Source organism: Numenius arquata, chromosome Z (genome assembly GCF_964106895.1).
Source record: "Numenius arquata chromosome Z, bNumArq3.hap1.1, whole genome shotgun sequence".
Lineage (NCBI taxonomy): Eukaryota > Metazoa > Chordata > Aves > Charadriiformes > Scolopacidae > Numenius > Numenius arquata.
The window spans coordinates 59,915,921-59,988,009 of NC_133616.1; the positions used below are offsets into that span (position 1 = coordinate 59,915,921).

Here is a 72,089-nt window from a genome sequence, read left to right on the forward strand (position 1 = left end):
ATATAAACAGAAATCATCCAAGGCATCTATGGAGGCTTGAGCTGTTGACTGCTTCGCTGTGAAGGATCAGGAGGTGAAATTTATTCCACTGTGAAGTCCCTATACAGCAGCTAAGCCTTTGGTGCTACAGAGCCTTTGGTCACCTTCAGGGAAAATGAGTCACACAGTGGAACTAATCAGGTTTTTTTGTTTTCATTCAGGACCTGGGGTGCCTCAACAGAAAAGCACGAAGTGTCCCAAAGCAATGCAGAGGCAGGAGGTATAAGCGAAAGATAAGAAAGGGTGTCTGAAGCAAGTCCACTGCTACAGCTTTCCAGCAGCGAGAGGGCTAACAATCAAGGCCACGTAACCCAGCAGGAGAAGATCTGGGCATGTCCCGTGTCAGGTCACCCTAGAGTAACCAGTAACTGGTAGTCACAAACCACCTCAAAACAGACAATTTGCAGCACAACAAACCGTACACCAGGGAGCCCCAGAAGTTTTAGGCTCCACATGGACACAGATCCTATACAAGAGCAACAGAATAAAATGACTCTTAGTGTTTGTGAAAACCTGCACAGTCAAAGACTACAACTGCTACTTGCCTCAGAGGATCGTTTTAAACCTACTGTTCAATACATTACACTTCAGCTAAGGATAAAGCTGAGGCACGTGAGACAGGAGATGGGTCCTATGCTTTCGACAGGGTGCCAGTTTGAGGGGAGTTTGCTAAAAGAAGGGTGAGCGTGGATGATAGTAGAGAGCCATGAGACTATGGCTCGTGGTGCCAGACGGCAGTATTGAAAGTGTAAAGCCTGCAGGGGATGAGGCTAAGGACCAGTCTTGAGAAGGTATGGGCAAACTTTGTTGTCTTGGAAGTAGGTGCTACTGTCACATCTTGTGCCCAGCCAAGTCAGAGAAACCTTATCCTGTGTCACCCTGTTGTACCAGATTTAGTGACTCGGTAAAAATTTGGACTCCATCGCTTGTGTACTAAAGTTAACTTGACTTGCAAAGAATTAAGCGTGAAGCCTGCAAAACAGGCTCAGGCCAAATTCTGCTTCATCTGTTGACTTCTAAAAGCAAACTTTCTTATCTGTCTTCCTATTTATGTCTCATTCTTTTCAGCTATTCAACTTACACAAGTAACTTTTTTCTTTTTACTACCATAGGAATTAGAGTGTCTCCGTCTGCTTTGCACTTAGAGAAATAATGATTGGTGTATTAAAATCTTCCTGAAGTGAAAAAAAATCACGTCAGTTAACATTTCACTTTACTTGAATTCCATTTTTGTTGATGGTCTGACACGAGAGAGAAGACGTTCCCAGAAGAAAAGATAAAGCTAAACAGATGCTTCTCTGAGCTTCTGTGACACTAGCACCTATGAATTCTTTACAATAGAAATTCTGTCAATGTATATGAAATATGTTTTAAAAGATTAACAGCAGCAAAACCCTAACAGAAAAAGCAGGAATATGCCCACCTTTCACCAAGGAAATAACTTTTGTCTTAAACTGCAAGTTTACACAGTGTACAAATATCACCCTCTGGCTTATCAACAACAAATTAAACACATTCCAACCTGTGTTGCTGTTTGATTCCTTGTGATGCCTTGGTTTCAGTGGTGATCATGTTAGGACCACATCCTGCACCTTAGTGTATAGCCAAAGTAGACTGTCCTGGGTAGGAAAGTCTGGTGAATACGGAAAGATGCTACTGGGTTTTAGATATAGCAGGATGACTTCCTATTTCCCATCAACTTTTGGCAAAACTGCAAGGCAGTGACGTAGCTACTATTTTGTATAATCACAGACCTCTAGTCATACATGAGAACTTAAGAAGAAAAATGGGTAACAAATGGCACTTTTAGCTAGTATGTTTGTGAGTGTTGTGCTACATATGAAATTGCTCAAGCTAGTTCAAAATTCACTAGATACACCAAATATCATATTTGGAGATAAGGATCTAACATAGAGCTGAAAACGTAACAGGAAAATATCCATACACTGAATCTTCAAGACTTCTCCACAGCCTAGTCTGATGAAGGTTTTCTTCATTTATGTCATCCATTAGCACTAAAACATATCATATGCAGACAGGTTTTGTATCCTAGTATATGTTGTACTGATACTCCATCCTGTCCTACCCTCCTGTTATTTCTTGTTCTCTATTTTGAAAGAAGACAATGAAAGAATTCTTGGTTTCATGGGTAAACAAGAACAATGCCCAGAAAAATCACTGTGAGATAATGCAGCTCTGTGTTATTTCGGTTAATTACACATTGGAACACCAAGCTGATACAAAAGAGGTATATTAGAGAGAGATATCATCCAACACCATTAGAAATTTAAGTTTTAAGAGAACTGTTTGACCTAAAATTCTTTCATTTTCCATTTAATTGGCTAGATCTTTTTTTTCTCTAGACGTGTTCCAGCGTCACTCGAGTTCCTTTAGACTTTGTGTTTTCTTTTCAATCGGGAATAAAAATTTTATAAATATATTCGAATGTATGAAATAATTTCTTTACTCCTGCTGATTTTTCTGAAGAATGAAATTCTATATGTGAAGTCAGTAAAGAGGCTTTGCTTTCAGATGCTTAAAAGTTTAAATAACAAAGAATATGTTCCCTTCAGCAGCAAAGAAACATCATACTAAATCTAAGTCATTTCTTTAAGGAAAGGAAAAAATGTGTAAGAGTAATCTTTGGTACCAAAAATAAGGGCACCTTCTCATATGTCTTCAAATTTGAAGACAACAGAAAAACTTCTCTTTAAAAACGGATCAATATGGCCTCTGAGCGGTTCCATGTCATGGGTACTGACAGCAGTAGCTACAAAAACAATTGGGATGTAAAGGGTTGTGTGACAGCAGGATACAACACAATAACAATAAAATATTTAATGTTTCCCCCCACCCTCCTACCTTTTCAAATTTTTTTCCTAAGACAACTCCATAAGATACATACTTTCAATTACTCATAACATCCTCAAAATCCTTTAAGGGCTCCAATACTTAAAAACAACAAAGCCTAACCAACAGCAATAAGAAAAACAGCAACAAAAGCTGAGGTTATAATACAAGATCAGAAATAGTCCTCTGATTGAAGGCATTTACTGATTTGCTTGATCTTATGGACTTCACTTTCTCTACTCAATTCCATCATGATATTTTCTTCCAAAGCCTAGTTTATTTGCTGAAGAATATATTCCATCCACTGGGGAGTTCTTCCGTGGTCTGTCTTAACCTCAGTGGCAAGTCAGCAGTAAGCAGGCTGTATTTTTCTTCTTTAATTCATGATGAATGTGTCATTGGATCCTGTAAACACTACTGAGTATACATTCAAGCTTTGTTCTTAGTGAAAGTGGCACTTACTTGAACCCTTGCAGTCAAGATAGCTTAGTTATATAGCACTTTACAGGTATAATAGCTGGTTATGTACTTCTGATAAAATTCCTTTTTCCGATGGCTTAGTGGGTATTGAAACATATCCTCACTGGGATCCCATTGCCATTCCACAACATCTTTATGATGAAGTGTGTATTCTGTACTTCTTTTTGTACTTTACATTTGCTTTATTGCTGTACACATTTCCCTGTTGTCAATTTAAGTGCTCCTCTGTTATGTAATACATACAATGTTTTAAACTCTAATGGCATCCTATGAGGACTGGCATTAGAAAAGTACCGATACTTCAGATCATCATAATAATGATACTTGACTGGTTTTCCATGTAAATCCTTTGGGAAGGGCCAAAATCCATACAGGTGAATTTCATCACAAAATCTGGTGGCAAGCGTATACATAAGTAGACCAGTGCTGGGTCGTTTAATGTGCACCTTGTTTGTCAGCCAATAGCTGCAAAGAAAGAAAAAGTACATTAAGAAACTCTCATACAACTTCATGTGAATAAATCCTGTAAACTTATTTTATATATTAAGCATTCATCTTATACTATAAAAAAGCAAAAGTTTCCTTCTCTCTAAATTGAGACCATAAATGGTGACACTGTTTTGGCACACCTTTCTTCTGCCTAGAAGAGAAGTAAGACCTTATTTAACACAGTGCTGCAGAAAAGCTCTTAGTTCAGGCTTTAACCATAACAAGAAGTCACAATGCCTGCAAATCCTAGAAAACTCCAGTTAACCTCCTCCTCAGCCAAATCAGGGAACAGTCTCTTACTATAAACTTTGACCTCCTGCAGTATCCAATTCACCTCACTGAGTCAGCCCTACACGGAGTACTTGATTGGCCCAGTTAACAGATTGCTTGTCTAAATAGAAAGTAAATGGAAATAAGAAATATAACACCTTAAGAATGTAACTTCCAGAAGTAAACAGAAGTGAAGCTCTAATTACTTGCCTTGTGATTAAGTATTTAAAGCTTCCTGTCTGCTAACAGCACTCTCCAGAAAAGCAAAATCTTACACTAATAATTTTAAAAAGGTTTTGTTTTGTACCAAACAGTTGACGGATCTGACTGATGCTATGGGACAGTTTTCCTGAGCCAGTAACAACAGTTCAACTCAACCTTGCATGAAAGAAATTTCAAATAAGGTGAAACTAAATGAAAAACAGAGCGTGAGCAGAATATAACATAAAACATTCCTTCTTTGATCAGGAACAATCACTGATACAACACTTCAATAGTTGTAACCAATTCTTCACCACCGTGCTCCAAAACAGTTACAATGCAGTACCAGTTCCAAATCAGGTGTACTGTACATTGATCTTATGCCTTGTGTCAGCAGTAAATTGATATGATTTGTAATGATCTGGGAAAATGAAATGAACCATGGAGAAAAGGAGTTATGAGTGGAAAAGTTTCTACACCTGAAAAATGTGAGAAAAACAATTAAAGATGTAAACGTCTACCCTGATGAATATGAGATATATCAATTTTTTACATCCATAATCACTGTTAAAAGATTGCCTTGACATTTAAATTTGTCCTAGTGTTTATGGAACCTCAATATTTTGGCCTTAAAAACACTGAACACGTTTCTGCCAGATCAAAATATCACCTATGGCTTACCCTACAGTCAAAACCACCAGATTTCACTTATACCTAGCAAGATACCTTTACATTTACAAAAATAGGATGTACTACTATCAGTATGACTGCAGAAGAAATGTTAATTGAATAGCATGTTGCTACCGTACAATGACTTCTTGCAGCTACTAACAAAAATTAAATTAAACACAGAAAAACATAGACATCTGTTTTAAAAATAGTTAATGTTGAAATGATCTTCTGACAAGACTCTATTACAATCACTAAGATATGCAACAATTGATGCCAATCATCATTACATTAAACGGATACTGGGGAATTTAAATGACAATTGTTTACTCTGCTACTGTGGAACAGATGACTTTTGATTAGACTAAAACATAAGATGTGCTTTCCCACGGCTGCACTCAAAATGATATGTGTCATCTCAGACAAGGAAAACCTGATATGATGGACTACATTCAAATACCAGATCATTTAGCATACTTATTTAACATCTTTATTTGCCGTACCTACAAATTCCATTTTTGTGTGTATTTCCATGGATTTTTAACTCCCTTCTCTGGACAGGACTGAATCTGAGGAAACATCCAAGTTATAACCCTGAAGAGCTCCAAAAGACTACATACCAAGCTCTGTTCATTCAGCAGCAAGCTGATCTCCAAGTAAACCCACTCATACACACTTGGCTGTCACTGAAATTCTGTTCCTTCTGCAGCCATGGAGAGAATATTTTTTTTTAAAAGAGCTTTCAAAGAAATCTGGTATGGTATTTGAAAAGTTAAAATATTAACATTAATAAGAAAGTAGGGAAAAAAGATTGTGAGAAAGAAGACAAAACATTTCAGGGTTACTCAGGAATGTCTATCAGTGGAAGAGGCTTGAAGATCTAATATATTATCTCAATTGCACTCCCCAAACTCACTGTAGAACAGAACAAGACACAGACAAAAGCAACATAGGCAATCAGAAGATTTTCTGTATTTCTGAGTGAGTAAACAGACTAGCTTGAAAAGAAACAACCAAGTGGGGATATGACAGAAAGCTCTAAAACTATGTAGCGTGTAAAGGCAGCAAACAGGGATTTAATTTCTACTTTAACACAAGCACTGTGACATAAAAACTATGGACCTGGTGGAGTTATTCAGTGGTAGGTCTAAATTAAACAGATCAAAGGACTTTTTAATACAATACGCCACTGAACAGTGGAATTCATTGCAACAGGATATTTTGGACAACAACGGCTGACTGAAAAGATACAAATTGCTGAAGTTCGCAAACACAGCAGTGCAGACGAAGCTCCTTCTCACCGGTTTGCTAAACTGCTGGCCATGGGAGCACACATCACAGGGTAAATGCTTGACATTTCCTCTGTTTGTAACTCTTCTTCTAAGCCTCTGTGTTGGCACCTGGCACCAGTCAGACCACTGGCTAGAGAGGGATAAACAATTGCTTTTATGTTCTCTGACCCAGTGTCTGCTTTCTCTAGAAGGTATTAACTAAAATTTGACTTCCTTAAACTGAGTAATAAAGCCTTTGCTTGTGCTTTCATGTCTGCAGTGGGATTAATCACGTCAATGATACAAACAATCCTTCAACTGACCCTCTCAGTTTATGTGTATGTATTAATTACAAATGCATTATTCCTCCTTTTCTTACTGAGATATGCCTTGGGCAGGAGGCTGCACAAGGAATCCAGAGTGTGAAAGAATTAAAGTCTGAACAGTAACACTGAGAATATGACAGCCAGCACGGAAACACTGCTGAGTGTTTGTGTAAGATCTACTTTAGAGTTGTCAATGTACACTACTTGTATATGCTATTTCAAAAACCCACTTCATTAAAAGGAATAATACACTTTATGAAGAGCTGAAACACTCCTAAAACCTGACATTTACTTTCTAGCAAACTTAACTCACTACTTTAATTAAGGGTTATTTTTTGGGGAGGGTTTCTTCCTTTACCCCTTCATCTTACACTACCAAGTACACTCAAATTTTTGCTTATAAAGTGGATTTCCAGGACCGCTCCAGAGACTGGATTCTGCCTAGCAATCCTCCTCAGAAAGAGAAAGAAAAGACCAGTGATACCAATGGTGAATGCAGTCATGTTACATACCTTGCACTGCCACAGCTATATGACAGCATGGACATCAGGCTGCCATTCAGTGCCATCGCAGAGAACTGTAACCACTGTGAGAATAGCCTTTACTGGCTATGACAAAATAATTAAGAATATATTAAAGCTCACTTTTGCCTGTCTTAAAGTGAAATGGTTCACCTTCCCTGGTGTAGGAGACTATTCTGCTTTGTGCCACTGTTCTAGCATGATCTGCTCCCAAAGTTGCCCTAATCAACTTTTGGAAAATCACCTCAACAGGGAAAGAATCTGCTAAGGATAAAGTAATCTCAAAATGTAGTGCAGCATTACCCTTCTGTTGCCAGTGAATAAAGAAACACCTGCTAAACTTAAGACCAGTTAAGCCTATGAAGTTTTTTCTCATACATAAGACGACTAAAATCCTCCGCAGCCATAAGCCACATGCCGTATGTAATACTTGGAAGGATTGGGTAGCAAGGCCAAAACATTAAGGAGAAAGCCTTTAGGACTAATTAACAGGATGTGTTTAAGACTAGGAACATGTCTCAAGTTCTGTCCCACTTCTGCAATATTTCCAAGCTACCAGAATACTTTTATTTGAATCCACACTAGCTCCTTTAGTTTTCATCTAAAAAAAGAAATTATTGACCTAGGTTTACAAGGAAATCACAGGAAGAATAAACCTCCTTAACCATTTGACAAAAGCATTGACCCAAAGGAAAAAAAAAACCACTATGCTTCAAACCTTGATGAACCAATGACAACAATTTTTTGTGTTAAACCATCATTAGTTTCAAAATACAACATGCCTATGCTGCAGAGTTCTTGATTCTTCCTTCATCAACCAGGACTTTGAAAATTGCCCATGTATTTTTTGGTTTTAAAGTAGAAGCATTCCAGCAGGACAGACAGACCACATCCCTTTCCCCAGCAAAGGCCCCAACACATATGACGCAGAGTGTGACTGCAGAAAACATGGGCCTCAATCTGGTCAGATGGGGGAGGAGGGAAGTTTAAGCCTTCGAAGGTGCTCTGTACTATGTGCTACAGTGCAAAAGGAGAATGAGCGCCATCATCTCCCATCTGCTTAAATGATTTCTGCAGTGTAACCATGTGAAAACTAGTAACAGGTACATTGCGTCCTCAGAGCACGCCTACAAGACCAAGCTCTTCTTACAAGGCTGCAAGATGGTCTTGCTGTCCACACCTATGCAAAGGTTAGCAATGAGGTACCTGGCACCCTGCTCACTACTGTCATGACCAAGGCATTCCAGAACATGAACAGAAGTTAAGCTGTATGACCAAAATTCTGAATTTCAGAAAAATCCAAGCTATTTCCCTAAACACTTATGCCTGTACACAAAACTGCTTGTACATAATGTATTTCAACTGACACCACATTATTGTCATCAGTTAGCCATGAAGCTTTGGTAAATGCTCTTTTATCTCCACACTATAAAGTACACTAGATCTGTGAAATTGCTTAATGCCTATGTACCCAGATGGATATAAAGCCATTCAAAACCTACTAGAGTAAGTAGAGAGGTAACTCTTTGTCAAAAAGGAAAAACTGTCTAAAAGATGCTCTAAAATTCCAAAGAAGTGTCATGGATTCTACTAGAAGCACCCTCCTTCTTTAAGGAGTTGAACCTTGCTTGGTTTGTTCCAGCAGCAGGGTTAACCCCTGCAGAAGAGTCTTTAAGCAACACGAGTTGCAAACCTTACAGAACAAAAAAGCAATGAAAATGAACGCACATTTTAGCAACAAAAAATACACATTTATTGCTATTCAAGACAACACGATCAATTAATTCTGCAATTAACCCACAGAAACAGTTGGAATACTTATCTATGCATGTTTTTAAAAGCAATTGAAATTATCTTGAAAAAAGACTACATGTAGGAAAGAAAACAATGATTTAACAGCTAGCTCACTTTAGATTTCACTGATGAGAGCAGTAGCCGTCAGTGTAAACAGTAATAGTGTACCAACTTTTCCAGAAGGTCCATGAAGAACCAGACTGTAAAGTAGTATCTTACATCGAATTTCAATCCTTAGGCTAAGTGAAAGCAAGAGGAGTGCACTGTTGCAATCGCACTTTTTTTTCTAATACAGAAAGTGATGCTCGTTGATTCTCTACAGAGACTACGTATCTGTCAAGAATGGCAATCATTAGAAAAGGTGCCAGCTCTTGCCTGGTAGCATCAGCTGGGTTTAGCACTCATCAGGAAAGAATGCCTGCAAATCTGATGTTAGCACAATTGCTATACCTGACTTGCTGTTGTCATGCTTCGCTTGTCATTATGAAGAAAGCAGTAAGCAAATAACAGAGAAAAAGACAAAAAAGTAGTAAGAGTGTGCATATGTGTGCTTCTATATGAGACACTTAAATAGCAGTTTTGATGCAGCATATCCTCTAAGAAACAGCTACATATTTTTCACGACAATGAAGACCAAAATCAAAGCAATGGACCAAGGACATTTTAAATGTATTGTGGTATAGATTATCTCAACTGGAGAATCAGTTAGAAAATAAAGTTCACTAGAGAAGCTTGCAGAATGAAACTGTTTATAACACAATCCAATTATTATCAGTCTGGGCTTGATCTACTCCAAACTAATTACTGGTGGGAGGATCATCATGTACACATTTCCTCTATTCACTTCACAACAACCATCTTCTCATAGCCTTACTGGGTGGGCTGGAATCATGCACATCCTCTAATGCTGACATATTAAGACCTAATTAACAAGTGCATCTTAGAACCTGTATTACAATTCCTCGGGTCTTAAAATTTGGTCCATTCAACATTCTCTTAATAGCTTCCAGGAGCCAAGGTCGCTTTTGTTATTTATTTCTGGTAGAAGAGATTTTTTTCCTGCTTATTATTGGTCTTCCAGATAATTTATTCACTGTCATCTATGATTAGCCACACAATATTTTTTCAGTGATGAGGGAAGATGCATCTTTTACTTTCATGCTTTTCTCACAATGCAAGTCACATTCAGGACAACTTTTAAAATCAGTTTGCTGAGCAAACCTTTTGCTGACATCTATGGCTCTAGCACAGCACATGTCTCTGCTAAAAAGTGTTGCTCCCTCAATCCATGCAAAAAAACATTTTTAAGAGTGAAACATATCTTCATTTTAAAATAAGTCAGTTATAAGTAATTTATTTAGAGATCAAAAGGTTCCCTACACGTGCACACAGGTACGTAGCAAAGGTGCAGTAAAATAGACCTAGAGTACATTTTACAGACTAAGAAAGTTAATAGATAAACTTCTGGAGAAAAGGTTTTCCTTTCTGGCAAATCAGCTCCTTCCTGAGGTCTGGTGGAGAGAGATACATATCTCTCAGTGAGGTGTTCCATGTCTACCTTATTTCTGTGACATACATAGACAGTAAGATATTCCTGCAATAAAGAAACAGGGGCAAAATGCAGAATTCTATGAATTATAGAATCACAGATTCGTTTTGGTTAGGAGGGACCTTTAAAGATAACCTTGTCCAACTCCCCTTGCCATGGGTAGGGACATCTTTCACTAGATTATGTTGCTCAAAGACCCATCCAACCTGGCCTTGAACACTTTAATGGATGGGGCATCCACAACTTCTCTGGACAACCTGTTCCAGTGCCTCAGCACCCTCGCAGTAAAATATTTCTTCCTTTTGTCTAATCTAAACCTTCCTTCTTTCAGTTCAAACCCATTGCCCCTTACCTTCTCAATGCAGGCCTTGGCAAAAAGTCTCTCTCTATCTTTCTTATAATTACCCGTTAAGTATTGAAAGCCTGCAGTAGCACGTCACAGAATCACAGAATGGTAGGGGCTGGAAGGGACCTTTGGAGACCATCTAGTCCAAACCCCCTGCCAAAGCAGGTTCGCCTAAAGCAGGCTGGACAGGAACGCACCCAGGCAGGTGTTCCAGCTTGTGTCCATTTCCCCTTTTCTGTCACCACTAAGAAGAGCCTGACCTCATCTTTTTGACACCCGCACTTTAGATATTTATAAGCATTGATGAGATCCCTCTCAGTCTTCTCCAGGCCAGACAGACCCAGGTTCTCTCAGCCTTTCCTCACAAGAGAGGTGCTCCATTCACTTGATCATCTTTGTAGCCCTGTCCCTCTTCTCCTTCTCTTTTCCAGGCTGAACAACCCCAACTCTATCAGCCTGTCTTCAAAGCAGAGGTGATCCAGCCCTCTGATCATCTTCGTGGCCCTCCTTTGGACCCACTCCAATTGGTCCGTATCCTTCTTATGTTTGGGACTCCAAAGCTGGACACAGTACTCCAGGTGGGGTCTCACCAGAGCAGAGTAGAGGGGCAGAATCAGCTCCCTCAACCTGCTGGCCACGCTTCTTTTGATGCAGCCCAGGATACGATTGGCTTTCTGGGCCGCAAGCACACATTGCTGGCTCACATGCAGGGATATGTTAATGTTTCCTTCAGGTTAACAAATTCTGACCTGCTTAAAAAAGGTGCAAATCTCAGCTACATGGAAGTTCATAGGTGTATTTTAATTTGTTTCAGTACGGTTTGTTTGGGTTTCATCCACATAATCTAACAGGAATCTTTCCTCATTACACCTTTTCATTTACGCTATACCCTCTGTTACACAAGCATCTCCCTGTTTCCTACAACACAATCGGTAAGAAATACCTAGTTGGAACTTCAGAAACAATTAGTCTGTGTATAATCCAGAAGATAGTTCAGCTCAGTCCTTTCTATGCTCTTCAGGTTTGTGTGAAAGTCCAAGCTTTCACTATCTATCTTTTATGACCAAGGGGGAAGGTGCAAAATACCCAGCAAGTTTTTCCGAGTGAGACAGTTTGTTGACTGGAAGGGTGCTTCTATCATACAGTCTTACAGACCTACACAATAGCTAGTGATAATAGCAATATCCCTCTCTCAGTCATGACTCGAGACAGCGATACATTCAGAGAATCTGAGTTAATGCTAATGCTCATGGACGAGTGAATACGCTAAGCATAATGGGAGAAAGGGACTGTGATGCTTTGCTTACACAGTTGTTCTAATGTGCTTCAACTAGAGCGTGTCTCTGCTATTCTAGACGAACAGACTTCTTCAGAGAAGTGACTTTAAGTAGTGCTGAGCTGTGCAATTTTCTTTTGTGATTAAACATACATTAGGGAATATGTAAACACCTCTAAACTCATTGTAACGGGTTAACCAAATCAGACTTCTACACAGATCTTTAGAGACGAAAGACTGGAACACCACTATGTCTCAATCAACAGTTGAACACAAGCATTATGCTTACAAAAGTTAAGCATACTGACAGTGCAAATTGGCAGGAAAAGTAGTGTTGGATTTCCATTCTGGAAAGCACACTAGGCGCAATCCTAACAAAATAATTATAAAAACAGGCAAAAGAAAGCAATTGCATTTTAAGTAAATGGGACTAGAAATCTAAGTATGCTTTAGAGGGAGTCAATTGCTTTTTTTCCTCATATATATTGTGTTACTTATTTTTTATCTAAAAAAGAGTATTGGCATTAGTTTGAATTAAACAGAAGTGTGAAGCAAAGGGATAAATGAGAGGAAGAGAAAAATCATCATCAGATTAGAGATGGCATAAAATATTTTAGTGGTTTTAGAGAAGGGCCTACATTTAAGGCAGTCATATAAGACAGGCATTTTACTTCACTGAGAGTTTCAAGTTTTTAGGATACTTACAACCTAAATTTATGTTTTGACTCACAATCACGCTTAGTCTGTTTTTGAAGCAGAACTCCCTCCTCCACTGAAGGAAAAGCTCTATCCTGAGAGGTAACCACTGCTGGAAAACCAGCCTTTACTCTCCACTCATCTTCTGGGGCTCCCTTCCCATTCAGAGGTGGCACAAGAGACAGCACCGCTGCTCCCTGCTGCTGGCATGTTTCATGGACCGAGAGGCTGATCCAGTCCAACTGTGATGGTGGGCTAGCTTCCCAGGCAGAAGTTGGTGGCATCAGCACGGTTGATACCAGAGGTCAGCCTCCAGTTGAAGGGTGGAGACACAAGCACACACTGGGACCCCTCCTATTGCTGCAGCTAAAACCAAGAAATCAGAACCCAAGAACGCGTCCAATTTCACCTGTCCCACAGGAGCAACTTTAACAGGCGGAGACTGTGCAGAGTGATAAATCACCAGCCTGCTTTCTACCAGCCATACTCCCTTCCTGAGAGAACCTTTATTTCTGTGTCTCCGAGTAGCTCTTCAAGACTCAGAAATGCTATTAAGGCAGTTCCTTGGTAGGAAACCTTGATAATGGCTTGGGTTAGCACAGATACTGCATCCAAGAAATGAATTTGACCCGTGTAATAAATGCAAAAAGGTAATTTTCCTGTTGCTTGACTATTAAATATCTATTAAATGATGGCAATTACACAGATTATATTTCAACTACAAGAGAAGTTAAGTAATTTTAAATTTTAGGTTCAACTGAAATAATACATACCATGTCATTGAAATAATATAGCATACAACATAATCACATGTTCATGTTAATCCTGAACTTATGTACTTTGTCAAACTGTGCCCTGGGGTCCTGGCTTTTTCTGGGGATTGGGTTAGGGCATGATGAACTGTTCATTAAAAATTACCACATGCAAAGCTATCTTCCATGTCAAACATGGGCAAATGGAGTGGAAAAGGAATTTGGTTTGTAACAATACAAGAGTGGGACTGATTAGACAGGACTCTTCGACCACATCACTCAGTGCTTCTCTGGGAAAGCCATGTCAAATTAAGAACAGGGAAAAATCTTTTGTTTGAACTAAGATAACTATTCAGCTAAAGGCTAGTAAGGGAAAAACAACAATGTAATCTTACTGCAAAGTTGTAATAATAGTAATGTGCAGCAGACTGGTCAACTTTGCTACGTGCTTTGAAACACATACCCTGGTAACTCTGCCTTAAATTTATAAAATACTTATTTCAAAAACCCACAGAATTCTTAATCTTATAAAAGCATTACTAAAACTTACAACTGATTAGCACCTTTCCTATGAAAATTGTACCAGAATGTTACTGGAGTGATGTAATTAAAGTTAATCACTAAAGTTAAGCACTAATTCTATCTTTCACCATTAGATGTAGTCTTCCTGACTGATATGAATATCTGTTCTTATGCTAATGTCCAGTAAACATTTTTCTGTAACAGATATAATCCTAACTAACTAATTTTCTCTTTTTCAAAACAATGCAAATGCTGTCATATTCAGAAAACACAAAAACTAATATATGAGGAATAAGATTAAAATGCAGTGTGTCCACTACGCATATTAAGGAATTAGGAACAGAGTAATGGAAGGATCTACTTGAATTGCTAAATTCTGCCGTTGTCACTTCAGAAGAGCCTGGAATAATTTGTTTGCTCCCCAGAACATCTCTTCCACAGGACTGCATTCTTGAGAAACCATTTTCTAGCAGTTTACATCAACTGCTAAATCTATCCTAAAAAAGACAAAAAGACATAACTATGGGCATTCTGCTCCCTGCTGGGTATTTATTATATTCTGTGTCCCTACAATAGGGGAAAATTTATAAAAATGATCCCAGGATGACAACTATGCCCAGTACCATGTAGCATTTCATTAAATGCACTAAAACTGAGACCGATGTTGAAAAATGTAACCTGTGAACTTGAGAATACGTTCAGGATGCTCTTTGCTCATTGGACTGATAAACCGGTTAAAACTGCTTTCAGCTTGTGCCCAACCCCTCTTGATGGCTGAAGTCAATAATGTCTAACATCAGCTCCAGACAGATACAGGAAAGAACATGTTCAGTGCTATGTTACTTGTTAGACTACTTTCTATTATATAGAAGAGAATCTGATCATTTTGATTTAATCAATATGATCTGAAGTTTCCCTTTTAGAGATTATTATATGAAATACCCATTACAGGCCCTTAAATTTGATCAGTGCAATGAACCAGAGCAGATTAATCAGATATAAAAGCTATTGATTTTACCATAATAAATCCCACAGATGTCATTGAATTAACCAACACGAAGTGCCAAATAGAAGTATAGATAGAAGTAAACTACTTCAGTAGAATAAGGAGGCAGAAGTTACTCCTTAGGATCAAGATTACACAAAACCTTCAAACATTTAAAAAGCATTCACTGAAGCATGTGCAAGAACGTGATTGAACAGAAACAATTTCCTGCATCACAACTTAATGTATAGCTCAAAAGCGAGAGATTGCCTTACAAAGTCTATTAAACATGAAAAACTCACTTAAATAATACATGGGAGTCCACACACTGCCACGCCAAGGGACCAGTGCCTTTGAAGAATGACTGTTGCTCACTTCTCACATCCTATTAAGCTCTAGCTTCACTGCAAACAATGCCAACTGAAATGCCAATTAGCAGCAATGAGTTGTGATTGGAGTTCTGCCAAGCCCGCCAAGTGGTTTCACAAGGACATGCAACAGACCCAAGCAAAACCTGTTTTCAGTCACTGCTAAAATTGGGCAGAAACAAATATATGATACATACATGAAAGTCCCACTACTGATTTCACAAGCAATAACTTCCCAACAGAAATTCCCGTGGTTTTGAAGTAAGCAGATTAATGGCTGGTTTTCCTCCAGAAAGATTTCCTGTCTTCAGCTTGCATTCCTACAAGATTTTGCTGATAAGACAGCCTTTGCATCAATTTCTCTTTCCTACTACATATTTCAGAAAGGAGTATAGAGAAATACGATAATATGACAATCAAGACTTTGTCATGATTGGCTAGTATTTGCCAAAAAATTTAGAGATGTGTCCTCTCCACTGTATAACTTGCTTTATTTTCTATGGGTTTCATGCACTTTAAAATGTATCAATAGAGGCATCCAACAGGTAGGTGTCTACTATTGTTACTGTTGTTATACATCAAATAAAAAAGAAAAGGAATTATGACAATCCCAAAACAAATCAGCTAGCCAGTTCACTAAACTGTAAGTTTAAAATAAAATAAAAAAAAAAGGGGGCCAAAATGAAAAGAAAAAAAGGCTGTGTAAATGCATTCAAAAAATTCTTTTAAAAGGAAAGGAAATACTTGTCACTTTTTTGATTAAAGCTTTTAAGCAAAAACTGAACTGTCTTACTGTTGCTTACTTACTATTATGCTAAAAGTTATGGTATATTGCCAGTGGCTTTACTAAGTTACCATCAGCCATGTAATTAACATTAATTTGAAGTGAGATCTTCAGTTTGAATTCAAGCTACTCAACTTCAAGTCATCAATGTTATAGAAATGAAATGAGTTTACACATTGGCACATTTCCCAGATATTTCGTGCCTGGAACTTGTTTTGCATATTACAAACAAGTTTATAGAAATTGAAAAGAAAAACAGAAAGACACAGATTTCCTCTTCTCTTTCACCTCTGTTTCAGAGGATGATCGTCGTACTGAAATAGCAACAATGGTTTAGCAATCTCATGAGTTAAAACCAGGAGATTCTGGGCAAATTTTGTGCTCTACAACTGCCTTTCTGCATTACCCTTGTTGGTGAGGAGCCTATTGTTCTCTAAATGGATTCAGTAGGAAAAGGACAGATGTTCACTACTAACAACAGCAGAGGGCTGAGACTTCCAAATGCATGAGCCAAATCTTCCTCTACTCGTATCCTCTCAAACCTGTCCTTCTCCCTTCCCAGAATTGATTCAGTTCACCTTCTAACTGACTGCACAGACAGCCAGCGTCAGCTCTATGGATCTGCTCCCACTGTGAAACATCCCTGGGGACTCAGAGAAACCCACAAACTACAATGAATCAATCAATTCCTCTACACAAACCCACGACAAACCCCTTGCAGGCAGCAGCAATCCCAATTGCTATCAGTGGTCTACAGGTCAAGCCCAGCGCTTTGTTTCCATCTCCTTGGCAGTCTCCATGGCATGGCTCACAGCTACGCTTGTGAGGTGTCATGCAGCTTCCCAGCTGGCGCAGGCGCGTGGACCTCACTAAACGAGAGGAGAACACACTGCAGCCTTGACGGAGGGGTTCCCTCCTGGATCCTGTCTTTATCAGCCCTCAGGGTTTTGCTTTAGTGATTTTAAAGTGCCTGCTAGCTCTGCAAAAGAAGATAAGAAGAAGCACCGAGATTATTTTCTGAACGCTTCTTGTCAATCAGAGCTATGTTCTGTAGTCTACCTTCTCTCTGCTGCATCTTCTTCTATACTTGGTCACTTGCAGACTAAAGGTGAGAAAGGCCTCATCTGTAAAGTTCATGCCAAACATGAATCTTTCAAACAGTTTGCAAAGCCCACTGATGGATTTTACATTTTACATTGTAGGAGCAGTCTGGAACAAACAGGAGGATACTGTCCTCTTAGCCCTTCTATATGTTACATTTCATCTGAAGCTAAAGATTTTGATATAAGCATAAGCTGTGCCACCTGTTGGTTTCAGTATGACTCTGTTACACCCACTACTTCCTCTCTGCCAACACTTCTGGTGAGTGTGCCCACATTTATACTGAAATGGAAAAAATAAAACCAAAAACCCCTCATGAGCCACCAAAATGTTCTGAAACCAGCAGTTGCACTTGTTCACAGTTTGGTTTCATCTCAGATCTTTTTACAGGTCTTCTTTGCTTTCAAGTTATAAGAGAAAATTGCTTTCAAGTTATAAGAGAAAATGATTACTCATTCTGGTTGGAAATTCCCTTGTATCCCACTGCTAGCCAATAAAGTACAACTAAATTTAAAATAAAAAGCAAGTTCTAGCAATAACTTTCTCTAACTCTATTTTCTTTGACTACTTCACTAAATATATGTTCAAAAAATGCAAATGATTACTTTTTTTCCCACTACATAGAGAATGGGAAATGTAAATAAACTGTCTCCACAATGCTCATGAGGTATATCAACTATTATTTCAATACAGAAATATTGTTTTTAAAAAAGTTAGAACTAAAAGTAGTGGGTTTTTACATTTTAGAAGTAGCAGTTATTTTCTTAATTTTTCCTGTGGCCCATTAATTCACTTGTTGAAAACTGAAGGACAAATTTCAAAAAAGGACTTCAATTTAGCAACCTTATTGTATTAAATTCATAATGTGAACCCACACACAACATTCATCTCCCACACACGTATAGACATGTCTTCACGTCTACACATGAGCATAAGGACAGCAAGACATCCAAGAACAGGATTCCCAGAAATAACCTCTGCTGAAAGAGATGTGTAAAACAGAATGCACAGAGGGACAGAGACTTTAGTCTAGCCTCGGAAGGAAATGAGGACTGGTGAGAGATTTAAATCTCATTCCATCCAAAACGCAGGCACCTACCATCTAACTCAACTGCAGTGCAGCTTCTAACCCCAAAGAAACAGAATCCAGACCCATCGCTCACGGAATCACTTATTTTCTCTCAAAACATGTGCTGTGCTTAAAACATCACCGGGCATCACAGCGTGACCTAACCACCTGGACTCTTTATCTCCCAAGTGTCTGAAATACAGTACCGCTCACCCTTTTTCTCACTTTCTAACTCAGCCTCGCAATTCTCTTGATGCAAACTGGAACAGGCTAGCAGGCTTCCCTTAGTTTCTGGAAAGCCTACACTTGGTTGACGTAGCAAACCCTCACGCAAATTCCTTCCTTTACATGGTGGGTTGACCCTGGCGAGCAGCCAGGCACCCACGCAGTGCTCTCTTGCTTCCTGCTCCCTCCTCGGCGGGACGGGGGAGAGAACAGGAAGAGCAGAAGCAAGAAAACTCATGGATCACCATAAAGACAGCTTACTAGGTTAATGAAGGAGGGGGGGAAAAGGCAATGGCTCACTACCACTCACAAGCAGACCGAGGCCCACCTCGTCTTTCAGCAGAGGCCACCCTTGCAAGACAAACCCCCCCCTTCTTCTTTCTCTACCGCACTTTTATTGCTTCCTGAACATGATGCTACATGGTATGGCATTTCCCTTTGGTCAAGTGCAGGCCAGCTGTCCTGGCTGTGTCTCTTCCCAGTTTTTTCCCCACTACCATCTGCCATACCATAGAGCATATAAAACTATAGCTTAGTTTGCTTATTTCCCCGTTACCTCAGTAATTAACTAAGTATTTGAAGAAATTTATTACTGGCTGGAAACTCCATACAACTGCTCCTCATCACAAAAGTTCAATATGATCAAGGCCTAATGCACACGTCTTTGAAAACTCTTAGTAGGCATTATAATCAAAACAAAAAATAGCAGAATTGTATTCTAAGTTGTACCTTAGAAATACCACTTTAAAAAAAGAACGCTGAGCTTCCTCATGCACGCATGTATTGTACAGAATCAAAAGACAGCTGTTCTCACGTGTCAAAAAAAAAAAAAAAAAAAAAAAAGAGAGAGAAAGAGAGAAGTTACTCTCCATCCTATTAATATGACCTGCCTAGCATGACTCTCTATGGACTCTAGCCCTGTACTCGAAGACAGACTACCAAAACTGTTTCTGGGTTGCTTCTCAGTTGCACAGCTACAATTTTTGTTACAGGAGGACGATATGGTCAAATGAGAGTTAATTTTGCACATTTTTACAGTTTAAAGAACCACAGAAATTAATGGTTTTTATGCAAGGAAAAAAAAATTAAGACCAAACCGCACCTAAAATTGAAAAATAATAATAATTCAGTAGCAAAGTAATTTTCAAAATACATATAAATCTGCCAATACACTGTATGAGTAAACTATGTATTATTTATTCCATACTTAGCTGCGAACAGTCATTAGCATTAGGTATAGTACTGTTGCTCCTAGAAGATAAACTAAGCAGCAAAACCTGAAATTGGGCAATTTCATGACTATTTTTCCTATGACAGATTCAGCCGCTCTCCTCTGATTGAAACCCGAAATTCAACCTTAGAAGAGTAAGTCTTACAAGTCTTAAGTATATATGCTGCCGATAATCAGGAACAAAGCAGTTGCCACAGCAAAAGGGATGAAAAAGACCAAGAAAACCCAAACTAAAATCTCTAAAACTAAATTTAGTAATTTTATTATCAAAAGGTAAATAAAAATAAGAATAATGGTTCTCCACCTACAATCATGACCAGGCTTTTTCATGGCCTACTTTGTGGAATGGATTAGGCAATAAAATATATAGAACGCAGACAGTTTAGTGCACATACAGACAACAGACAGTTTAGTGCCATACAATAAAATAGGAGATCTTGTGCAAAGGAAATAAAAGCTCATCCTGAGAAACTTCAAACCAGATGAAGAGGCACTCTCATGAGATGCACAGGTCCCACAGCCCTGGTAATTAGCTGCTAGGCTGAAAGATCAACCCCAGAGCGTTTCCACTTCAGAAACAGGAGCATTACCTCCTGCTCTACTGTTATGACAGGATCCCAGGACCCAAAGAATGACTTCACACAATACTGTAATTTTCAAAAACCCAAACTAATGATCATCTGCTTCGTTTGTGCAACTTATCCAACAAGGCCAGCTCTACAGATACATTGCACAAGGGTACTGTAATATCGAACTCCTATTTTAATATCCATGTATTTGAAAAATGGGGTTGTACTCCACTGAAAAGCAGGGAAACATGCATTTTCCTCCTCATATTTTGAATATTTGTATGACATGATGCAAAACATGGCCATTTTATATTTAGTATTGTATTTTTAGTTTAATGGCCATTCTTTCAATATTTTGTTTTCTGCAGTGATTATTTATCCATGTACCCCAAAATGTCTTAAGAAATGTATTTTAAAAAGTGAAATCTGTTAGCAGTAAGAAAAGAAACAGAAGTGTTTACAATGTAGATTGCTCCCAGCAATTGTTTCTTTATTAGCCCAGAGCTGCTGGAGAACTATTTGATTTCTGCATGTTTGAGTTTCTCAAAGAACTTTTTCTGTAATTCCCACAGCAAAGGACTCTGGAGCCGTGGTGAAGTTGTGTAAAAGGTCACTACATTCAAACAACAGCTGTTTGCTTTCACTAATAAAGGAAAGAAGACTCTGCACTGAAAAGTGTCCATAAATAGGCAGAGCATACTCTTTACACAGGCAAAACACAGATTTCAGTGGGAATTCTGCTATGTTTAATGCAGCATCAACTCTAATACCACTCTTTGAAGGCAGTATCAAGAAGGAAATAAACTGAGCAGAGGCAAATCCCACAGGATGTGGGATGCAATTGTTCCATACCCAAAAGACGGGAAGGAATCTTATGTGAAGCAATTTCAGCGATAGTGCTGCTGAGTGACTAATAGTTCATGGGATGGCTCCAGTAGGGAAAAAAGCCAAGAAAACATTCTTACATGTGAAGATGAGTGTGAGAACTTTGTTTTGTGGAGTTGGGAGAGGAAACATGAGAAAAAAACTTCCCAGAGAACTGCTGTATTATAAAAGACTGTATTGCTTAATGGAGTGGGGTAGTAATGTTGTGCCTCTTCAGCAGATGTCTTCAGATATTCACTAGCAGAAACAGAAGAGCAGCTGTGCAAGGCTCTGAGAGTTAACTCTGGCCTCCACCTAACACACCACCAACACACACAGTTTCAGGATCCTTCTCTACTCTCTTCAGGGAACTGAGAGGCAGGATCCATAGCAGAAAGCATCTGTCAATCCTACTTTCAGGTTTGGTTGTCTGCCACCATTAGAAGTAAACAAGATCTGGACTCTAATCCCAGCAGGCTCAGTTCCTGTTTGCCTACCGTTTAATGCATATTCCATCAGAGCTCTGCTGCTGAGACCAGACTCTATATATACACTGTCCACACCTCAAAGACTATCAATCTCCCTTGGAAAATATAATTGAAAATAATCCTAATGAAAGAGCTCAGCATTAAATCTCAGGCCTATTAACAAATCAAAGTTTCTGAAATTTGTTGTTAAATCTGATTTAGGGGAAAAAAAAAGTTTTGTCGTTTACTTATTATAATTACTTTATAATTAACCTTCCTGGCAGTGGCACTAGAGAGCAAATAAATCCTCTTAGTCAGTCAGGCTCTTCATATATAGGTTTTAGCTCCATCTTGAACTCCATTACGTATTGATTACCTCAATTATTTTGCCAATAATATGTGCACAATTACATTAAAAGTTCCATAAAACAGCTTTTTGAAACATTTTTTAAAAAATCATGCAACTCTCCCCAAATCACTTTCAAAATCCAATATCATAACTTGAAATGCAAACTTGTTGATTAAGAAGTACAAAAGCAAAATAGAGAAAATAAACTGCCATATGAAGCCACTTGATCTAAATCTACTGAAGTAGAAAATGTGAGCCCAAAAGCCATTTAAAATACGCTGCTGATTCAAAAAGTATTTGTCATGGTGGACTTAGTATTTACATAATCTGTTTTAAAACTTCAAGTCCCTCTGAGTTTAAAGGAGTGCCCATCCCTCACAGATGTTTAATACGGCATGAAATCTGCAGAAAAGTAATTTCTTTTTCCAACACATTACCTTTTTTCTGACCCAAAAAGTGCACAAATGGACAGGAAAAAATAAAGTTTTTCAAAATTATCTCCAAATGCAGTCATTATTCTACTGTCTGATCAAAAGCAACTCCCAAATACTATGGGGAGCTTAAAAAGTTTATTTCATTAAAAATTAAGAGAGAAGGAAAAATAGGAGACAGAATTTCAGTGTCGTATGTGATTGCAGCAGAACTGCTCTGTTATTATGCAAAACATTACATAGGAATACAGAATGTGGCCTCACTAGATCAGAACAGAAGTCTAAAAAAGTTAGTGCTGTGTGTTTAGAAACTGCCTATGCCTTATGCTTTAAAGACTGATGAAGGAAAAACCTAATTTGGCTGAGCAATTTGGCAGTGTGATACACAGAAAAAGGAATAGAGACAATACTTTCCAAACTTTGTGGCTGTCAGCCTGTACACTTCAGCATTAAATGTCTCTATTAGTACTTAATGTCAGGCTGATGATTAGTTACTATTGGTGATTAGTTTCAAAATTACTTAGCCCACCATACACTACATTTCCATATTTTTAATAAAATTCTAGGTGCATTAAAACAAAGAACTCTTGATATCAATATAAATTTATGCTGGGAATTTGGGCGGTTTTTTCCAATGAAAAAAACCAACTTCATAATTGTAACTTTTTAGGATAGACGACTTCTCTTTTTAGGCAGTTCTCAGGCCTGTAGCAGTGTTTTACATTTTTAGATTATGAATACATGCAGTTGCAATATAATACATTAAGGTTTCAAACAAAAGCCTCATGAATGATATGGATATGGTATAGACCTGTGGTACACCACATCTACAGGTATATTTCTGGTATAGGAAAACCAGCATGGGTGCCTTGTTCTTCCAAAGCAGCTTAATGGAATCTTTTAGCTTATCAAACATAAATTTGCACCTTTTATTTGTCTCCATAAGAATATGCTTTCAAGTTGAAGTCTGTTCTTCAGTAGACCCTCCTGGTATTATGTCTTTGGCACAGCCTAACAGAAATGTCACTGTGTTTAAGCCATTAGGAATTTGGGAGGGTTTCAAGTAATAAAAAGCAACCTAAGACCCACATTGACTTTCTTGGCTGATTCTCTTATCATTAAAGTCTAATTTAAAACAGGTCTAACTACCTTCATATAAATTATTATTTAATGCAAACTATGCATACTCCAATAAAAAGGCAAGTCAGAATGCTTTGGAATTATCAAGGCAAGACACCGGAAACAAAAGAAGTGAATACATACTTGTGTGGAGGTTAAGAGTTTGGGGATGTTAGAAATATTAATACAGGATAGTGACTGTAAATGCTACATTCACACGTGTCCGCTCTAAGCGTTCATAGCCTTTAGTGAAAACCACTGAGCTATTTTAGAGCAGAAATATACCACTACCTGAGAATGCTCACAGTCTACAAAACAAAGGTTGCAGATGCAAGTTTCCTTGTGTAAAGTAAGACAGTCTACAAAAACTGCTTTCTAACAGTTCAGGTTCCTTATCATGCTTTCATTAATAAAACAAACTCCATCTCCCTTTTAGAGTGTAAGAGGCTGAAAGATGTAGCATAAGCCTTGCATTCTCATAGTCTTGCACATATATATGCTTAGGGACCCTATGAAGGAGATTAGATGCTCTGCACAGATCTTACTGTGGGTTTTAACATGCAGGTTTTGTGGGTAGATTTCCTGCCTTTGCTTCTCATTCAACTAACAGCAATCCTCACATTCTGTTTATTTTACGCTTTCCATTTTGCAGCACCACAGGCCTCTGCTAGGTCATCACTGTTAAAATGGTCACAAAGACTTAACCTTGCAAGCAGAAACCTTGCAAAGCACCAAATATACAAGCAAATGTATCAAATATATCAAAACAAATTCACAGAAATAGTTCAGATCATAAAGAGTGTTTTATAGGAGTTCCTTTTAGATAGTCCTTTTAGGCTCATAAATCATCAGTTTACATTGAGTTTGAAATAAACATGAGCACAATAGATAGCATAGAGCATTATGAAATTTTCCTTAAAATAAGTATGTAAGTTGCACACATTGTTTCAAATGGCATCAAACTTAGCTGTCCATTAGTTTCAAACTGTCGTCAGCAGTTGTAACTTGCTTAAACTTCCCCAAATCTTACTGCTCAAAATAGACTGATTTCATAACCAGGTTATGCAGCTTTAAATTTTACTTTATTTTTCAAGTTACTTATTTGTAGAAAATATTCATTTTTAGCTCAGGCGCATTTTAATTTAAAAACAGATTTTGCTTATTAATTTCTCTTACTACCACGCTATTCCATTTGATATTTTAACCTAAAAGATCTGAGAGAGACGCAATTCAACCTGTAAAGAGATGATACTCTTTCCCTAGATTTAACTTTGCTGTAACACAAACCTCATTATTATGGACTGGTGTTGTAAGACTGCCATCTAAGAAATCTAAAGAATATTTGTTCCAAATATATTACTGCTGACAGTAACACTTCGAAACTTGACTCACAAAGACATATTCACCTCATGCACCTCACTTTGTAAAGTCAAGAGTTATACCAAACATCAATTTGCCTTCTTGTTTTGTTCTTACTCAAATTACATAAAAAAACAGTAAAAACTACATGATGATATTCGGTTACTTCCCACAAGAACAAAAAAAGAAGTGAGGCGATTAAACGAAGTTTGAAGTGGACAGCACTAACTAAACAAAGTTTAGCGCAAAGATTCAACAACCTGAACAAATTTATGCAGTCATATCAGATGACACTGCTAGGTAGAATCTGAAGTACAGTATGGTTTAAATTTTCAACACCAGTTCTGATGGCAGCGCCTTTGTTGCCTTTCTTTCAGAGAGACAATGTAGGTGCTAATTCTTTTTTTAAGACAAAGGCCCCTAAAGGACCTTCAAGTTGGCCAACTAAAAGACTGCACATTCTGAATTACCATTCAGTTTTGGTAATTTTGCCCAGATTTAGCAGATGGGAATTAGAACAGCTGTTTGTAAACTGGAAGTAATATTTATTCAGATTTATACACACACACAAAACACTACAAAACCCACTACCCCTATCCATGTGTCTGTAATACATTTTAAATACTTGAAAATTCCACACAATCAAGGCCTATAAATAGTGAGTGTAACTGTGTAACGGAACAACTATCCAAACAATTATGGAAACTGAGCAACTCAGTAAAAAACTAAAGGATTTCCAAATTCCAAAGGGAACAAATTATTTCTTTTCCAGCACCAGAAATTTACCACATGAAGAATACAGCAGTTAAGCTATTTGCGAAATGGCAGAAGGAGAAAAGCATATTCAAAAGTCCTAATATCCTGAAGAACAACCTATTTTTAAGCTTTATTCTCATACTGTCATACTAGATTGGGGTAACAGTTCAAACATCCCCTCTGATCTTATCTCTGCTGCTGTAACAGTGACAATTTTTTAGGCAGATACATAATCAGTAACTAGTGTACAAGCCAGTACCAATACTTTAAGACATCTCCCAAACCCCACAAACTGACAGCAGACAGTTCAAGGAACTCAAGCTGAATAATACCATACTCTTATAATTCGCTGCACAAACAGATATTGCACTACCATCATCTTCTGAATGTTCTTCATGCATAGCCCTATATACTCTTAACTTGCAGTGACAAAGACACTGGAGCCTTCATCTGGCAGTCTTGTTTAATTATGGGGTTAAAAAAAAAAGTCTCTGCACAAAGCATGGATGCCTTTTTTTTAACTGTTTATATTAATGTTTTCAGTGATTCTGATCAATGTTTCTGAATTGCCCAAGCATCAAGCATTGTATTTTTTATCTCTTTTTTAGTCTTACCCAAAAGAATACATGTAGCACTTTCATGTCCCCTGATTTGATGACTCACAGATATCCTTTGAATTCAGACTATTTTTTCATTAATTTATCGCTATAATGACCATTAAAAAATTTTGTACATAAAAGCGAAAGTGAAAAGTTATTGTGCTAATGCATTTCAGTGGTTTGCATTAAAGCAGGCTAAATGAGTGGATGACATTTTTACCGAACAAGCTTATTTTATCATAACTGCAATCCGTTACAACAATAATGGAAATACCATACTCCTTTTAACGTTTTACTTGAGCTTTTTTCTGCCAGCTAAGAATTCTAGTTATGAGCTTCATTGTGCCAAGGACAGACCAGTCTTTTCCAGACACTTACCCTCTGACAGCATGAATAAGTCTCAGTGATGGATAGGCGGTTCGCACTTTCAATTTATTCTTAAGGATTAAAGCATTAACCCACTCCACATGCTTCTCTCCGCCTTTGACCATGAAAGCAGGGATCCAAAGGACACTGTCATTCAGCATGGATAGTCTACGGACAAATTTTTCTCTGTCACTCTCATTCCGAAAGCCTCCAAATGCTCTTTGTACAACTGATGGGTTCATGGTAATAAAATCAGATTTAGTTCCCACATCGGCAGCAAACTCCACCACAGGAGCTAGATTGCACCTGAAGAGGAAGAAATTAATGGAAAAATGAAAATAAATATGAAACATTAACTCAGAAAAATGTGTGCATGAAGGGAAAGCTGAAAATGAACATGCAAGCCCATTTCAATTTAACGTGAGAAAAAAAATACCAGTGATAATAGGTGTGACAATATTTAGCATTTTACCCATATTGGACACTCATTAGACAATTTTTTTAAAAACATTAAATGTACATAACGCTGTGAGGAAAAAAGAAAAGTTCTTTGTACATTTGAAAACCATATCATCATGCTTTAAAATGCATCAACAGCTACAGTAGCACTCACGAATAAGTGTATGCTTTCTAACACCTATTACCTTTCATTAGTGTTCCTTTGTCATCATGTTACCAACAGCTTACACTCTTAAAAGAAGCCATACCAGCCAATTAAAGTATAATTTATACAGGTTAGTAATTGCTTTTTTTTTTTTTTTTTTTTTTACAATACAGTATTTAAATATGATTTACAAATGAACTTTACCCCATGTTAAATGAGTTTTTGGTATTATCACTGCAGCTGATTGGATATTTTGAAATTTAGTATTTTAATTTCATTTAGAAAGTAATTTTATGGAAAAAAATCTTATTTTTCCTTCATGTATCATTTTCAAACCGTATTTAATTTTGAAGTAGCTTTGTGGTTTTTTCTAGGCTTCAGAAAAAGACCTCATCATGCCTTTTTTCACTAGTTTTTTACCTCAGTTATATAAATACGTATGTGTGTAATCAAACAAAGGCAGCATTCTCCATGGGCAGCATTGGATGCAAGTGACAAAATGTGACCTCTACAACATCCTCAGTAAATTAGCCTATAGCCGGTATGCCCCAAGTAAGTATCCTGACACAATATTTTCACAAAATTCAAATTTCAATATTAACAAACTGCTCTGCTGAGGCGAAGGATGCTAAGAAGCAATGTCAGAACTAGGTCCTTCAAAACATTTGCATGAGATTATACTCCTCATACAAATAGTATTCTATCAGTTCTGCAATTCTTTTCTGTTACAGTGAACTTTTTACTTAAGCTTAACGCCTGGCATCTTCTAATGGCCAGATCTCCAACGTTATACATAACCGAAGTCAGCAGGCCAATACTGATTAACACCAACTGACGATGTAGTCCTTACGGATAATACTAATTCCTCAGAACATCATTTTTGCTCTGTAATTATCAACTAAAGAAGTGGTCCTATCTTCTTCAGAAAGAAATGTTCTGAGGATCGTAAAGACGATATATTCTTAGGAGATAAAGCTGTCCAAGTTTCTGATGCCATGTGGGCAGATATAAGTTTTCTTAGGAAACGGATTTATATTCTTCAGTATTTTATACATCTATTCCACAGACCATCTGCACGTATTACAGGCTGCTAAGAGTAATATCTTTTAGAAAATGGTAGTTAGGGCACAGGAAAAACTCCCACTGATTTCAATACTGGCTTTCAAAATTGTTTCTAAAAACCTTAATGCATGAACCTCTAACCTGGAATTGTCAAAATCTGAAAATTAAAAAAAAAAAAAAAAAAAATCAAACCAAGGACTTAAAAATCAACCAATCAAATTCACTGAATTACTGCTGCTCTTGAAAATGCTTCTTTTAAAGGCAGACTGCACAACATAACGCAGGATTCTTGCACAGCAGGGTTTTCTTCAGTAGTCACACATATATCCACATGATGACGTCTATTACTTACAAACATAAGACAGAGCTTGACACTGAAAACCCTGCTCTCTGTGTCCAATTTTGAGAAGCACCTACGCACCAATGCAACCTTGTTTAAAAAGCTGTACACCATATGCAAAGTGTGTACATAAAACATAGGCCTTATGCTTCTAATATGATTCCTTGTCTTTTGACAGCTCCTTTCTGATCTGCCAACTGCATCAGTGCCTGACTCTTAAAAGTGTATGTAGTCTGAAAACAGCATATAAATGTAATTTTACCTAAATCCTGAAAAAAAAAAAATCATAGGCATACAAAATACTAGGTCCACCTACCTTGTATGGCATTACTGCTTCATCTGTAGTATACATAATATCAAATACTGTATTCTAGGAAGGCATACAGCATAAGCAGTATAAATTCTTAACATATTGCAGAATATTCAGATTTTTTAAGTATAAGTTCAGAAAGTAATGAGCAATCCAAAGGCACTCAATAACAATAGGGTCGTCTATGAACAGTTATTTAAAATACTAGTCATAATTTTCATGCTTTAGTGTTTCAAATTAGGTATCTGATCTTAACCTTTGATCTTGTAAAAATTCAGTTATATAAATATAGATTAGTAGCAGTGCTGAAGTTTGAAATAATGTGGTAAGTACATCTGCTCTTTGAAAGGCTCTGTTTTCAAAGAAGTAACTAGATGCTCTTAGCAGTACACTGCTAAGATTGTTATTTTAGTAGAACACAAATGTAAGACAAGCTCTACACAGATTTCTAGCTCTGTTAAGGAAATAAACATTACTAAATTACCTGTAGTTGACCAAGTTATAAAAATATTACCCTTATTAAGCCACTTCTCATTTTCTTAGAGGTTATTTCCTTCAAAGAATGATTCTAGTGCTCATTAAATTGGAAGTGTCAATATTGAATATTTACTTTACACCTATGCACAAAGCTAGAAAATATAAAACACCTGCTAAAACACGTAAATTAAAATCAGCACATTCTTCAGTAGGGAGTAAACGGAACAGACATGTCAGAAGTGTTTCCATACAAGTTCAAAAGTTTATGTGCTAGTGATGAACTGTAACACTTACCCAAAACTGCTAGTACCAGATAATTTCTATTTCCAGATACCCTTCTGTAAGATTTTCTTGAAGTTATCATAGAACCATAGAATAGTTTGGATTGGAATGACATTTGAAAGTCATCTAGTCCAACCCTCCCTGCAATGAGCAGGGACATCTTCAGCTAGATCAGGTTGCCCCATCCAGGCTGACCTTGAATGTTTCCAGGGATGGGGCATCTACCACCTCTCCAGGCAACACGTGCCAGTGTTTCACCACCCTCATTGTAAAAAATTTCTTCCTTATATGTAGTCTAAATCTTCCCTCTTTTAGGTTGAAACGTTACCCCTTGTCCTGTTGCAACAGGCCCTACTAAAAAGTTGGTCCCCATCTTTCTTGTATGTTTCAGGACTAATAAAACTAGCTATTGTGTATCTGCATATAGACCTGAGAGTATGTAAATAGCTTTTGTTACCTGATTCAGAGCTTTTATCTTAACCTCTTTATGCTTTTTATCTTAACCATCTTTATGCTACATCAGAGTTTCATACAGTTGATGGAATTTTTAAGTTTATTTTGTTAGCAAACATAAACAATCTCCTGTCAATTCTCAGGACTCTTTCAAGAAAACTTCGTATTCAGAGACACACCTAAACATATACATATTTTAAGTCAAATTAAGAAGCCTATTATCTGAACAACTTCGAAATAGGCAATGCAATATCCTACTCTTGCTATATTTTTAATTATAGTTTATTTGTTGTAAGGCACAGAATGCTGAATATATCCAAAAAAAATGATGAGGACGTAAGGGGGACTCTGCACCAAGAGCTTTATCATTACATGCCTAGGAATCTGTACACAACAAATGAAGCCTTACTTTTTTCTTTTCTTTTTTTTTTTTTTTTTTTTTTAAAGTTGTGATTGCTATATCAAATCCACCAGGAAGAATAGGTAGAAGACTATAATTTACTGAGTTTTCTCTTCGTCACATGCTCTATTATTGATACCTTGCACCTACACAATTGCTTAAAATTTGACTCCAAAGCACAATTTCACAGTTTTCTGCAACATACCATCATTCATTCATTCTACAAAAACTTCAGTATACCCTTCCTGTTAGTCAACCTGCAAATAAGTGGGCTGCAGGTCAAAGCTGAGCAGGACAAACTTTCTATGAGGTTACTAACACTGAGAATATGAGAACAGGTTGTAATTAACAGTCATACATAGCACTGAAGATTGATTTCAGCATTAAGCAAACAGCTGTAAATATGAGGACTGAGAATATATATCACATTATATAAAAGTTTGTAAACCTCATTCTCCTGACTCCAAGCTATTGACTCTTTCCAGAGAAAATGGTAAAATGCAGCTTGCCCTAGCAAAAATAATTGTGCAAAATAATGGCTTTCATAAGTTCCTTCGGTTTCTTTTTTTTTTTCCATTAAAAAAATATCACTGTAAGTGTATTCTTTAAAACTAACAAGCTTATTTTTTTCTATATAGTATTGTTTAATCAGAAGCTCCAGCTCCTTGTTTTTCCCCTTGCACTTAACTACCAAATAGAGCCATTATTTGCTCCCTTACTTCTTCTAAAAACTATCTACAGTAGAAAATGGTCTGAAGAGACAAAGACTGGTATATCTGGGAGAAAAAACCTAAGTGGGAAATGTTCATAATCTTGATGATTAGTAGTATCATAGGCAATAATACGCACAATATCTCCAATGCTGCAGTCCCTGTTCTTCCCATGGCATCAGCCCAGACCATATCCAAAACGTCAGTGCAGCAATTTAAACAGGGTAGTTAGTAGTCTAAACTTACTATCGGGCATCAATTACATGATTTAGGTAAGAAATAAGTTTACAGGGCCACGTAATTTACATGGTTCTGATGTATAATCATGACACTGAAAAGCAAATATATATATATAAAATATTCATAGTAAAAATGCAGAGATTCCTTCCTACAAATGAGCTTTCAGTCTGACAGCAAAAGATTTTCAACAGGAACATGCACTGCAATGCTATCACTAAAGAGAGATCTGGGGTAAAAGAGGAAAATAAGTTCCTGAGATATCACATGGTATTTGAGTATCTGTAGAATAACTGACATGCTAAAATACACAGACCAAAAAGTCTCAGTGATTGAAAACCTGCTTCTTCCACAAATGTTTGTTGCATATATTAGTTAGAGTTGGTTATATTAAGAAAAAGCGTGGGGAAAAAAGAACCAAACTGCCAATGGCTGGAGTTGCATGCCATGAGAAAAGACTGAAGAATGGGGTAAGTGCTGCAATACCACACTTACATCAAAGTCAACCCTGGGTATGCCGTGACACCTTTATGGCCCAAATACAGCCACAACATACTGAGTCTCCTAGAGAGCAGAGCTTAAAGAAAATAATGAAGTCATATTCACAAAAAATGCACTAAATGAGAAGTTTCAGTTTTTCCACAGAGATTCAGTTGAACTTGCTTGGTCACTAATAAACATACAGCTCATGTATATGCATGCAAATGTCCAGTACATAATACTCATAGGCCATATATTGGTATTTTCAAGTTGATTTTTGCTTGAGTAGAAGTGATTACTATTTCCACTTCACATTGAGAACTAAAAGAATATTCTTCATATAGTAATAATGCAAGAACTGGCCATGAATCTGTACATTTGTTAATCCTTTAACCATCTGTGCATTTTTTTTTTAAAAGTTTACAAGTTGAAATAAATATTTAAAAACCACTCTAAAACCAAAGCTGCAGAAAAGTACAGTAAAAACTTGCTTTATTTCATTAATATCTTCTCCTTGTAGAGCAAAGCCAAAAATATCCATCACACAATATTAACCACATACACTCTGAGAAGCCAAAGAACGAAAATTAGATTAAACCTCTCTGAAACATAAGGCATTACTTAAGCTAGTATCAATAATGTACACTCTTTCCTGAATAGCCCACGAACTTTTAGATTCAGGTTCATATCCAGATTCCTGTAAGAACCAATATTGTAATCTTGAATTCAAAGATTCCTGTCATTTTAAGAAACACCTGGATTTGAGAGTAACATTCAAGGCTCAAGCACACAGAAGTTAAAATAAAATAAAAAAAAAAGTTAAGTTCAAGGCAGCACACAATCTGACAGTTGGACTACTCTACTGCAAGTCTACGTGCAGGAAGCTCATCACGCTAATACCTGTGTATATGTAGCACATCATTCACATGGTTCTTCAAATAAAGGTGTACAGCAGCACTGCGATAATTTTCACATACACTCCAAAAAAGGGAGATTTAATCTAATGATTACTAAAATGTATGGATTCTCACATGTCCCGTATACTTGTTTGCTTCCTGATAAAAGTAGAATTGCTTCAGATTAACTATAGGGATCTGTATTAGCAGGGAATCCCCTGACATATCCCACTTCATCCCAGTCCTTATCTTCCACATAACACAAGAGAAGGTCTCACGAGAGCTGCAAGCTGTGTAGAGGCTCAGGCATAGCATTAATTATGGATCCTGTTCACACACAGGAATTACAGCTGCCTTTTAAGATGTGCTAATACCATTGCTTTGACACTAAAATAAAAAAAGGAATTTCTATCACTGAAAGTTTGTTGCATATGGGAAAAAAAAAAAAAAAAACAAAGAAGTGAAATATTGGGAATGATATTTTAATGTAAAAAAACCCTGAGAAATAGAACTTAGATTCCTGAATACCTGTATCTTTCCTTTTTATTTGAAAATACCCCTACACATTACTGTCTATAAAGGGCATATTGTACAGGGGAATTATCAAAATACCACAGAAGTGTTACTGTTCTGGTTACCAAAAACTTTAGAACAGTTCTGCAACACTGTGAGGACAGAAAGCATTAAAAAAAATTTCATTATCCTTTGAATAAATTCAGGCAAAATGATTGTTTTCATTGTTTCAGAGAAGTACTTTGGGGCTGTGAGTTTGGAAAGCAGAAAAAAAAGCAGTAGATTGAACACTCAAAAATGGGGAACAACAGAAAAGGCAATGTTTAGATTAAGACTATTCTGAACATTGCCAGACCTCAATTGAAACACTCTGTCAATGAACAAATGGATTAGTGAAGCTTTCCTATATTTGAAACTGTTCAGAAAGCTACTAAATTAAAAGCTCTGTATTATCAACCACAGGAGTAAACAACTTTTTCTATAATTGTCCTGAGTTAGAAGGATAAAATTATTTAAAGTCAGGATAATCCTATGTGCTCTACATTTGGATGCTCATAGGACACCTATTTATTTAAGAAACCACTTTGGAATCTTCAGTCATTTGTATATGGGTTTACAGAAGTCACTTCTTACTGATGGTTCCTTAGCTTTCTAAACTTATGTCCTTAAATCTCCTCCCGTATCACCTACTTAAGAATTAACTTCCTTTTTTTTAAAAAAAAAAAAGTTGCATCAAAGTTGGAATTATAAATGCTTATGGAGGGTACCCATTACTGTGGCCCACCAGTGTAGACAGCACCATGTGCTATGTATTGACTGAGCAAGACATTCAGCTCCATAAGAAGACACCTCTGTATCAGCTCTTGCCCCATAATGGGCTGCTTGGAGTAGCAGTCATACAAGGACCCTTCCAGCAGCTGAAGAAGTCGTGAGGTGAAGTCAAAAAGGGAAAAGGTGGATAGAAGAAGTCAGGCCTCCTCCAAGGTTCTGACGTGGACTAACTCGACTGGAAACACCAAACAGCTACACTGTCGCACCCCCTTTCTCAGGCGGCCAAATCATGGAGCAAGAACATCTGAAGATGATGGCTTTCTGGCTTTCTTCTGCTTTCATTTAATGTTTCAGTGTAGTGTAACAATTTGCAGGAAGAGACAGAGGACAAAACCAGAGCTGCCACGTTTCAGAGCTGAAAAAGGTCTGATGAGGGAGTCATGATGTATTCAAAAGTAGTTTTTAAGAGAAGAATCACATTTTAAAATCAGTCTGTTAAATTGGCAATTTAACTTTCAAGACATCTGCTGGCTCAGGGCATCCAACTCTACTGGCACAACGGTTATGCCCCAAGCAAGGTGTATTAAATAAATATTTGAACACAAAAGATGATCAAAGTTACAAAAACCAAAAAAGTTCCAGAGTGTAAGTACATTACTATCCCAAATCTTTTTATTCCAACAAGTTTATGACTTTTTTTTTCCTATCAGCTGAAGAACAACACAGGAGAAAGAAACTGCTACCACTCCCTGCCTACGTATTAGTATAAGCAGAGAAACGCAAGTTGTTTTCCTGAAATAAGCAACCATATCTCCATGGAATGGTTAGGAGGTCTGTCCTTTTCTTCTCCCTGAACAGATACACGGTCTTCTGCTCATATCACAACTTCTTGCCCACAAAACCAAGATGTCGGGGAGGAAGTCAAACACATTATCCTCCTCTTTGTAGAGGATAAACCAACAAATTTATTAAAGGACTACAAGTTTGTTCTGTGTCAAATTCAATAACCACAAGAATTGACAAGTTAAAAAATTAAAGTCAAAAGATGCTGGAAAAATAGGAACTACATTTGCCCAGCAAAATTTTATCACCAAAGATGGCAAGAATATTCAGCTCGAGTCCTAGATGTTGACACAATTAGCAAGAAAACACTCCAGTGGGAGAAAGAAGAGTTGTAACATATAACCTAGGCACTTCAATCCGAAGAAAGAAGTAATTAATATCCTCTCATGGCTGTTCCTTGTCAGAGCAGCCCTAAGCTAGTCAAACAGCTTCACTCAACGGGCCTGTTCTCCACATAGGCCAACAGAAGTAGTGTCACCACAAGAAAAAACACAAGATTATTTACGAGGTTTGGGGGATTTTTTTTTTGGTTGGTTGGCTGGTTTTTAACCAAATAACTCCAAAACTGTACTTGCCTCTGCTTTTGAATACTTCTCAGCATGAACACTGAATTCCATTAATTAAAAAAAAAAAAAAAAAAAGATTTCTTCTAGTCTTTGGCGTTGTTCAAATTCTGAACCCAAAACTGGATTGAATACATTTTGACATTTTCTGGCTGCCAGAAGTAATTCCAGGAATCTGAAATTTATTACTTGGCAATGTTTAGTATCGTTATTTTACATTTACCCAAAGTACATAGAACTTCCTGAAAAATGCAACTGTATTTCAAATGTACCACTGCATTTCAAAATGTACCTCTTACTATAATGAGTTCACCTGTTCTGTAAGACATAAAAGCTAACACAGCCCTGGCGCAAGAATTTCAGCATGAGAGCATAGACAGGGGAAGAATAAGATGTATTGCATTTAAATCTCACATGAAGCGAGCACCATATATCTGACTCAACAGCTAAAGAAGCAGCTAAAAACAGCACAATGCAAAAATCAGCTCCTGCAACAGCACTGTGCCATTTATACATTTTAAATGTAATCTGGTTAATTATCTCGTATTTTCATTCTGATTTATTTTATGGAATCGGAGATTCTGGAATGCTTCGGACCCTTTCCGGGTATAGTATCAAAATGCAGCATGCTTTAGCTGACCACTACAAAAGTAGCAGAGGTGAAAGGTTGAACAGCGTGTAAAAACATAAAAGGTAAAAAGGAAAGGAATAAAGGAAACAGGAAAGAGTTTATAGCCAGTACAGGTTTTTTAATAGCCAAGAGTCTCCTTGCTTCCCATTTTAACTAGATGGGTCACACTTTCTACTGTCAAAATAGGCATGACTTCACTAAACTTGTGGAACTAATCCATTTTATGCTAGCAGAAGATATGTCCCTAGACTCTTGATTTCTGATGCCATGTGAACAAAGTAAGGCCTTCTGTAATCAAGTAATTAAAACCAAGCCACTTTTAAAACGTTCTGTAAATACAGTAAATCTGCTTACGCTGACAAGATATTACCTTGCTTGCAGAAATGACCATTATTTATGCACTTTCAGAGATGTCTAAAGAAGAAGAATAGCATTGTTTTATTTATAAAATTTGCTGACAGAATTATATGCTGGCTTGCAGGCATACTTATTATTTGACTCTAGTTTAGGTGGCTATTTTTAAACATTTCTTGTAACCAGATATCAGACATCAGATAATCTTCTGTTATCAGGTTTGATCATCTGGTGTCTCTGTCGGATCAATGTTCTTTGAGAGGCATTGTTATATAGAAGGCACTGAATATGCTGAAATGTCTCAAAGGAAGATGGACAGTTATTAGTAACTTTGGATGACTTTCAAAGACATTGACAGATAACTATCAAAACTTAAATTACTTAAAGTGCTAGGTACTGTCATTCTTCTTTACCCTTAATAAAGTGTATATTCTGTGCCTTAATCAGTTATTACTAATGTCTTCATACCACCTTTATAGGACCATTAAAATTCAGGTTATTGAGTTTATTGTACTGTAATGCAAAAACTGCTGGATGTCTGTGGTGTCCACTTTCACAGATCTTCACTATCAGTTTTATCATTAAATTAAAGTATCATAGAATGATTTGGGTTGGAAGGGACCTTAAAGATCATCTAGATCCAACCCCCCTGCCATGGGCAGGGACACCTCCCACTAGACCAGGTTGCTCAAACCCCATCCAGCCTGGCCTTAAAATTAATGATACTGTTCGTGTTAGATCTAACACTAGAATTCCTGCTGTAAGAAATAACTGTCAAAACCACACACTTTTGTTTCAGATCTCAAAAAGAACATATGGTACTATCAAAATCAACTGGATAATATATTTAACCAAAGCACATAGACATAATGCACTCAGCCTCATGAAATTCCACAAAAATGTTGTTCATCAGCCTATACACCTAGCTGCATACAGTACATAAAGGAACTGCTTTTCAGAACACCATCAGGTGGTGAGTAGAAAGAGTGCATTTTACTTCTAGAGGAATCATCTGAAAGCAAAGAGAGTAACAGCGCGTCATGGTACCTTTTAATACTAATAGCAGTAAGTGAGTTGTTACCACGTATGCCAGTACTGTTAGATAATGGATTTACGTATCACGTTGTGTACATTTTTTTTAAATGGAAGAGGAGAAAACTGGAACTCTGAAGAATCCTTTGCCTTTTTCTTTAACTCAAAATACAATCATTGCTATTTACTTTAAATGGATATTGTGTACCTATGCATCCATCCAGACGTACATAAATAAATATTATTTCATAGGTTAAACTAAATTATCTGTGAACTTCTAAAATGTTTTAACTTTGATTTGTAAATCCAAAAATTTAACTGTATCAAAACTCTCTGTAGGCTGCAGGGTTAAGTATTCTAACCCCAGAACCTTATAAAGATTATTATCCACTGTATCATCAGACTAACTAGTTGTTATACTAATCACTTTACTAGTCATGCACCACATGAGACATGTTTCTCCAGTCTAAATAACTGATTAGCAACATTAACTTCCTGATGTTCCTATTAAGTTTCACCATTCTTCTATTATTCATACACAAATCTTTACGAATATTATCTTTACTCCACATGGCTTGAATTAGTTAAAATCTCCTATCAGATATCATCACCTAATTTTATGACTAGTTAAAATATAGAGATGCTCCCTCTAAAACATCTCTATGCTCTCTTAAACAAGAACATAGAGATGACTTAAAAGAAATTTGACATGATTTAAGTATGTACCTTGCCTTCTGAAAGAAAATTTTAATCTAGCAAATCTAGTATCTAAATTTTTCTGCAGTCCTTTTAAATTAATCACATTTAATCTGTGAAAGAGCACAAAAGCCATAGGCTAACTGTTGGTTAAAAATGCAGTATTTATTTTTGGAATCCTTCTGCAATAAGGATGCTAATTTGAAAGACTAGTGGTACAAGAAAAACAAATAAGGAAAATGAAAGAGCAGTGTGTTACTGTTTCAGTTGCCACTTGCTAGTACACCTGTCAAATAAAACACAACTTTCCTGCATAAAACCTGTTTTACGTATTGAAAAACTATAATTTTTCTTTTGCATACCCTTGTGATTTTTTTTTTTGCCACTATCTTTCTTCAGGGTGAGAAAAGAGAAAGCAAGTAACACACAATGACAACTATTTCTATATTTTCTTGCACTGCCCTTCTATTTTCTGCCCTTCCACCCTCCTCAAACCAAATCAATTGAAGCTTCTGCTTCAAAAGCAAAAGGATCTATCTCTTGCCCAACCCTCTCTATATCCATATAATGTCAGGGTGTCAAATGAGCCCAGATATTCCTCTTTATTTCCTGTCGATATGTGAAGTTCAAAGTTATTCTATTGTGAGTGTCTGAAGAATGAATAAAGTGAAGCCTATCAACATTTTTGCTCAAATTGCAGGGATACATTTTTAGAGCAATGTGAAGGGATTTAGATGTGTGACTTCCAATTACCTTAATGGCAGCTATCTGATTCAGCATCAACATATCACCCTGAAATTTTACCCCATGCTGCACATAAGTAATGTAGTAATTTACCATAGGCTATCTTTATTGGCCAAGAGCTAAGAAAGAGTATTTTTGAAAGAGAAAACACTTTGCATTTATTCTACTAAGGCCTCCAGTAGAATATTTATTTTGTCCGGAATAAAAACAACAAACAGCAAAAATCAGTAGCACAAACCTCTCTCCTCTGGCCCTTGTTTTATTTTCACTGTAAAAATAATCTTCTTGTCAACAACATGGGCATGTGTTTAAACTTGGGGAGTCACACAGTGAAGAATACTTTTTCGGAGTAATTTCATGTAATTCTTGAAATCTGTATCTCAGATTAAAACATTTCTCCCAGCTTTTCTCCAAGAAACACAGCAGGCTGTATCTTCAACAGCAGATGAAAACTCACCTTATTACAAAGTCATGGCTATCAATCTCTTTTCCACATCCACTATCCAGGAGGATGCCAGAATTCCCAACAACTGCACAGGTTTTAAATCGGCGATTCTTCATTGGGGAAACTTCAGGGAGAAGGCTGTGCAAATCCTGAGAAATGTTTAGAGTGCGGCGCCTGTCCAGTACGTAATGGATTACATCTCCTGGCTTGAAGCTGCTTTTGACCACTGAGACATCTCTTTCAGCATCCAAGAATCGAAGAATGTTCTTTCTGGGTTGACAGAAAAATGCACAGATAAAACCCAACACTCATTGCTTGCATGGAGCTTATCTAGTAGTAATACAGACTTCACAGAGCATACAACATAAAGCAGAGCTTAGATAGTGTCAGACAGACTAAGGTCATTTCCCATGCTCTAGGATGACGTTAGAGTAAAGCTGTTAGGACAGAGTTCAAATCTTGGCTACAATATGACACGCAAACGCTACAGTGACAGAGCTTAATGACTTCCTACAGATGAAGGCACTGATAGACCAAGGGAAGATGACTTTGGAAATTAGAAGTCATACTGGTTTTGAGTATTTTACAAAACTTTGGAATAAACACATATTTAAAAAAGGACCAGGGCAGTTTGTTTTCATAGAAACATGGTTAAATATATGAGGTATTTATGATTTAGGAAATAAATGCTTCACTAGAGTCTCATCTCCCACAAATCAGCTTGGTTCAGGAATGGCCATGCTTTCTTACAGATTCTTATTTCAGCATAAGAATAATATACTCAGTTTAACATAAACTTGCTCTTAATTAAGTGAAGTTCAGCCAAAGTTACCCTAATTAACTTGAAATAAGAACACCCACAGCCTTTTGTACCAATTGAAACAAAATCAGCTTCAAAACATACGGCAAATTAAACTACTGCAGCTCAGAGTCTAGTCAAGCTGTTAGCTGAACTCGTAGAAACACTTATGAACTCTATCATTGCTTTAAATCACGTTAGTTCAATCCCTTATCTTGCTTCTCTGCAATTAATTGCTTAAACTATTAGCCTGGTTCAGACACACATGACCAAGATATGAAGGTTTAACAAGCTACCACGGGTCAAGTGAACTATTGTAATTGAACAGTTGTATTCTCCCAGTCTACATCAGTAACAGGTGAAGAATGTTTGCTTAAAAGTCAGCTGAAACAGTTAAGTCATGGTAATTGTACCTGCTTATGGGGGTGGGGACAGGGGTCTAAAAACTGACACACTTTCAACACAGAAGTTCAAAAAAAGACTTTTTTAATGACTGCAGCTATCTAACGACCAATGCCTGCACTGGCACTGCCGAGCAGTTTTATCCTTGGTATAAAAAGCTGGAAAGGACTCCAAGCCAGAGCTACAGGAGCCACTGGTAGCTCAGGATTGCCAATAAGCAAAGCCTTACAAGCTTGTGTCCATCCCTGCTCTGCAAAGCATGTACATTTGTGAAGAGGCGTAAAGATCACATCTGAACTTAAGCGCATACTTAAGTACAATACAATTATGGAACTGACAGGGAGTGCTGAGCTGGCGTGGGGTGTTCACTACACGTTAATTTGAATAAAAACTTTTGCAACTCTAACAAGACAAGAAGAAAAAAAAACTTTTTATTTTCCACTGCTGTCGGCGGGGAAGGTGGAATTTAAAACAGAATAGACATTTTGTTGAGTAAGAGAATGCTATTTTTACGTAATAATTTTTTAGAGCTGAACTTCCTTAGAGCTTATCAAAACAGGAAAAGATAACTAGAAATGCAACTCTACCAGCTGCAACACCCACCGAGAGACATAAAGGGGAAATAGTCCCCCACAAGTGAAACTGGATGAACTACAGGAACACCATACTCAACAGCTAGCTCTTTTGTCACTGTCTCAAGAGAGAAGAATGTGTCTGAACTTTGCAAGCAGTGACACAAAAAACTCACCATGGAACTGACCTTAAAAGCCATAGGGGAAGTGAAACATGATGAAAATATTTTTTCAAGTGTTTCCTCTCATTTCTTAAACCAGAAACAAGAAGAAGAAAAAAGGAAAGAATGTCTTGGGCTGTTTGTTGCAGCTGTCATATATAAATGAAGCAGCACCAGAGCACAGACAGCTTGTGCTGAGGCATATGAGGAACTCAGAATAACAGAGTAGGATAGAAAATGATAAATCCTGAGTGGCTAAAGCTTTTGGTAAGGCCAGGCAAGTTATTTCTGTAAAAGGAAGATGAAGACTTCACTTCAGCCTGTAAACTGAAACGATTTAAAATCTCTGTGAGTGTGATAAGCTTAATTTTGTGGGTACTCTGCAACACATATAAACTGCTACAAAATGAAAAAGAGCAAGAAAGATGGAATTGTCTAATCTAGCAGCATTAAAAATGACTAAAATTCTTCACTACCTAAGAAAAGAGCTACCAGAGCTGTGGCTGTAAAAGACAAGATTAACGTATCAAAAGTTAGCAATAGAATCAGTCAAGCTACCCAGAGACTCACTTCACACACACTATGACGTGAGAAGGGGTGACCACAAAGTCTCAAAAAGCAAGAGAAATTATGTGAAATGTTCAGAAACCTAGGGCTCCAACTAAAAAAAGTCACATGTGATCACTAGAAGATTCACTTTAGTAATTTAAAGCACCCATCCCTGATACCTAGAATGAATGAGTCCAATACTGTTTCTGTTAGCAAACAAGTAGCAACATTTGTGCATAAGTAGTGTTATCTTGTGTATTATATTAAAACATAAGAGGAAGCCAGTGAAGTTAGGCAAAGAGTGCAAAAAAAATAAAAATAAAAGCACTTTGGCTTCCATTATTAATTTGGTTACTTACAGTCAAAGCTTATTTACCTATCTATATGCTTACATATGCTCATAGAGGTCCTCCAAAGGGCTTCAAATGGACCCGAATTAGACAATTTCAGATAACCAACCACTTATTTAAGTGAGCTGGAATTTCCAAAATGTCTAAGGAATTTGTTTCTCAATAAAACTTTGAGATGGGCAAAAGTCACTAAATCTTATTATCCTCCCACATATTTCAAACTGTTTTCTTATCTGAAGTTGCCAGTAGCATATTCAATTAAACGTATGCACAGGTATTACAGTACATATAAGAATCCTTCTATAAGAGATGTGTAATAATGCTAACATCAAAATATTTTAATTGATTAATCTGACTGTATCCAGATATCTTTTAATAATGAAATATAATTAAGAATGCATAGTTCATGCCACTGTTTTAAGTTCCTCTGTGCTAATGATTCATCTGTACCATGAGAACAGCAGTACTTCCCATTTTAATGTTAAGTGCTAAGAGAAAAAAAATTTACTGAGGAATATGACAAAAATGGAAAGTACATGCATGAGTGTCTCAGTCAGTCCTGATGCTGGTTATAGTAAGAACTTGTTTAAACCTCTGTTCTGTCCCACAAAGAGCACTGAAAATAGCACCAGGTTATTCTGATTAAACAGACATGACAAAGTAATTTAAAATAAGTGCTAATCCACATCCAGCTACATATAAATTCCAAAATTAAGATCAATTAGAGGAAAGAAAAAAAAAAACAGCATGATTTTTAGTAAACCTTGAAGCAAAGGTGTTCTGCAACCCTAAGTTAAAATGGATACAGAAACTGTTTTTATTTGAGGTGGTCTTCAAATTTTGTTTTGATGAATAAAACTGTATCTGGGGTGTGGCCTGAGCCCTTTGTGGGCAGGTGAGGCAGATGTGGCTTGCTCTTATCTGAAGCCAAGCAGCTGTTTGCAACATGTTTACGTGACTCACAGAAACATGGTGTCACAGTCTGTGGTTGACCTAGGGTTTTTGAGAACCAGAAACAGATGTTCATAATATTTAACTATCAGTTAGAACTCCCAGTTAATCTGATAAAGTACATGTAACAGACAGCATTGCCTCTGAAGAGCCTTCCAAAGATATAAATATGTATTGCTCTGGGGCAACATGGCGACATTTTTCTATTCATGTGCATTTTTCTGGCTTTATTTTGTACTGTAGTCTTTGTACTACGATGGCAAACGCTCCCTCACCTACCTCAGAATTGTGCGGATTAAGGAAAGAAAATAAATCACCTAAGCATTTGACTTCTAAGACTACAAATAAATTTATATTTTCAGACATTATCAAGAACACTGAAATATGACATCCAGCACTTTTCCTGGCAAAATCATTCCTTTCAAGCAAGGAGTGCCAGGAATCCTCGCTGCTAGGGCATCTGGACTTGTCTGGACCACAACCGTGAGGGGAAGCCCCTGAAGTGCATCCTCAGTACCCAGGAAGATGGGTTGACTCACCAGCAACCACACTATGGAAACTGAGACAGACAGTAAGATTACTTCGTCAACGCTCTGCCCCCACTAAAGATGTGCCTTCATCTACATCATCCCCAGCCCACGTTTATCTAATACATTCCTGATAACCTCCATGGTGGGGACTCAGCAAAGTCCCCATGCAGACTATGTTAATGTTTCCCTAGCCTAACCAGCAGCACAATATTCCTCATGCTAGCTCCCGTCTTTCCCACAACTGAAGCCTGTTCTTATTGCTTATAGCTTGCCTGTGGAGGACAGACTACTCCTTACTCTTGGCAATAGCCTTGATTTACCTAGGGCTAAGAAGCCATCCAACTCTTTTTTTAAACTTTTATTTTTTAACTGGACAGGTCATGTGTTGTAGATCTCTGACCACTCTTGTTGCTCTCCTGCAAACTTTCACTGAGTGATACACACAGGTCTGTAAACAGCCTGATTTTCTAACCCTAGCAAGTCCTGATGCTGCTTTGCACTCCCTAGTTGGAAGGAAGGCAGCAGCTGTTAGCCTTTAAAATCACCAAGAACTATGTACGACCTAGGCAAAGTATACTTTTTACCAGCTAAATTAGTTTAATGAAAAAAAGAAAAACCAAAGCAAAACAAGAACAAACTGTGGTAACACAAGGTCACAGTCTGCCCTTGTAGATGGCTACAGCTACAGCTCCTGTTGACCTCCTGAGGAGCCACTGGGGACTCTGCTCCTGTCTTGGGTTTGGTTTTAGTCTGACTGAAAGGGAGTTTTAAGAAAACGTATTCAAGGAAAGCAGCATTTACAACTATAGAATACTTTGGGTTGGAAGGGGACTTCAAAGGTCATCTGGTCCAACCCCTGATTCAGATTTGTTAAAAACATGCCTAACTGCAACTAACTGTGTAAAGGTTCCTGGCATTCCCCAGCCCCTGGAGGACTGCACAAACAGAAATGCCGTATTACAGGAAGTTGCTGTCTGGCTCTGTCCCCATTCTAGCCCTCTTCATGCCCTTCAGGGCACCCCACTCTCCCTTGACCATAAAGGTCACTTCAGCAGCTGAAGCATGTGCTAATCAGGTACAAATCTTCAGTGGGCACGCAAAAGGAAAAGAGGGCTTTTAAACAGAGAGTGACTCAACTGCTGCTTACCATAGAAGGCCAGCCACACATCAGCTTTTCATGAAGTTAAACAAGTTAGAGTCAAAAGAAAGAAGTCAAAGGAATTAATCATTCCAACTGACAGAGAACACCAAGTTTTCAGTTGAGGCAAGGGGTCTAAGGAGGCAAAAAACCCTTAAGGTTTATTATGACTAAATCAGACTAGAGAGACCCAGTTTGCATGTCTTTGAGACACAGAAGATCTGAAGGAAACAGTGCAACTGGCCCCAAAATGTTGCTCCAAAAGGTTCACAGCAATTGTACTGCTCAATTGCGAGTTCAGTATTTACTGCTTGCACTTCAGGGACTTATCATAGCAGTTTCATACTAACTGAAAGATAAACAATGATAATAATCTGAACCTTTCTAAGGAGGAAGTTGCACTTTTTTTTTTTTTTTAATGATGGCTGTTAACATCTTACAAGTTCTCACACCATTCTGACAGGAAATTTCCACTCATGAAGTTCTGTTACCTTGCAAAGAGATAAATATATCCTGAACACGCTTTTTTTTTTTTTCCATTTTGCCTTCCTGCAATTCAAAACCTCCATCTGCTTTTTCCAACATAAAAGACGACACTTAATCAAAAATAAGTGGAGAAGAAAGTCACACACTGAGATGTCAGACTGTAGGTCACTTCACACAGGTCACAGATGTACTGCCATGAGTCCTGGTTGGAAGGCTTCCCCAGACAGGTTTGTACCAGCTCTCCCACATCTTTCTGAAAGCATGGCCTTCAATACAACTTGAATTTCCTGATTTCCATAACTGGAAAATCTTCACATTGCTACAGAGAGCAGAAAAGGACTTAGGACACAAAACCCTGCAGAGAGTGGGTTCTCTCTCTTCTCCATGACTGAAATCATTCAGAAGGGGAGCCAAGCAAGCAGTCCTCTTCCCTTAGGCACAAAGAAGTTGTCAGCAATCAGAAGGTAACACCAGTTGGAAAAATCACTCTTCTACTAGACCAGTCATGCTTGGCAAGGCAGTAAATTTGGCAAAGTCTCAAGTAATTAATAATATCCATCATTTCCACCTCAGTCACAGAAAGTCTAGCTCTTTCTTCTAATACCTGGTTAACATCTCCAAAGGGCTGCCATGTTCCCAAAAGAGCTGCTACACTCCCTAGACTGCCTCTTCTGCTTGTAAAGTCCCAGAGAGCATCTTGTAACACCAGAAACCCAATGGAAGCTTTTCATCCTCCCACAGGGTCCTGATAAAGGAGCTTTTTCACTCATTGACTCCTATCAGGGGCTGGCCTTACCAAGAATTCATAGGACCTTTGAGGCTGATAGTCTAACTGATCTAATGTTCACTAACCTGACAAAAATAAGATGGCCAGAGATGATGTCCACGGTCAACAAAGCAAATAGTAAACCATAATATTCCAGCTGCCAGCCAACTCAGTTCAGACATACCATTGATCAACAGTCCCTGCACAAAGCAAAACTATCAAATATTTTCTACATTTTAAAATTGCTAATGCAGGTGTAAAGGTGACATAAATAACAAAAGTAGCTATCATTTATGGGTGATTATAAGCTTTATGAAATGTCTTTATGCTGTACGCTAATGGTTTCACAAATTATTTTTCCACTGCTAAGAACTCATAACTTTTTATACATTATTCAACAGGCTCTAGTTTCTTTATTTTTTTGTTGTTTCTTTCTTACTGTTATTTGCTATGGTCAACCTCACACCACAAGACCACAGCTGCTCACATTAGCATCTGCAACAATAGAGTATGAATCATCTTCATGGTCTACACAGTGCATGTAATGTACTTCAGAGGGGCTGAACAGTTAGTTTAACCATGAGAACACTCTAGGATATTGCTAGACATATTTGAAGTTAGTCCTGGTAGGTCTGTAAAGTGTAAAAATATTTACGGCTAAGATGCTTCTTACTGCTGTGACAGGGAAGAAAGGTGTATAGCAAACCGCCTGTAAAAGTGAAAGAAGAATGCACATTGTTTAGTCAGCATCAGAGTGGAACACATATCACAAGGGGCTGCATGCAGCTTCCTCAGGGAAAAGCATGCCAAACCTCCCTCCCTCACCACTGGGTACCATAACTGAATATGCTATGCACGTTAGCAAACAGGATTTTTGGAAAGAATGTGACTGGCTGGTAGCACTAATTCCTTTCATATAGTTTATGTCAAATTTTGGCCCTAAGTCACATCAATCTAATATCTTTTGCTGGTTCAGTGAAAACAGCTGCTCTCTGCCCCAGTGTTCATGATGGTAGCTATTTCATCTCAAAACAATACTAGCGTTGTGGACAGCTAAATAAACTCAGCTTTATGCTCTCTACTGTACAGTAAATCTTTACACTGATAAAGTGGAATCTTTACTGCTTAAACCAGTGTACAAGATACATGTCTTTATTCACCGTACTACTGAGACAAAAAAGCATTCTTCACTGTACAATTTAGAAAAAAAAAAAAAAAAAACAACACATAATCACATCATGGTACTTCTTAAAAGCACATCAGTAATTTATACAATAAAAAAACTTCCCCCCACCAGCCAACAGTAAATCAAAACACTGATTTTGAAACTCACGATTTCAGTAGATTGAGATGATACACATGTAGTAACAGGCTTAAAAAATTCTAAAGCATTCTCTGTGGTTTTACCTCTTTGCGTGAACGATGTTATTTGCTTTTGAAACAGATGAAAAAATGAGCATAACCCAAGCTTCATTTTCTTTCTTAATTTTAATCAAAAAGTTCTTGTAATATTTTTACTTATTTGTTGTTTGGCTTGAGCCATTGGTTTTAAATGGTTCTGAAATATGACACTTTTCAAGAAAATTACTGAAAAGAGTTCTCTCTCTCTACTTATCGTCACTCAGTGGCTTCCAAACCAGTCTTCTTCACAAGTAAAACTGTGTGCTATTTTCTCCTAACTGTCAGAATCATAAACTATGACTTGAAATTTCAACAGTATTCTTCTGAAGTTACTCAATATTTCTCCAACCTAAACTGTCAGTTATATGCATATCAATTTTAAATACTGTTGCTGATATAGAAAATCTGCTTATCTTTCCTAGGCTACCTTGGAGCAGAACTTAGCCTTGACCGAACAGCCATACACAGGTCAAACAGGCTGCATCTGAACAGGTGGTCCTGGAAGCAACTCCATTCCTGAGCTGCACTTCAGATGCATTTTAGGACAACCACCAGGTCTTCACCTGGTACCCTGGGGAACAGCCAAGTGCCCGAGGGTCCCTTAGTCTATGCAGTCAAGGAGTGGGAACTCCACAGGGCACTTGCCAGACAGCTGAGCCACAGCTACAGGCTGCAGAGCATTAATTTGCTGCCTACCCAGATCTGGCCGCTCCTTCCATCCTAGATGCTGTTCCTTGGCTGCACCATGTCCATCATAGCACAAGACTTCCAAAACATCAGTCCTTTACTACAGCTTTAGTAATATCTGAGCTAGCTATATCTTCTGCATGTTTTAGAATTAGGGACATAAAATAGCAGTCATTCAAAAAATAAGCCTAAGTTACTCATTCAGAGAAGCCATGCTTTCTTACATGGATATATTGCCTGTCTAAAATTTTTGTGAGCTGCCCTTTAACTAAAAAAAAAAACAAAAAAAAACCAAACAACAAAACAAAAAGTAGAAAGGGAAACGACATAAAAACCACATATTACTTAGATAAAATTCCTACTTAAAATCTTAATCTTCAGAAAATCAAGTCTTCTCTGCTACATGATTGCTGCTAGAAATAGTTATTTTCTACCATTTTTCATAGAATGTGACACTCCTAGCCCTCCACAGTGCCAGCCCATGCTCCATACACTCCCCTCACTGGCCACCTTCCTGATTAAGATGGGGACACACCACACTTACAGGCTTCTGCTTTCTCTTCTCTCAAGCCCAAAAGTGAGTAGACTCACTATAACCACTAAGACACATGAGAACTGTCACTCACTCTATACTCTGCTACTGTGTTTCCCCTGTCAGAATGAGCGTAAGGCTCTATTTTGCAGCTCTGACTTCAGGAGAGAAAACTGAGAAAGAGATGGGGGTGTTGTCAACATCTGACCTTCTGACTTGGCCCGGCCACAGTCAGGGCTGGATTCACAGCGCCTGACATCCTAGCTCTCGACTCCTACACCCAAGCTGTCAGCCTAAGCTCCCTTTGTACTTAAGAGAGAAAAATAGGTATGTTCAGGGTACTCCCATCTCTTCTATTTCAGACCTTTAGGATGAGAGGAAAGCATGTCCTTAAAGTGTCAGTTTCTCACCACTGACTGCAAGAAAGTTCTAGACAACCAAATGTGGATGTGCATAATGTAGATACCGACTGCATGGGTCTGACTGACACAGCCAGATGAAAACAATTTATTTATTCTTGTGAAGGATGACTTGACTTTGGAGTCTAATGTAATTTAGTTACATTTATTTTGAACCCTAAATATGTACAGTTACAAAACATCCACCTGCAACCATAAATCAAGAGACTTTTCCGAACAAAAATAATCATAGGCAATATGAAATTAAAAGAATTATAGGTAATATGAAATGAACTGCTTTTTATTTAAAACACTCACCTTATTTCCAGTACCAAAGAAGAATTGATTTTCCAACCTTCTACAGCATGCTGGAAGATTGAGGAGCCACCTTTTCGAATTATCTTATCAGAGCTATTGATCATTGATCTACTTAAACTCAGTTCACCATCTCTGCAATGCAATATAGAAAAGACACAATTACATCAAGGCTAACTAGAGTTGTAAACAATTTAAGTCACAAGCACCAGTGATACTTCATTTAAAAAAAAAAAAAAAAAAAAAAAAGAGATAATTATCACTTTGCTCGCCAAAGCAAATAAACTGTACCTGTAAGAAATGTATGGGACACCTATATTAAATACTTAAATATGCAATTTAAGAGCTTAAACTTGTTTGAAACAGACATAACAAAAGTTACAATAAACTCCAAATTGTGAACCTGGACCAAACTTCGGTATGTTTATGAGGCAAATTCTACACTTCCATGTTCCAAATTCCAGTACTAAACCTAGAATTAAATCATAACTTTCAAGCCTTCACCCTGCAATTGCTCATGTTCTACAACAATGGCTAAATAGACTCTCTTTGCATCCTACTGATACTGAAAGACTTTCATGCATGTATTCTGGAGTTTAACATCACACAAAACACAAAATTTCCTCCAGAATTCCTAAAACTTTAGTACACAGACATCCAAACAACCACAGTTGCCTTATCCTCTTCATCAATGTTACCGTATTCACGAATTTTGGTAAAGTGACCTTAAAAAATAAAAAAATATAGTAAGCTGTGGGTGATGATCACTTAACAACTGATGAGGTATCATAATCTTACCAGCTGCAATGATATTAGCCAATAGGGTCACACAAATGGGACAGAGAAGCTAGAACAGTTCAAGCACAACTTAAGGTTTTAGGTCTAAAATCTGTTTTAATATCCATATTTCCATTATCTTCCATACTGTTTCCATTTAGGTGCCAGAGCAATGTTCAGCTGCGTTCAAACGTAGCTGTTAATGATGAATATATCAAAGCTGTTGGATAGAACATTCTACCACGTAGAATGTCTTGTACCTCAGGAGCATATGAAACAGTAATATACAGAAATCTCTTTATCTGTTAAATAAGCATGTTCTGAAATAGTGCAAATAACAATAACTTCACTTAGCTTGCAAACAGAACTTTTTGACCACCAGCCATTCAACCAACAAAATGGAAAAGATGTGAGACTGTAAACTCCTTAAGGAATCGCTGACTCTTGCTCTCCCGTGGCTGTAAGTTCTTAAAACAATTGGATCCTGGCCCTTAGTAAGAGCCACAGCAACATTACTGTTGTGTGTGTATATATATATATAAAAAAAGTATTAGTATTTAGTAAACTATATAGCAGACTAAACTCAAACAAACCTGCAATGGGACATTAATTAAGCTAAATTAACAAAACCGGTAACATACTCATTCGCAAGAAGTGCTATGATTGCAAAAGCCCCTGTAACTAATAAACCAGTATTATACACTTCATCAAAACCAACCCATCATTACTAGAAACGCTCTCCCAACATGCTGCAGCACTGACACTGCACTGATTCATAGGTAAGACTGCCACCTACCGAAAAACGTACGACTTTAAGTGATCGTGTTGGTACAAAATCTGTATGTAAACTATCCAAATCACGCTAACTTGAGGGTATGGAAGGCAGAAGTTCCTAAATTCAATAGTCTGAATGTAATTAATACTTTTTTTCTATTTTAAAATGTTTTCTTCTCTAAAAATTTTCCATAATGGTTGCAAATACACTTATCACACATTTTCCTGCATATATTTTCTAGATCCATAGAGTGTATGCATCTAAAGAAAAACTATCAAAATACATTCAGGTAAGGCACTTAGTCTACAAGTACTTCAGAGATGTCTCCAGTTTATGCTGGATGAAACCTTATCCAGTAGACACTTTAAGTTGACAAAACTTAGCAACACAGTATGTTGCCAACACCTAAAGCACCATAGCATTTGAAATGTGGTTGTCTTCCATATTCACAATTTACATCTGCAGTGAGCTATATAGATTGTACAGTAAAACAATGTTAAATTGTGTTCTCAGGAGCTAAAAGAAGGTCCTAGGCACTTTGTGTTTAAGTTCTACTATGAATACAACGGTCTTAACTTACATGGTCCTCTCCCTTTTACTGGTATTACTTAATTTTCACTTAAAGTAATATTAAATACACCAACACATAAAAAGCTAAATTTACTCCAGAAAATTCTTCATTGTGTAAGCAATCACGAAGTAAATTTGGGCTATTTTGTCTCTTCTAGAATCACTCCAAATCTTCTCTGATGTAAATGAAACAGGTTCTGTGGTGTGACAGCAACTTGGGGCTGACAGTGTCAACCTCCACTCTGAATTACCTTGACTTGGTGACCAATCAGACCAATACGACTACCTGTTCTCCTGAGGACATTTCATTAAGTATAAATAAACCAGTAGAAGACAACTGTTTAAGAAACACTGCATTCCACATATTACGCATGTTTCATCACTTGCTTAACTTTTAAAGGGACATTACTGTCTAGTTAAAGACGGGTATGCTTTTGCAATTATTGTTCTAGCAAACTTTGCTATGAGAACACAGCTGATTTAGGGTTTATTACATACTTTGGAATTGCACACAGTCCTTTTTGGAGTGTCTGGGATTTACCTGCAGTGCCACTAATAACAATAAAATGGGCTACCCCGCAGATTCACAACTCTGCATTACTAGTACTTCTGGAAGTAAAACATCCCATGGAAAACTGACTTCGCTTGCCCATGTCAAAAATAACCAAATGGTATGAGTCCTTCCTTCAGGAGAAAGGCAAGTGTAACATCAACAGTGGCAGCAGATCCTAGTAGTACACTTAGGGTGGGTTTTTTTTTTCCCCTGCACCCACCACACAGTAACAGATAGGACGACTGGTTGGAAAAATAAACTAAACAACCTAGCAGAAGTACATTGCAGCTATACTTTAAAGTGTTGTCAAGGATATACATATTTATGACTAAATACACTTATTTTCTTTCACTCCATTCTAAATAATCAGTTCATTCTAGTACCTTTTAAATTGTGTCAAAAAATGTACCATAATATCATAAGCTGGAGGAGCCTTTTTTTCCAAATAAATGTGGATTCTAGCTTCTGACTAATTTCTGAATCATTTGAGCAGCTACCTCTAGCATGACAAGAAGCAGTACACTCCAAGAAACATGCTTATCTTTAATGCTGACTCTCCCTCATAAATTCATTTTCACCTGTATTTTTGCACACCTACGATCCAAAAATTTTAAACTTCTGTACATCTCTTAAGTATGCAGATACCACGATATCGTGGTAGAAACTGGGCTTGCACCCAGGCTGGACAAGCAGGAAAGTTACCAGCAAGTTGTGAAAATCTGTAGTACCAAGGGAAGCAAACATCGCACCATTAACCACGCACACACACAGCCCCTGCTTCCGGGAGCCGCCGTGGCTACTGCCGCCCAGCTGTGCCCAGCTGTCTGTGCCCCACTCGCCTAGGCAAGGGCCAAGGATGAGGAATCGGGGACCAAGAAGGTCATAAATTGCGCCAGCCAGCCCCCCCCCAGGCCCATACGGGAACTTACAACCTCCTTATGCTGCCTCCTCAAATTAAGGGAAGGGCTTAAAGCAAAGAATGAAAATCTGCTGTGAATGCATCCCCTCCAGTTCGATTTGCACAAGGAAACAGAGAGTGTGAGCCTTTGCTGATTTCACTAAGCCACCCCGGAATTTACACATCCCTCCTGTAAAAAACAAAATATCACATCCCTCCTAGGAGACACAGGCTTGGCTGAAAACCCAACACCTTCACAGGACAGCTGCAGGTAGGGAGAAAAAATGAGGAACACAGGCATGCATGTACATAAAGACAATGTGCGACAAAGAGAAAGCAAGGAGCAAGACAGAAAAACGGCAAGGGACTTTTCGCCTTGATGTTTTCAAGGGAAAACAGGCAGGAGAGGAAAAACATGTAACACAGGGTCTCAGCGAGGGACCAGAGTTTCCAGTGGAGGAGCTTCGGGAGCTAAGGGGGATGTCCCGCGCCGTCTCAGAGCAGGCATCCCCAAGGAGCACCGAAGTTAAGCACGGCTCCCAGGAAAACTTCAAGAAGGGAGGCAGGGGCCAGCTGGAGCTGCCAGCGGCCGCCCACCCCGGCACGCTCGCCTCTGAAGGTCTTCCGAAGCAGAAAACGCGGCACAACGCGCTCCGGCGCCCGCCGCCACCATCTCCGGCCACCCCGGCCCTCGGGGAGCAGCCGAGGCCGGGTGAAGTATGACGGGGGGCTTGGTGGGGAGCAGCACCAGCCACAACCTCGCCACCAGGCCACCTCCCGCCCGAGCCGCTGCGCTCCGCCAGCCCGACCCGCCCGTAACCCGTTCCGCAGCGGTACCCGCGCCCCGCACACGCTCCCCTGCGCCGACCCGCCAGATCGCCAAGAGGTGGTGGTACCGCGGGGGAAGGGGGTCACGGCCCGGGGGATCTGAAGACCCGGGTGGGGCTGCGGAGAGGACCCCAGGCAGCGACATCGCCCCGCCGCCCCTCGGGGAGCCCTCCCGGCGCGGCGCCCCGCAATTACCCGGCGAGAGGTGCCTCCTGGCGCTCCTCGGTCCGCGCGATTTCTTTCGTCTTATAAAAGATGAGGAGGAGACTTATCGTGCACACAGTCCACCTCTTCCTGACTGAACGCATGTCTTCTGCGAAACGCGGCCCCCCTCCCCCTTTTCCTTTGTTTGTCAGGGGTGTGCGGAAAACAACTCCACACGCGGCACAAATTGCCGAAGACACAGTAAATTCTTTTCTCGAAATAATCAAAGAAAAAATAAAAAATAAAAATCGGGCGGGCGCAGACGCCGGGGGTCGTTCGGCGTTTAGTTTGTCTTTCTTTCACCCTGTCCTCCCCTGCCCAGCAGCCCGGCTCGCAGGCGGCGACTAGCTCTTCCTCGGCCGGAGGGGGGGGGGGGGGGAACAAGTCCGTGGCTCCGCCACCGCTCCGCGCCCGCCCAGCCCAGCCCAGCCCCGCCGCGCCGCGCCCCTCCGCGCTCCTCCCGCCGCTACCGCTCCGCTCCGTCTCTCTCTCCACTGCGGCCCCGTCGCGATCGCGGCGGCGGCCCGGGGGCGAGGCTGGCGCCTCCCTCCCCGCGGCGGGGCGGCGGCGGGCGGAGCGCGGCCAATGGGCGCGGCGCGGGGGCGGGCGGCGGGGGGGGCCGTCCCGGTGCGGGGCGGCGGGGGGGGTGGTCGGCGGGGTGGTAGCGCAGGGGCAGCATCCGCTGAGCCTAGGGTGGACCCCCTCCCTCCCCACCATTGCAGCCCCCGCCGCGTTTGGGGAGGGGGTGCCTGTCTCCCCCGAAACACGTTGTACCCCCGGTCGCCTGCTGGGTGTCAGAAAGTTTTGAGTAGAGGACTGCCAGCGCAGTACCGCTTCTTTTTAGAAACGACACGCTTCCTTTTCCGAGAAGGATAAGGGATTTTCTTAATTATTTTCTTCCTCTCTCTCCCCCGATGGAACGGTTGGAGCTTGAAAAGGGCATTGGAGGGTTTTAGGTTTTTCCCAGCCTCGGAGCACCGCCTTGGCACCTCCTCTGGCCCCGACACCAGCAGAAGAAGGGGGGGACGGGGGGGGCAGAGGAAGAGAAACCGCCAGCCCCCTGCACACCCCCGCCGGAGGGGGGAGACCTGGAGCCTGGCCAAATCCACAGCCCAGCCCCGACGTTCTGTTTCATCTACGCGGTCTCAACATGGCCGTTACTTTCCTACTTCTGCTAGGAAATGCATAAAACGAAACCCACACCAAAAAAAAAAAAAAAAAAAAAATCCCAACCCTTTAAAATGCATAATGCAACATGAAAAAAAAAATCAGCTATATTCTCTTTTCTCAGTATTATTTTGATGTCTGGGTTGTCCTGGAGTATCCTTACTTGTGTGACAGGGATCTGCCCACAGCCCTTAAGTTTGCATTTATGGAGCAGGCTTCAACACCAACATCACTCCTCTCCCACGGGGATCAAGGAAGGGTTTGTGACAAATCTAGAGTGACTTCTCTCAACATAGGTTAAGAGCGGGAGCTCATGGCTTGACAGAACCTTCCCTGGGTCTATTTGGTCTGATATGCTGTCTCCAGAACTGTTTGGTAACAGACATTTCACAGCAAGATGCAAGCAAATTTGGAGATAAGCATGGATCTTTCTTTCCCAAGAGACTATTCCCTCACAGGCCTGAAAAGTGAAGAAAGGTTAGAGAAATCCTTGAGACTGTCAGGGCTGCTAATAGTTATTATGTTCTAAAAATCAATTTTGTTTAATAGGAAAGGTTTAATTCAGCCTCAGTGGAATGGAAGGGAGACTTTACAAATTCCTTCCACACAAGCCAGATCAAGTTGTTTTCTGTGCTCTTCTCTGCTGAGGCTCTGATAACCTAGTCTCAGAAAGTGACCTCTAAATAGCATCAGCAGCAAAAGGAGAAAATCCCATTCTATCTGTGAGCATGAACTTCAGATTTCACTCGGTATAGTTCATGTCAGACAGCCTCTTTGAGAAAAAAAGTGGATTCAATGCAAACCTCTCTTTAATAGCATTGTAAAAACTGCATCACTTGTGCAGCTTGAGTTAGGATTCCATCAGTCTTGTCAACCCTGTTGAATATCTGTAATACTCTCTTTTAGACATTATATTATTTTTGTACATTAGATTATCTTTATGGTTAGATGGGCTTATCAACAACTGGTATTGAAACTGGATACAGAGGATCCCAAATTCACCCATATTCATTGGTGGTTCCACCCACAAATACCAACGGCAGCTTACAATATCGGTTAGCAACAGCAGCTCTTGGTTTCATGCCAGGCCTCATGCACATTCAGAAAGTAGTGTGCCTTCATCTTCTTCTGTCTCACCTTCTGCTGCACTTTCTTCCGTCTGAAGCTTAAAACCCAGCTCCCCTGCTGCTTCGTATGGAGTAATCCTCACCCCACACAAGGAATCCCTGCTTGTATCCAAGAGACTTTGAGGATTGATGGAGATGGGTATCGTGAGGTGCCTTGCCCAGCAGTGCACTTCTCTGCTCATTCTGCTCGCCACCAGTCTGCCGGAAACTGACCTCCACCACCCAGAGAGGCCAAAAAAGTTGACTTCAAACTGGCTTTATGTACAGGCAGCCACAGCAGCCTCATGCAGGCAAGTGGAGACTTTCAGATTATTTTTTTTATGTCTGTGAAGTTTTAAATACCATCAGCAGTACCAGCACGTACTCTATGATGCTCCCAGAACTTTTGAGGAACCTATCTAATATTGTAGCTGGAAGCTCTAAACTATCAAGTCTCCAGAACTTTTAATTCGGTTATTCAAATGTAAAACTGCGAGTTTACACTTGGGTAAAATATGGAGAAAAACACTTCTCCAAAAGCACACATTGATAATCTGTGGTCATTTTCCTGAAAATTCAAGCTGTTTCCGTGCCTGTCATTCTGCTACCATGAAAACACACAGCTGCATCAGAAGAGGACTATGGGATCCTGAGAGGTAACCCAGAGCATCGCCTGTCACAAGGCAGGTACCTGACCCATATCATCTAACCTGTTCTTGAAGACTTCTGGTGTTGGCCCCTCTCCCACCTATTGTCTCCATCGACCTGATCGTGCAGTGATTTATCATCTTCAACTTCTGCACATGCTATTCTAAGGTCTGAGGTTATCTATGTAGGAGCATCCCAGAGTCACAGGAGTTGCTTAAAAGTTGATCCAGGGCAAGTTCCCAACTTGTTCAGTGCTCTCCCAAATAACCCTGATCTCTATTTCAGAAATAACCTTACAGCTGTGACTATAGTGAGGAAGACCCCTCCCATAGCTGTTCTGACCAGGTTTCCCTCTGAATATACTCTTGTTCTCTCGCTCTCTGATTTATTCTAGTAAGAGACAGACGCATATAGTATATAGGTATATAGCATATATATTACATAATTAAGCCAGGTGGTACATTTCATTTGAATGACAAAGCTTATTATAGCACAAAATGAGTTTACTGTGTAGAGAATTTAAACATTCATATCTAGTACTTCGCCAATTCCTTTAATTACCTTTCTTTAATGTATCATCAACAACACTTCATAACTCTAACAAGCTATCTAAATTATTCCTTGAAATTATTTCCTCTTTCTTATACAATCTAATGATATTTAAATAATGAATAGAGTTTATATCAAATAGTATGGTTTATTTTATATGAATTAAAGGAATGGTTTAGCTCTGTGAACCCAGAAACATGTTCAGTAAATCCTATTTCATGGCAGCTGGTGATGACAGTAAAATTTCTTTCATGAAGACTACTGGAGGAGCAAAAATGTGAATAATACAAATAATCATGCATTTAAGCATTTCACATTTCAGAGTGCTAATTAGTTCCTACGGCAAAGAGTTCTTGAAAGGCTGCATTTCACGCTGAAGAAAGTAGCTGGAAACTTGAAACATTTACATTCGTTAAAACATATTACCATATAAAGTCCTTTTTGAATTAAGAGTATTTCATGATATATATGGGTGCCTAGAAATATCTCCTGACTTAATTCTGTCCTTGTTATCACTGAGGATAGAGAAACATTAGAAGAGATTGCCCGGGGAAGATGTTGCATTTGCATCACTCCATGTCTTTAGGACCAAGTTACACAAATCTCTGGATTCTTAACTCAAGGTGGAAGGATGGATGAGGTAACTTTCTCGGGTCCCATCTAACTGTTTTTTAACACGTAATTTTAATGTAGATCTGCTTAATTTACAGCTAGTAGAGCTTTCTGGTTCCTATATAATAACTTTTAACAGAATACTCAATATTGTGGAAAGGTCATGTGTTTGCACGTGCTTCTGTTTCAGGAATAGGAGTGGCTGATCACTCTTGTATTTGCTTAACACTTTTAACTCTGATTTGGGCCTGTGCAATGTGTTTAATAGTATTAACTGTTCGAATTTTGTTGTGAAAAAAAAAAACATCAGTTAAACCAATAAATTGTTCTTTTAAGTACCAATGATCTGTTTTCATGCAGGCGTCAATATCCTTTGATATTTTCGTTGGTGGCTCAAGCAAAGACACCAGACATCCCCATTGTTTGCTTAATGTGCACAGAACATGAATACTTTGCAGAATTACTCTTACAGCCAAAATTTTGATATCTTCTATGCCTTTGCCATCATCCATACATACTTTCATTAAAATATCTTCCTCTTTGAAATATAATCTACTTGCTATTGTAGTAGAAGTGTAGTCCTGTATTACATAGTTAGCATTACTGGCATTGCAAATAGCAGCATTTCAGATACATCAGCTTTATAATGCTATAGCCTTTCTATAGGCAGCAGAATTAAAGATGATGCAGTGAACTGCATTTTTTTATAGTTATTCCACTGTATATTTCTCAAGGATTGGGTTGGTGGTGCTTAAATTTCTCTTGATGTTCAGACACAAAAAGCAGGTCAGAGTCTGTATTCAGATTCAACTCCCCTTTCATTTTGTGACAACGTGCAATGATGACTTAGAGTTTGCAAACACCTTGCAGAACAACCACAGGATCAGTAATGTGGAGAAAGCTGCAATAAGCTTACCTGAATTTCTCAGCCGTTTCTTTGCGTGTGTGATAGAAAGAGAACATCTTTTTCTCTAGAAGAAATGGTACAGCAATTAATTAGAAAGCATTGGAACTAAATCCCACTGAAGCCATATTCTCTGTTTTACCTTCTCTTGTGCAGTAATGTATTTATCCAGTGCAGAGGTCCCCAGATGAAGTTGCAGTAAGATGAAGTAACAGCAAGGAAGAATGTTTACTTTAGGGGCACACACTGTTGTGGTTATTGCATTGCAGACTTCCTGGTCCAGGCACACTTTAATATAGTAGTAAAATATAAACTATATTAACATTTCAAAGAGAGTGATCATGCAGAGGCCAACCTAAAAGAAGACATTTTCAGTTGTCATGATATCCTCTTTACTTTTGTGACATGGGACATTGCAAATGTTGCATAAACGTTGGTTATAAATGTGCAAATTTTCTGCTAATTCAAAATGGCTAACAGCAAGTATACCTTTCAGGAAGGCTAAAACCACACTGCTTTAAATCAAAGTGGCTATCACATTCCTAGAGGCTGTATGTGTGAAATTTGATAATGATGAGCTGCACTACTTCCCATATTTTTTTAGTGAGTCTCAAGATAGTTTGCCCTTAGGGAAAATAACTATCCTGTATTTTTTACATAACCATAGAATTGTTTAGGTTGGAAAAGAGCTTTAAGATCATTTGGTCTAACCATAAACTTAACATTACAAGGTCCATCACTAAACCATGTCCCAAAGCACCACATTTACAAGTCTTTTAAATACCTCCAGGGATGGTGACTCCACCAGTTCCATGGGAAGCCTGTTCCAATGCTTGATAACCCTTTCAGTGTAAAAATTTCCTAATATCCAATCTAAACCTCCTATGGTGCAACTTGACTCCATTTCCCCTTGTCCTATCACTTGAGGCTGTTTCCTTTTGTCCTATCACTTGCTGCTTGGCAGAAGAGACCAACCCTCACCTAGCTACAATCTCCCTCCTTGTTGTAGAGAGCAATAAGGTCTCCCCTCAGCCTCCTTTTCTCCAGGCTAAACAACCCCAGTTACCTCAGCTGCTCCTCAAAGACTTCTGCTCTAGACTCTTCACCAGCTTCTTTACCCTTCTTTGGACACACTCCAGCACCTCAATATCTTTCTTGTAGTGAGGGGCCTAAAACTGAACATAGTATTCGAGGTGCAGCCTCCACAGAGGGTCAATCACTTCCCTAGTCCTACTGGGCACACTATTTCTGATACAAGCCAGGGTGCCCTTGGGCTTTTTGGCCACCTGGACACACTGCCAGCTAATGTTCAGCTGGCTGTCAACCAACACCCCCAAGTCCTTTTCTGCCAGACAGCTCTCCAGCCAGTCTTACCCAAGCCTGTAGCGCTACATGGGGTTGTTGTGACCCAAGTGCAGGAGCCAGCACTTGGCCTTGTTGAACCTCATACCATTTGCTTCAGCCCATTGATCCAGCCTGTCCAGATCCCTCTCTAGAGCCTTCATACCCTAAAGCAGGTCAACACTCCTTCCCAACTTCGTGTCATCAGCAAACTTACTGAGGGCGCACTCGATCCCCTTGTCCAGATCATTGATAAAGATAATAAATGGAACTAGCCCCAATACTGAGCCCTGGGGAACGCCACATGTGACTGGCTGCCGACTAGGATTTAACTCCATTCACCACAAGTCTTTGGGCCCAGCCTTTCAGCCAGTTTTTTACCCAGCAAAGAGTCCGCTTGTCCAAGCCATAAGCAGCCAGTTTCTCAACAAGAATGCCATGGAAAATGGTGTCAAAGGCTTGAATAAAGTCCAGGTAAACAACATGCACAGCCTTTCTCTCATCCACTAAATGGGTCACCTAGTCGCAGAAGGAGATCAGGTTTGTAGGTTTGTCAAGCAGGACCTGCTTTTCATAAGGCCATGCTGACTGTGCCTGATCACCTGGTTGTTCTGGACATGCTGTAGATCGAGTTGATCTGTTCCATAACCTTTCCAGGCACAGAGGGCACCCTGACAGGCCTGTAGTTCCCCAGATCCTCCTTCCTGCCTTACTTGTAGATGGGTGTCACATTTGTTAACCTCCAGTCAACTGGGCCCTCCCGGGTTTTCCAGGGAAGCTGATAAATGATGGAAAATGGCTTGGTGAGCACTTCTGCCATCTCCCTTGGTACCCTTGGGTGGATCCCATCTGGCCCCATAGACTTGTGTGTGTCTAAGTGATGAAGCACGTCGCTAACCATTTCCCCATGGATTATGGGGGCTTCATTCTGCTCCCCATCCCTGTGTTCCAGCTCAGGGACCCGGGCACCCTGAGAACAACTGGTTTTACCATTAAAGACTGAGGCAAAGAAGGAATTAAGTACCTCATCCTTTTCCTTAGCCTTTGTCACAATGTTTCCCCCACATTCAATAAAGATGGAGGTGCTCCTTTAGCCCTCCTTTTGTTGTTAATGTATTTATAGAAATATTTTTATTGTCTTTTATGGCAGCAGGGAGGTTAAGTTCTAATTTCTGCCTGCATAACCTCACATCATCTTTGTAGTCCTCCTGAGTTGCCTGCTCCTTCTTCCAAAGTTTGTAAACTTTCTTTTTCCCTCTGAGTTCCAGGCAAAGCTCTGTGTTCAGCCACACTGGTCTTCTTCCCCACTGGCTTGTTTTTTGCCACATGGAGATGGCCTGCTCCTGTGCCTTTAAGCCTTCCTTCTTGAAGAATGTCCAGCCTTCCTGGACTCCTTTGCCCTTCAGGACTGCCTCCCAAGGGACTCTGTCAACCAGCCTCCTAAATAGGCCAAAGTATGTGCTCTGGAAGTGTGTGGAATGAACAGAAAAAATGAGGAAACAGATATAAAGATTAGAGATAAAGATTAGAGAACACTGGAAAACTAACAGAAGAGAAAGGGAGAAGAGGAAGTAGATCTAGAAGAAGGATGGCGATTAAGGGATTAAGGGGTTGGGAACTGGCAGAGAGGGAAACAGCTATATCTGGTTCAATAAAAGAAATGGGAGAAAAGGCTGAGAGTCCAGAGCATGCAAAAGAAACTACCTGAATGGAGCAGCAAGACTAACTCAGGCCTACTGAAGAAGCTGAAGTAAGAAATGATAGTTGTGTCTGCCTTATGTCTCAATTTGTCCTTCTTGTGAGAACAAAACCATTTTCTCCCTTGCTTAAATGTAGCTGAGCCTGTGTTCAAGCCCTAAATTCATTTACCGTTCAGATACAATTCTGTTTTGGAGTCTGAATGAAGAATTTATCTTTCTAGAATATAAAGCATGGTTCTTCTAGGAGATTGCTGTTTACTTAAAAGTTTCTTATTGGTGAAATGAAAGAGAGTGAAGAAAATTTCTGGCCATATTTCCATCCTTGCATTTTAACTGTCTGTAAATTACAAACACAATTAAAAACATAAGTAGATAAATTATTACAACTCCAGAAAGCACTCCTCTTTCTGATTATACCAAACCTCCAACTCCTCTCTTCATAAGGGCAATAAGGCATCTTTTCCTTCAGACTCTGAGCCTAGGCCTAATGATTTAAGTATTTCCAGGTAAGACTGCTGAGAGTTAATCAAGAAAACCTTCACTACTGTCCAGCCCCACTGAGACTTTCGTTATGAGTCATGGGAAATTACTAAGAGTCTAAAAGGACTATGAACACCATCTTAGGATGTTAATTGACCTGTCCACATTGCAGAAGGGATATGGTCATTAGAGTTTAAGGTTATGGTCAGTAGAGTGAATGTTCAGGTTAGGTGGTTAGGGTCTAGGGGTTACAGGTTAGTGTTAGGGTTGGAGTTAGTGGTTATGGTTAGGTTTAACACAGCTGCATTTAGTCTGTTCTGGCTTTAGGTGTCTTCAGATCCGTGATTCCAGTAGAGTCCCTTACTACATGGGACACCAGGAAGACCTCAAACTGTCTGCCTTGTATTGGTCCCGTGGTGTTTCCGATAGGTCTCTCAAGATAGGAAGTGAGATCAGACTCAGGCAGATCATCTCTGTTCTTGCATCCTTTCAACATGGCACAAAAGGTCCAGGTTGGTTTAGATCAAGCTCATTCATTCCCTTTTGTTCTTCTATGCTTTAGGCAAGCTTCTAGAGGTGAAAAAACTGGGATCATAGCAAGGTGAATTTAGGTTTCCACACAGCCCAAACCAATGCACAGAATACAGCATCAAGATACTTATTCAGAATCAATGTTGGTTTGATCTACCTGAAACGTGAAGTCCTGCTTTCTGCTAAGGGGCAGTAGGCAAGCACGGGACAGGGAACAGCATGATTAACTGTAATTAAGGCATGTTGTCAGCACACCTGCTATTAGACTCTTCAGTAGTTACTGCAGAAAAGAAGTTTAAGGAAGTGTCTGAAAGATACATAATGATACTTGCTATATATCTATTAATGTAGAACTTGCATACTGATTTCTTTTTTTTTTTTTTCCAAGTGAGTAATCACAGTTATAAAAGCAAGGGAGATACAACATTAAATGACTTTTTCCTTTATTTGAAAGGCTATACTTCAGTATATATTTATATGCATGCAGAGTAATGTATTTCCTAAACACATTGTAGTGAAAATATAATTTGAGAGGTTACTGCATGAATTTTCCATGTTTGAGAACTGGAAAGAGATTTCCTGAGAAGCTATATGGTGGATTTGTGAGGTTCTACTATATTTTAATAACTATGAATGGTATCCCAGTGAGAATCATCATTTTACTAATAGTTCCCAGCAGGATATCCACCTAGGCTATATAGATTTGGAGGTGGGGAAGGAAGATTTTTGTCTGAATTCAAACCACAGCAGGAGCCACTCACTCTTTGGGAACTAATTCCCATTTTTATTATTGCTGTTTTTAATTTTGCTTAATTTAATGGTGGTCAAGCTGTGTATAGATAGATACTACAAAATGGCCTGACTTTTATTGCTTTGTGTTAGATAAACTCATACAAAAGAGCTTTCCGTATGCTTTTAGCTATATTTTCTTATGTATCTCTTTGACAGCAACACTTTGAGGCATTTGCTGAGATCAAGACTACACCTTGTTGTGATTTTTTTTCCCTTTTTTTTTTCCTGATTGGAAAACTGTAATTCAACAACACTTTCATGGTATCTTTACGAATTTCAACAAAAGAAAATATTCTCCATGTCCAAAGTCAAATTTCTGGTCAGTGGGAGAGGTGAGACCTCCCAGCAATTTAGTCTGTTCTGTACTTATCTGGCATACGAAGGATTTGGGCTCAAATCCCTGTCAGAGAAGGTTTTTGGTTGTCTTCATCAGCAGCTTATAGACCTGATACGGGCAGATGAACAAGCAAGCCCTTTTTGTTGACAGCTAAGCTATATCAACATGGCCTCATGATTACTGCAGACAAAAGCATGTATGCAAACTGTTACTATTTAACAACCAACAGATGCTGTAATTTCACAGTGTACCCTCTGCTTTGGTAGTTTGCTTGTGAAGCTGTACTCTCAGCTTGCGTTGCTATGATCAAGTTCATTTTTAATGACAGCTCTCAATGATGGTTTTACAGTATGAGTGAGAGAAAGAGGCTTACACCATTGTGTAGAGCTTAAGACAGATCAAAATCCCCATCTTCCACTTTCCAAGTAAGATCTTTAAGTAGTAGCCTCTTCAGGGCAAGTCATTCTCTAGAAGTGCAGTAAGATTATTTTTTTCTCTCTCTCTTTTTCTGTTTTATTTCTTTGCAAACTATGATTCCAGTCGCAGGTGATCAGGATCCTCGGTATTTAAATTCCCACAGGAAAGCCCATCTCAGAAATGACAGTCTACACAGGAGATTCTGGCACCAACCAGGGTAAGAAAAACCCACAAGGAAATGGGCTTTCCCATATGTCACCCAGTCAGATGCCCTCTGACTCATGTGACATGTGACTCATGTGACACTCTGCCGACATGTGAAGGAGATCTAAGGTTGAGTTTCTGACTCTGCTGAAGTAGATGCTAACATTTTAATTGACTTCAATGGGATTAGGAAATCACTTCAGCTTTCCTACCTTCCAGTCCTATACTCAAAATAGGAAGCCACTAAATGGAACATCAAGATATTCCCTAATTTTACTTAGTGTATTTCATTAAATGTTATCTCTTAGGCTAAAAAGTTTAATAAATTACAAAAGGTACAAATGTATCCCATAGAAATTGCATTAATAATCTAATCCTATTACTTGTAGTCTGCTCAAAGACAGTATAGAGGGAATTGCCATATTTTGATGACTCAGGAAAAGCATACAAAATCCTAACCAGTCACAGTTACAGAAGTCCTTTAGAAGCTTTTCAGTGTTAAGACTTTTTCATCTGAGGAGATATAAAGCACTATATCAACTTCAGAGACTTTTGACTTTTAAAAATACGATTTGCACTAATTAAAAGGCAGAGAACTTTTTATTTTTGCTTAGAATAGTTTATGGTTTAGTGCACTTTAAAGGAAATTATGTCACAAAATCAAAAATAGCTATATTTGATGGAAACAAATAGCACAATAACTATTTTTATAATTCAGAGAAATGTGGAAAGTAAATTTTATTTACCAAGCTTATCACAGACTGTGAACTTTACCATTAAAGTGAAAGGAATGTTTGGTTTTGAAATCACTGGTTCACCCCTGACTGTAATAAAATAATGTGTGAAGGAAAGAAATATATATATATATATGCACACATGTACAGTGCTATAAGTCATAAGATGTAAATAGTCTCTAATTACAGAGGAAGGGACAAATATGAGCCTGAAGTGCTTGAATGGGAAATCACCACCTACCTGGGCAGAACTTTGAGAACCTATTTTCACGTCTATTTTGGCTGACTGAAGAGTGGGAAGGTATGTCCTAGGCTAGACAAAAGTATATGCTTAACATAGATTTGTGCCCAGAAACAGGTCATTTGAAATGCTTTTGCTCAGCTGCCGCGAAGTCCTGTAGTCTGGTTGTGTGTGCTCAGTGGAGAATTTGCACAGTGCAAAGCACAGTGTTCCACATCTAGGTCTGTGCTTCCTCTCCATGTCCTTTCCTCAAAAAAAAAAAATTACAAGCAGAGGGAAGAGAAGACAGAAGAGAGCTGCAGTATACTATGTCAGTCCTCCCCTGGCAGTAACTGGAAATTCTTTTGGAGCCAGATCCTACTAGCCCGAGCTCTTGTACAAAGTGCAGAAATATTCCCTATTCTCAGGGTGAGGAAGGGCTTAGGAAGCCCTTTTGGCAGTAACAGTATAATATTTATGATGAGTTCCAGGTGGCACTTTCTTCCCAATAATAAATGACTTGCTATTTTATAGTATAATATGGGAGTATCTCTCAGTATGAGTGTATTGACACTCAGCTTTCATAAGCGCCTGTGATGCATTAGCCTGTTTTGACCACAGCATTGCAAATGGACTTTAGCAGCACCTTTCTCAGAATCTTTGCCTGGACAACTTAATACTGGATGTGTCTCACATCCAGGACTCCTTTTAGCATCTCTGTCAGGATCTCAGATTATCAAGATTTGGGCTGTACATCTCACAGACCAACGTTCTTAAGGCAATAATTTTAGAATTCAGGCTGATGATTTTCAAGAAAAACATGCTTATTTGCAGGGAACTTTTTACTTTTACAATCTGAGGCAGCAAGCAAGTTGGTGATGAATGAGCTCGGGCTTGCTGCAAAAAAAATCGTTGTTCTTTGCTAGGTTAACTTTTATCCCAGCTGTGCTATTCTGTTGTATTCCCCTGTGAAATTCTTTCTATAGGGCAACGCAAAAAGCAATTTGAGGAAATGGACTCCTCCAGATGAAACATTGTTGTGTGTTCACAGACCTCTTTCTCCACTGATAGATCCTGCACCATGTAAGTGCTGGGTTTTTTGTCCTCAATAGATACATATTCTCTGGCAGGCTACTAATTCTTTGGGTTTCTGTACAGAATGCTTTTTTCCTTTGTCCTGACTCCTCAAGTGTAGCCAATTACGCGCTGCATTGCTTGTTTGTTTTGCTTTGTCTGCTCTACAACATAGGAAGTTTTTCTAACGAATTGTGCGTCATTTGCTCAGTTTCAGCTTTAGATTTTGCCTTACTGATGGCTTCCTAAATGCCGGGGAATGTCATCAAACTCCTGCAAAATGAATTTGATCCTTTACCACTTGAGTGAAAGTAGAATTTTCATAAGGTGAAACTTTTATGACCATGCTGAATAATACTGCTTAACAATAGCATCCTGTATTTAAGCATAGGTCACCCTTGTATTTCACTGGGGACATGAAAGTAAAAGTGAAAATACTACATTTCAGCTTGCTGTGCAGCAGTCCTTCTCTTTACTCACATTGCGCATGCTCTATAGGTGCTAACCAGCCCGTGCAAACTTTGCTGCATTTCTCGCATCTTTTTTTCCCATTGGCAGATAATGCCCTGGCTTGCTGGCTGTCACAGCCTGTATATCTTTATCTCCTTGATTCTCATCTTTACATTTCCTGATCAGAATTTTATTGTTTAAGCCAATTTGAACTTGCAATCCTTGTAGCAACGCACTCTTCATTCTTATCTCCAAGTTTCTTCTTGGTCCAGTAAGTTTTAGCGAGTTTGTAGCCGTCTGTTTTAATGGATTTCTCCATATTCTGACTACTATCATCTCTCTCAAGAAGGGCTCATTTTAATCAAGTAAGACTGCAAGCCGCTCCTTTGTTGTTTCAGTCATTTTCTACTCTTCAGTTAAAAACTATTACTTTGGTATGTTCCCTCTTCGTATTAAGTAAAGCAGACCTTCAATTTCTGCCTCAGGTCCCGAGTGAACATCAACTGAAACCTCCACTTCAGTCAGCCCCTTATAATTACCACATCTGTTGCTCTGCTGGAACACTGACCTGCCCTCTCCTTCTAGCCACTGCATTTCTAAATGTTCTGTGGGAATGCTCTTCTCTGGATAGTCAGTCCAAGGCTGCTCTGCCTTTTCTCATGCCGTGAGAGAAGTCTGCCAGTCTCTCTGTAACTTGTCTTGTGTGTTCATGATGTCCTTCCTTCCTTCCTTAGAGTTTCTGTGTCTGGGAAGTGAAACAACGTAAAAGCAGTGTTCCTGACTGAAGCTGTACCTACCTTTATGCGGTTGATTTTCTCAGCTGTTTAAATTAGATTGAAACAAGAGGAGGGGTCTCACAGTGGCAGCCAAAGTGAGTATCAGGGCTTTTTCTTCCTTCTAAAAAGAAATGGAAGGTGGAAAAGAAAATTCAGCTCCCTTGTTCTTTTAAACTTGCTTCAATTCCCAGTGATGTCCTTCAGTACCCAAACCAGACAACCTTTTGGATGCCTTTCTCACTAAGTATCTGGACCCTGCGACTAAGGAGATCTGTAGGAACAGATGTTTAATTCAGCAGTTTTCAGTAACAGAGGTAACACCTTATGCCACGAGGCATTTGGCAAAGCCCAGCAAATTAGAATTTTTCCTCTTGCCTTCACTTGTGTTTGTCACATTCTCGTTACATGGTTTGAGAAAGAAAACAAACACTTCGCAAAAGTGAAGTAAAGCCTCCACAGTCCCTCCCACATCTGTCAGTCTGAGCCTCTGCAAAGCTTTTGTTTTGTTCTTGAAGTAAATCACAGTGTAAAGAAATTGGATGTGTGAAATCCTACACATTTAAAGATTCAGGAACCTATGATGTATTGCAACAAGACCAGGGAAAAGAAAAGCTAGACTAAGTTATTCAACATTTAAAGAATTCTTTGATCCGTGCATAAAGGATTGGTCCTGGGGGAAACTGCAAGATGCCCTGTAAAACTGCAGACACATCTTTCTACAAGCCTGCAATATAGCCAAGTCATATGTATTTGAATATCCCAGTCAGAATTTAGTCAGTGACCACATTCTACATGACATTAAAGGCAGTATACAAAGTGAGGAGAGAGACTTGCTCTGCAAATCCCAGGAAATATCTCCAGGGCCAGTGAAATCTATGCTTCACACATGCTCACAAAGCAGCGGAAGAAGGAAACTCCAGTTAATTAAACACAAATATCACAGAAAAAGCAACATAGAAGGGCAAATCACTGACTGAAACATGCTGTCTGTGCAATAAATGGGACAGTTCTCAAAGCAAAATGCCCAGGCATGCAGGACAAGAGGCAATAGATCACACAATCAGTAGCAGCAATATTAAAAATACATGCTATTTAAAAAAAAAAAAAACCTGCTGAGGAAAAAAGCAAAGAATTTAAGCTTGGTAGTGATGCAGAATCATTGTTTGTCAGGACTCATTGTAGATGCACAAGGATACATCCTACAATTAACTCGTTTACTACAGCAGGCTAAATAACAAGAGATCGGTTTCAAATACAGACAGCAATAAACTATTTTAAGAAAGGCTATCCACCAGGGACTGCCCAGTCAAAAGGAGAAAATGGAGATGGTCAATTTTGCAAAATATTAAGAAAAAATTGTCCCATTCTCCTTAATTTAAAGCATGTGTGTTGTCCTAAGATCATACTATGCATACAGATGAGCCCATTTTGAGAAGTTTTGGACTCATTTGGGGTTCTCAGAGTTTTACAGAGCTGAGACTTAAAGTCTTCATTTTCCTGGATGCATTTGACTTTCTGGAAGTAGCTTGAGCTATTTTATCACTTAGAAGTTCAAAATCTTTTAACAACACGCAAAATAATAGTTTGATAGAACAGAGTCCATTCCAATAATGTTTACTCTTGGTAGACCTAAATCAGTTTGGCACACAAAAGATTGAGCACCATCTGGAAAGAACTTCTGCTTTGGAAATACCTTGCACTAAATTATCTTTAATGTGCTAAGTTATCTTGGGCCCACCTGAAAAATTAGATCCATTCTCCTGCTAAGTAAGTTTTATATATATATATATAGTAAAGCACAGATTTACTTCTGTTGTAGCATTTTTGTCTGGGCAGTAACTGGGTCTCTAAAAGCTGACATGGTTGGAATATTACCCTGGTTGCCTCCATTTTCTCACCTTGTGTTTTAGGATTCTCAGGAAAGCATCTCAAGCTTTTTCAACCTACAATGGCACAAATTTCAAACAATAAGAGTCTGGGGGGGTGGGGAGGGAAATATACTGACACTCCCCTGGATATATTCAATGTCTATTAAAGAGACTTTTTAGAAACCATTTCCAGACGACTGGCTTTGTGGATGCACTTATTTATCTTTAGGCATTAGATTAACAGCATATTTATGGATATTTAAACATTTATCAGACACTACGGTTAGATTTTATATACTGACCAGTGCTTGCAAGCATGTTATGTGGAGTGATTCATGTGTCAATATCAAGGATATTCTTTACTGCTGTTTATAATTGGCCTATGAACAGTGTGACAGCTGCTGTCTTCTTTGCCAGCTCGAAGTTGTGCGTGAGATACTTCTTCAGAGAAGACTCTACCACACTTTGCAGGCAGCAGAGGAAATCAGACATATTTCATCTTCAGTAGGGGATGTCCTCAGGACCTTTGGATATACTTAAAAAATAACAAGTGCTTAAAGGAAGACAGACCCAAGCTTTGCACTGTGGTATGTAGTGGACTCCATTTCCCCCTGTATTACTTTAGAAATTACATTCACAATAATTTGTTTGTATTTTGGATAAGGCTTTTTTTTAATCTCCAAAAGTTTGGAAGGATTTCAGATTCAAAGACCCTCTTAAGGATGCTATTTAGGTCTTACAGATATTATTTGTGTGTTTCTGTGTTTTCTTCAGATTCATTCTATTTTTTGGTACATTTAAGAACAGATGGTGATGTTTTTAAAATGGCATAGTTCTATTCATGATCTAAAATTACTAACAGGGTACATATGTGGCCTAATATTTATAGAAATAAATACAGATTAAGGAGAAGTGCCAAGTAAAGGAGGTGTTTGGAGCATTAAAATCCATAATCAGGTTCTGTTTGAAAAAAAAAAAAAAGAAGTACATCTAATGCATACACTGAAATAAACAGGAGACTACAGTCATTGTGTTATTTTCAAAGGCTGCACTTTGGAAGGACTTAAACAAGACAAGATTCACTCTCATGGTGCAGATATGTAAACAACATTCTATATTACATAGAAATTTTAACAAGCTGTTAAATCAATCCATCAAGAAGTCAAAGCACCAAAGCAGAGCAGCACACAGCCAACATTACAGAAGCTGGCTCAGCCTGCACCCACATGGTCTGCAAAGGGAGGAACCAATTCATACCTCACTTGGATTTTGTCTTAGCACCATCCTAAGCACCTACTCATCAGCCCTGAGTAACTTGCTGTGCCATGCTTTGGATTTTGGGGACTGGATTAAAGACTGAAGGGTGGATAATGCTCTATAGCTACATTGTTACATCTTAATTTCAGCAAAACTTCTGCTAATGAGGAAATGCAATCAAAATATTATGTTTATGGTAATCTCATCATCTAACTATACATTTAAAATGCAAAAAATACAAAAGTAGATTGAGTATGTTGATAGTAGTGCAGTAGGATGCTTTTCAAATGCAATACTGCCTTCTGTTTGAACGATTTCCAAGAAAGGGTGTCTCTGATATGTTAGACCCTAAAAACCAAGAGAAATATGCAAATTTTTTTCTAGTAGACCTAATTCAGAGAATTAATCACATCATAACAATTTTCTGAATAAGTTTGCTGTTTTCAGTCAAGACCAGAAAAAATAAAAAAATAAAAATGTACTTATTGAACTGCTGAATTCTTTAATACCATCCCTCCCTATTTTCAATATGTCTTCTCTAGATATATTATTAATTTTTAGACTGATAATGAGGAACTACCATGTCAATAAGTTGTAAACTTATACTAAAATATTATGTGTTGTCTGCAGATGTTCTTACTCTTTGAAGTGGTAGAATAGGCAAAGGAGAAAGGTCTCTTCATTTATCAGCTTCGGCTGTCTAATAACTGCAAAAAAGAAATTCCATTGTATTTTTCAATCACA

General features: G+C 38.7%; 1 protein-coding gene across 1 annotated transcript; it reads right to left on the reverse strand.

The window, feature by feature from the left end:
* Positions 1–2,864: 2,864 nt before the first annotated feature.
* On the reverse strand, positions 2,865–54,506 carry ST8SIA4 (ST8 alpha-N-acetyl-neuraminide alpha-2,8-sialyltransferase 4). The gene is made up of 5 exons (XM_074166237.1): positions 54,170–54,506; positions 49,577–49,708; positions 39,549–39,806; positions 26,706–26,999; positions 2,865–3,834 (listed from the first exon to the last, which is right to left on the reverse strand). The coding sequence occupies exons 1-5, from the start codon at positions 54,280–54,282 to the stop codon at positions 3,552–3,554; spliced, it is 1,080 nt and encodes a 359-aa protein (XP_074022338.1). The 5' UTR covers positions 54,283–54,506; the 3' UTR covers positions 2,865–3,551.
* Positions 54,507–72,089: the final 17,583 nt, after the last annotated feature.

Coding starts and splice junctions, on each gene's coding strand:
- ST8SIA4 (XM_074166237.1), bottom strand. CDS start 54,282: ATGCGTTCAGTCAGGAAGAGGTGGACTGTGTGCACGATAAGTCTCCTC. Junction 39,807..49,576: donor TCTTTGGTACTGGAAATAAG/GTGAGTGTTTTA, acceptor CTGTCAACCCAG/AAAGAACATTCTTCGATTCT. Junction 27,000..39,548: donor AGCCATGACTTTGTAATAAG/GTGAGTTTTCAT, acceptor CTTCCTCTTCAG/GTGCAATCTAGCTCCTGTGG.